Source organism: Mesoplodon mirus, assembly GCF_964341445.2.
Source record: "Mesoplodon mirus genome assembly, chromosome: 14".
In the NCBI taxonomy this organism is placed as follows: domain Eukaryota; kingdom Metazoa; phylum Chordata; class Mammalia; order Artiodactyla; family Ziphiidae; genus Mesoplodon; species Mesoplodon mirus.
The window spans coordinates 82,689,953-82,761,035 of NC_138990.1; the positions used below are offsets into that span (position 1 = coordinate 82,689,953).

Genomic DNA, 71,083 nt, shown 5'->3' on the forward strand with positions numbered 1-71,083 from the left:
AGTTTGCTCTGAGCCATCTGTACTCATGGCCCAGTGCCCACAGTCATAACACGTATGGTGGATGTATGGGTGAATGGGATCATTTCTGAAATATAACAGATGGTTAGCCAAGGCCTTGATCCCATGCATATGGACAAAGTGTTCCCCTACTTGTCACAAGGACATCAAGACCCCTCTTGGCCAAGTATGAGAACATAACATTCTCATATCTACTCTTCCTTTTCCAGGCCATTCTGCAATGCACAGATGCTTCTAGGGGGAGGTTTTGAGTGTTGCATATTTGTTTTTGCTATTATTGTTTTGGCCACTACAGAGCATAAAAAGTTTCCCAGAGCTATCCCAGCAGCTGAATTCTTCTGTGCTGTGTTCATTCTCTTCAGTCTACGGTGTCGTTTTGGCCCCTGCCCCCCCATCCTACTTCTTCAATTCTTGTTGGAGTTCTTCAGTTTCTGCCATTTTCTAGAGCAGTCCGAACAGTTTCTGTGGGTCTCTGGGGGTAGCCTGAGTCTGCGGGGACCTGAGTCTTCACAGCCACCACGTGGCACCCACCTGCTTTCCTCCTCTCCTGCACTGGCTGCCTTTGGTGGTATCACCCTAGAAGCCTAGAAGCCCTCCCTCCCAAGTCTGATACTGCTTCGGCTGGATGAGCACAGAAGTCACACTGGGCTGGGCAGAGGCTACCGAGGTGAGGGGAAATCCCTGTGCATCTGCCAGAATCCCTCAGTCTAAAGAAATTCTGTGTGCCAGCCATTCTTTCAATCTCTGTCCTGTTTCTAGTACGAATGTGAGTCTTTCCATGTTACAGTTTCTGACCTAGAGACACAGAGCTGTGTACAGTTCTTCCAGTTCTCTTCTCCCCACTGTATTCCTGCCCAAACCCTCCTCTGGTTCCTTCAGATCATTTAAACAGCCTTAGAGCAAGTGATCAGCCCCAGAGTAGCTGTTCTTTGAGTTACAGATAGAAGGCCTTGAAGATTGCAATGAACTGAAGATTAAGATCAAAGATAAAATTCTTAACTGGCTTGCCGGGACACATGGATATAAAGCAAACCCTTTGCTAGCACACTGCTAAATTTTCATCAAAATGTCAAGTTACTTTTTACTGCAACGGGGTATGGGGATATCTGCACTCTTATGATATCTGTCTAATAGGAGGTTGAATCAAGTGTGTCTTGTGCCCTGGTGTACAGCATAGGATGATCTCTCCAGTCCCTGGTGGGAGGCGAGGGGTGACTGCAAGTTGCCATCTTGGGAATGAGGGTATGTGACAGGAACGCAGACCACTTGTGGGGTTGAGGGAGCCCAGTTAGGGCAGAGTCCACTTCAGACAGCAATCCAGGATGAACTATGTAAATAGGGTGATAATTCTGGATCCAGTTAGAGTCAGTGGAAGAAAGACTCTGTAATGCTGTATAAAATTCTGGTAATTGAGGGCTTCCCTGGTGGCGCGGTGGTTGAGAGTCCGCCTGCCGATGCAGGAGACACGGGTTCGTGCCCTGGTCTGGGAAGATCCCACATGCCGCGAGCGGCTAGGCCCGTGAGCCACAACTACTGAGCCTGCGCGTCCGGAGCCTGTGCTCCGCAACGGGAGAGGCCACAACAGTGAGAGGCCCGCGTACTGCAAACAGAAAAAAAAAAATTCTGGTATTTGAAAGCAAGTCACGAATATAAATAAAAGACAAAAACTACAGGCCTAGAGGGAGATAGAAAGAAAGGAATCAAAAGCGATGAGAGAAGCTGTTGATTCAATGCATTGAAAATGGGAATTAAGGAAGAGGGAAAGCTTGACAAGGCAGCAATGTTTTGAAACGAAGAGAGAAGTTTAGGAGGTCCTCGAAGATGATCTCCATCTTCGCAGTAGGAAGTAAAGTCATCTGTTGATAAAAATAATGAGTGACATTTGCTCACTTTGGACCAGGGACTGTGCAAAGTGGTTTATATATATGAACCTGTTTAATCTCCACAACAATTCCATAGAATAGGGGCTGTGATGATCCTAGTTTCACAAGCAAGGAAACTGAGGCTCAGAGAAGTTGCATAATGTACCCAGGGTCAAAGGGCCAAGAAAGGAAAAACTGGTCTTTACCAGGTGAGATGAGATTGGATGAGAGTGGAGTTGGCTTAGTTCAGCTTCTTCGTGAATGATCTGGGGACTGACAAAAGCTGGATAAAGGGATTATAAGATGGAGACTTCCTCCAACAAGGAGGTGAATGCAAGCCCTGGGGACTGCCAAGTGTGGAGCACACCACACAAGGTCGAGGAGACACGGAGCTCCAACGCGGTTTTAAGGGAACTGTTGAACCAGCTGCGAAAGAAGGAAGGGGAGAATCAGAGGAAGGACATGTTGACCCCCAGGGGACCACAGGCCGGCTGATGGATCGCTGTGGAGAGGAGGGAAGGAGGGAGTTATCCTGGGTGGGAGTTACCATGGAGACAAGCTGCAGACACCTGGATCTAATCTGATGAGAGGCGGAGCTCTTATGTGAAAACAAAAGCAAACTACATGATGCAGTGGGTTGGGGGGGTCTGGATTCAAATTCTGCGTCTGTGTCCTGGTGGCAGGTTCGTGTCATTTTCAAAGGCTTGTGTGCTGTCAGCTACATGGGAGGGACAACCCAACTGAAAACGTAGTAGGCAGGCAGCTGCAGGGAGGCCCTTGGTCCTGCAGAGAGGGCTGTGAACACTCTCCGTGGGCGGGGGACAGAGAGCACTTGACGACACTGGGCAGGAAGATTCAGGAGGTGCCGGCATCCTGCACGCTGGCTGTGTGGTCAGGGGTCAGGGGGCTTTGGGGGGCCGTTGGGGCAGGGCAGTACTGGACAGTGAGGTTGGGGAACACAGTGGCTCCTCCTGAGGAAGAAGCCAGGCAGCTTCTGGCTGCCTCTGCAGCTGTGTGGGACTCGCCCTGAACCCTGAGAGCAAGAGGCATTATTTTCTCCCCTCTCTTGTCAGATATTGACTCCCACGCAGGAAAAAGGAAGCACCTTTTGTCAGATGCTGTGGCCACTTCCTCTTCAGAAGGCTCCAGCCAATCTCTGGCTTTGCAGAACGAGGGCGCTGACTCCAGCTGCCGGACCTTGAGGGTGTAGGGCCCCAGGGCCGGCGCTGACAAGGGCTGGGCCCTCGGCTGGCCCGCTGGGTTCCGGGGCATCCTCTCTGCTGCAGATCTGGACCCCTGAGCCCGACCTGGCTGGGGCCCAGTGCTTCCCGGCCCCTCCCTGCACACTGCTCACAGCCCCTGTCAGCTCGCCTGTCTGTCCCTCTCCACAGCTCGGTCAAGGAGTGTGATGACCGGAGAGCAGATGGCGGCCTTTCACCCCGCATCCATCCCCAACCCGCTGGAAAGACCCATCAAGATGGGCTGGCTGAAGAAGCAGAGGTCCCTCGTGAAAAACTGGCACCAGAGGTACTTCGTGCTGAGGGCACAGCAGCTCTATTACTACAAGGACGAGGAGGACATGAAGCCGCAGGTACCAGCCTGGCTGTTTGCCCCCTTCCCAGGGCTGTCCCCTCCTGGGTGTGGGAGGTGGGTGGAGCCCCAGAGATCACTACAGACTCACAGGGGGGCTTCTTACTAGGATGAGACCCCTGTCCATTTGAAAGGACTTCTCTCTCTCCTTCTCACCCTTTGTGAGATGCATAAACTGAGTTGCAGAGATGACAGGGTAATCCTCCTCCACGGAGCCCCAAGATGAGCACTGGGGCTCTTCCTAAACGCAGCGCTAAGTCGAGGTTGGCAGCGTGGTCTTGATGGGAATGTGGAGCACAAGGGCTCAGGGAGAGTGGATTTGGGTTCAGGAAAATTGATTTGGGGCTTTCATTTATTTGTCAGTTCAATCAATATTTATTGAGCATCTACTGTGCGCCAGACACTGTTCCAGGGAGTTGAAATAACTCAGTGACTAAAACAGATAAGCACCCCTGACGTGTGGAACTTAGAAGATGGGGAGGGGGGAAGCAAAAAGATAAACATAATCAATAAGAAAATTATGTGGTTTGTTAGAAAATGACTAGTTCTATGAGGAGAAAATAGAATGGGCTAGGAGGATCAAGCATTTGGGGGAGGTGGTACAATTTCAAGAAGGGTGGCCAGAATGCCTTCATGAGAAAGGGGACATTTGAGCAAAGATTAAGGAGGAGAGGCAATCCGCCAGGCAGATCTCTGGGTAAAGAGCACTCCAGGCAGAGGGGACAGCCAGTGCAAAGGCCCTGAGGTAGAGCATGTCTGATGTGTGTGCGAAATAGCAAGGAGGTCAGCGTGGGAGCAGCAGAGTTAGGGAATGAAAGGATCAAAGGAGATGAGGTCAGAGAGTGGAGCCTTGGGGGTTGGGACGCAAATTGTAAAGGACATTGTAGTCCACTGTAAGGACTTGAGTCTTTACACTGAGGGTGATGGCAGGCCTTGCAAGTTTCCCGGCAGAAAGGGGTCATTCTTGGGTCATGTTGTAAAAAGATGGTTCTGGTTACCATGCTCAAAAATAGATCCAAGGCTGAAGGGAGGAGGTACAAGGGTAATTTAGGTGAGAGGTTATTATGTTTACAATCTCAGTGGGCTGGAAGAAAATGATCAGATCCCTGATATACCTGAAAATACAGCAAATAGGACTTCCAGATGGAGCAGACGGGGCTAGAGAGGGCTTTGATCGTAAATCTTGGGCCTGGGTCTTTTCTTCCTGCCTCACTGATTCCTCATGGCCATCATGGTGAATGAGAGCAAAAGGGGATGCTGTTAACAGCTGAGAGACCCCAGGTGTAAATTGTATGTCTCAAGGCAACCAGGAGGACTGGACACCCTTTCTAGAGCTCATGCCTGTGGAGGTGGAAGAGTGGGCAAGGAACTTATTAGGGAGGACAGACTCTAAAACTTTCTGGAGGCAGAAAAAAAGCCCCAAGAAGGGTGAGGATATTGAAGGTGGATGGCTGGGTAAGCAAAGAAGTGAGGAGGTCATTTTGGAAGAGGACAGTTCTCTCTAAGGGCAGGCTTGAGGCTCTGTGACGCATCGGCAGTGCCCGGTTAATCAGGCCCTCCACTCAGAGGGCTGTGAGTGTCTGTCCCTGCAGAGGCTGGAGAGGGGCCAGAGACCGTACCACCGCCTGGGTTCTTGCCCAGTGTCCTGTGCGTGGTAACCAGACTTTCTTCACTTTACGAACAAACCCTATCAGAGGCAAGCAATTACAAGCTAAGATGGGGTTCCTGGTACATTAATAGCCGAGGCAGGAAGTCTTCCTGTCTGCGGAGCCTGAGGGAGATGGCAATAATGTGTTAGCCTTCCCAAAGCAGCAGAAAGGGAAGTTCAGTGAAGCTTACTTCCGTGAGGTGCAGCGGGGAGCTTGTGTTCTTTTCCTGGCTCTACTACCATATGGCCATGTAATTATTTAATTTTTCTGGACCCCTCTTTTTTTCTTTTGTAAGATGAGACAATCATACCTGGCCTGCATCTGTCACAGGATTAAATGATATGAAACACATGTAAAAAATTGTTTTGTAAAAACATAAACGGATGTCAAAGAGTAAAATAAATTATTGGAGGTCCTGGCTTGTCTCCCTTACTTTTGGAGGAGGAAACTCTGAGTCCTCTCAGGATTAAATTAGTCTGATAATTAGGTAAAGCTTCTTGTAGAATGACAAGTATGGTTTATTTTTTAGAAAACCTATTAATGTATCAGACCAATAAGTCAAGAACAAGAAGTCAAATGAGAAAAACCACACAACCCCTAAATAGATGGCTGAAAAAAGTGTTTGATAAAATCCAAAACTCATTTCAGATATGAACAGTTTTTTTAAAAAAGGAATAAAATGATAATTTCTCAGAATATTTTATTTTATATGGATGTGAATATTTTGATTACAAAAGCTATATGGGTATATAGTTGGAAATTTGGAGGATGCAGAAAATCACAAAGTGGAAAATAATAATTATCCCATCAGTAAGAAATAACCACCTAAATCCTCAATTCTTCCAGTTTTTTCTATGCATATATATTTAGAAACTCATCTAAATGCAAAATTAGTATAATAGTATTCTTTAATTAAAAATTAACAATATGTCTTGAATATTGTCCAGTATTATTAAATATTTTCTACAATGTAATTCTTAGTGGTGGCAAAATAACTTATTTTATGGACATTCTATAAGTTATTTAACTAATTTCCTCCTGGAAATTAGTTGAGAATTTGGGCTGATTTTTCTATGTTATTATAACAAACAGGATTAAGAGGACATCCTTGTAGACTTTTCATATATCCATCATTTAGTAAGATAAAGAAAAGTCTATTCAAAATAAAATACTTTTATTATGCTATCATTTCACATTGTTTTGGGATTCATAGACATTGCAAATATCTAGACGTGAAATGAAAGATACGAACTAAATTCTTGGGTAAAAATAAAGGTCTATTTCCACACTGTGTTTCACACCATTCATGATTCTGGATGGGTTAAAGACTTACGTGTGAAAACGAGTTCATAAAAATCCTAGAAGAAAGTGTAATTATCTGTATGATCTTTGGGAAGCAGGTGTTTCTTAAGCGTAGCAACAAAGACAGTACAAGGAAAAGACTGATGTAACTGCATAAATGGAAATGTCTGTACCTTAAAAACCAAAATAATAAGGTGAAAAGGCAAAAATAAACAGGAAAATTGTAAACAACTATTCTTCCCAAACAGCAATAGGAAAATGAACAAATGACGTAAATGGGCCATTTCCCAAAGAAATGTAATAGCCAAAAGGCATATGGAAAAACTCCACTCAGTCATAATTAAAGACATGCAATGGAAGTTAATGAGATACCATTGTCCCCTTATCAAAATGGCAAAGATTTTCTAGAAATTCCATTGTTAGTAAAGACTAGGGAACAGGAATTCTCATGTACAACTGGTGGAAATGAAAATCTGTGCAACCTTTCTGGAGGGTAATATGCCTCTTAGAAATGCAAATTCTTTGACCCTGCATTTCTAATGTAGGGGTTTATAACAGTGATGTGGAAACAATGCCCGGTGGTAGGGGCTAAGTTATGTGAGGCAACTTTTATATATCTATCCGATAGAATATAATTCAGCTGTTGATGCCCTAAATTAATACTTTTTGAAATTGAAAGATGTCCATAATATAATTGCTTTGAAAAAAGCAGTTAACAGCAGAAGATGATTTATATGCTAATCCTATTCTTGAGGGAAAAAAACAATGAATCTGTAATTTATGGGAAAAGGCTTGGAAAGAAATACACAGAGGTGTTAACTGAGCTATCTCTGAGTTACACATAACTTTTACTTTTCTGCTTTCTTTATGACTAAAGTATAAATTAGTTGTAAATTTAAAAAGAACACACATACACTCCGATTCCTAAAAAACTCAAAAAACAAAAATCACTCCAGTAATCTTAGAGCAATCAGATGAAAAATGCCCTCATGTATACTGATGATGTGTACATTTGGTGCAGCCTTTCTAGAAAGCAATTTGGCCGGATTTCTAAAAGCTAAAAAATATCATATCCAGAATGACCCAGTCATTCTGGTTTTAAGAAGCTATCCAAAAGAAATAATAAGATATATGCAGTGCTATTTGTAATGAGAAACATTAGACCAAATGTCCAACAAAGGAGAATGATTCAGTAAATTATGGGGCCCTCTATGATGCACCCTTGTATGTGCCCTTCGAGGGGACCCTGGGGTTCAGGAGAAGGCAGTCTGTGCAGTTTTTCCTCTGAGTTCTCAGAAAGGTCTGTCTAGCTCTAACAGTATAATGCCCTGTAAGTCCATGACCTAGCTTCCTATAACTCATCCCAAAAGTTTCTTTGTCAAGGAAGTTGTTTAAAACAGAATCTCAGTGAATTGCCCTCAAGTCTCTGCTACAATGATGGCTTTAGACAATCCTGGCTTAGCTGTTCCATTGCCTCATCTGCTTTCTCTGAAGTTAGAGCAGAGAGTTGTCTATCAGGGGCGAGCTGGGAAATGTTTAACCAACAGCCCTGTGGTAGGGGAGTTGTTTTGGACACAGCATTTGCCAATTTCTGTTGTGTAAATACTCCCACTGTGGCTGATTCAAGCTACCAGTATCACTGAACACAGAGTTGAGAAGGGATGTACAGTAGCACAGTGTTAGATAGTATTCCTACCACACAGATAGATTTGATGTAAATGACCGTATGAACAGAAATAATAGTAAAATAGAGCACATAATTAGGTAAATAGAAATTTTTGTCTTTTCTTTTCTATTTATATGAGATGATGGATGTTCACCAAACTTATTGTGGTGATCATTTCATGACGCTTGTGGGTCAAATCGTTCTGCTCTGCACGTTGAACTTGGACAGTACGGTATGTCAATTGTGTCTCAGGGGAATTGCACCTTGAACTTGGACAGTATGGTATGTCAATTGTGTCTCAGGGGAATTGCAAGAAAAAAATGAAAGAGAGAATTAGAAAGTGATGAATTCTGAGTAGTACTACCTTTATTTTTAATATAAAGTATTTCATTGTAAGTTTATATAATTTAACTTTTAATAATGGCTGTGAGTTATGGCACCTGAATAAAACACTATGCTGTTTTTTCAGACAGGAGGAAGCACTGCCTGGTAGGAAGATAAAGAAAGTGTCATTTCAGGGGTACCTGCCTCTCCTTAGTTCGTCTCTAAACTATTATTTGATAGTTTCATCCAAAAATAGTAAAAATAAAATACAAAGTATGTAAATACCATTTATTGAACAGTTACTAGGTGCCAGGCTCTGTGTTAAACGTCCTGAATATACTATCCAGCAGCACAAAAAGGGTCATTTTTTTTCTGAGGCCACCGATATTATTTAAAGATGGCGGGGAGCGTGTAGGTGGTGGTTATTTTTAAGTAATAAAATTAGAGAAGTGTAGGCAGAGTTTTTTTCTTTTCTCTTGTCCTCCTTCCCCCTCCTTCTCCTCTTCCCCTTTCTCTCCACGCCCCCTTCTCTTCTGCTTTCGCTTCTAATCTTTTTCTCACTCAGTCTTAGACATTTGCATTTATAGACCCCCAAGAAACATTTATTCTTTCAGGATTCTGAGCTGATCTGGGAGTTCCTTTAGACTCTTCCTTTAGAGCTTTTCTGCTGCCAATCCTTTTCATCCATGGTTTGTTCTAGAAACAAGACATCACTGTTTACTCGGCTCAGAATCAGACACACTACCTACGACAGCTAGTGAAATGTAAATTGTGAGTAGGGAACTCTAGGATGATTAACTGTGCCCCCTCATGCCGTTACTTAAACTTTGAAAGCGTTGGTTTCCTCATCTGTAATGTGGGAGTGGCCATCCTGCCATGTTTCTGATTTGGGGGCTGTTCTGAGGTCTAAGGAGATGTTGCATGTGACAGTGCACTGTCAATGGTAGAGCAATGAGCGTACACGTGGTGGAAGTGACTTGGTTTTCTGATGATGTATTCATGTGTAAGGTCACCAATTCCACCCTCACTCCACCCTTCCCCCACAACGGATCCATGATCCTCCTCCCCTTGCCCGTTCAAGGGACATCAAGCTGATGGGTCCCAGCACTTCCACTGATGGTGAAGAGCACAGAGTTTGAACACACTTCTGAGATGAATTACCATTCTGCCACTTACTAGCTCTGTGACGGACAAATCACAGAACCATTCTGACCCCGAGTTTCCTCACTTGTAAATTTGTGCAGCAATACCTTGCCTGGAGAATTGCTTAAAGGACTAAGTGAATAATACATATTCAAGGTGCTTAGCAGAGGGACAGACACCTGGAGTGTGCTGCTCAGAAGCTCTTGCTGCTATTAAGTATTGCATCACCTCAATGAACCTGTGATTCAGTCCCCAGTGCCCCGTATGGCAGTCCAGCAGGTGGTATGGTCCCCCAGTCTCAGCATGGCCTCCACAAAGATCAGGTGTCTTGTTTGGCAAGGAATTTTGGCTCTTGGAAAGTAGGAAGAGGCAAGGGTTGGTGATGGCACCGTCTCAGTTCATTTTCCAGTCAGAACCTTGCCCTCCTGTCTCTTTAGGCACCTTGCTTGCTCTCACGTAGCTGCCACTTAATTTGACCAAGGTCTGAGTAGCAGAAGTGCCCCATTCGAAGCTGGGATGCCAGCTTTCCATGCTCCTCTCTGCTATCCCATCATTATCCTATCTGTCCTCCAACTTTCTTTTAGTTCCTAGCTGGTAATGTTTTTGCTTACCTTAAAGACCTCGCTTTCAATCTTTCAGGGTTGCATGTATCTACCAGGGAGTACAATCAAGGAGATCGCCACAAACCCAGAAGAAGCGGGGAAGTTTGTCTTTGAAGTCATTCCAGGTAGGTGACGAAATGTGGGATAGACGTGCATCACGTTCCCATGTTACTTCTGACCCCAGAAGTCAAGGCTACATTCAGTGAGTCTGTCAACCAGCTAGCCAACCAACCTAGTAAGAATGCATAATAGTTCTGTATATAGTTAACGATCCCATACTAGTTCATTAACGACAGGTGAACTAAGTGGGTGTGCACCCGGTTGAGCTCTGTAAGCATTTCACGAGCACCTGCTTGGAGCCAGGTATCCACTAGGCACTGGGATACTGATCGGAAAGTGCATCATCCCTGCTCGCTAAAAGGAGCTCAGCTTTGAAGGCGAGTGGGACAGTAAAATGAACAGTTAAATTATACATTGAACCATGTGAAATGGCCATGTTGGTAGGTCAAAAACAGTCGACAGTCAACAGTCTCATATGGTTCATTGTGACCTATTAAGAAATGACAACTCCGACTTAACTGAGCACTTACTACATGTCAGGCGCTGTAATTTACCTATTGCACAAGTTAGCCGCACACTGGAGAGTGTCTCTTTCTAATCAAGAGTTACCTTCCTCGAATGCATTTGGGGAAAGGGGAAGTTTGTCTCAGTTTGTCTCAAGGGGAGTTTGCTTGTGTCTGTGGAAGTCTGTCACACTGAGGCTGTTCTCCCTGTCTCTTGCTCCTTCACCGCCCCCCCCACAACCCAACCAACAGGAACTACAGGGCTTCTGGTCCAGCTATGCAGCCAAGTTGCTGCTGCCATGCTGACACAGCAGGGGAGACCAATGTCCCCTGAGTGCCCCTTGCCTTAAATTTCTTCTTACCTCTCACACAAGGTAGCTGTGTGCATAAGAAACTTGATGGCAAAGTCAGTGTAGCAGAGAGGGTAGACATGCCCCATCTGGAGCCAGCCTGCCCGGGGCCACATCCTGGCCCTGCCACTTACTATGTGTGTAATTGTGATGAATTATTTAATTTAATAATTTAATTTAATTATTTAATTTCTCTTTGCCTCTGTTTCTTTACCTGGGAAATGGGGACAATGATGATTATAGTGAGGATTAAGTAAAGAAGTATATACGCCACATTTGCTGCAGTGCCGAGTGTTTGAAGTTTTGGCAATAACTAGAGGAAATTGTAATGTAGAAACCAATCCCCAAACTGGCTCTGACTATTTATAGAAAACAAAGAAAAACAGAGTTGTTTTTTTTTAAAGTTCAGCTCTTCCCAAGTGGCCCCCTCATGGGCACTCCCTTGCTTTTTATCTGAGGGTCTATCCATTTTTCTTCCTCCTCAGAGGAAGAGCCTACTTTTCTAGTCTCTTCTTTCTGGGATAACCCCACCCTTTCCCCACGAGGTTTCTTCTATCCCTAGGATCCCTTTCCCAGCACAATTCAAGGGATGTGACCATTCATGATGATACATGTCCCAAAACCTGATTTTTCAATCTGGGGTGACCCTATTGAGAGCTCCAACTGCAAATTTACTGTGGACTTTGCAGTAAATTGAAGACTGCTGTTACTGTAGGACGAAGATTTGTCCTCTCATTGTCACTCACACTTACAGCTGTCTCCTGGACTGCTGGGGGAATTCTTGGACAGATCCACACATGTGTGTACATGCACATACACACACTCAACTCATAAGGACAAACAACAATGCTAAAGCAATAGTAAGGCAGGGAACCATTTTCCTAAAGACACCATCATTCTCAAGCCTCCACCTAACCTAAAATGAGACAACCCTTTATGTTATGATGTAGAGAATTTTCAGTTCCTCTTTTTGTCATCCTCTTGTGCAAGACAATTCTCAGGGGCCACTGCTGGCATAAGAAATGGCCTTCCTAATCAGGGCCCCCTCTCTGTGATCACCAGTTTTAGCTGCACAAAGGCCATAGAGAAGAATTCAGTTGTTGTTATGCTGTTTTTCTTTATTTGGAGCAGGCAAAAATCTGAGGCAAGCTTCCCCCTCCCTAACTACCTCAAGAAGAATAATTATCTGTTCTCCCACCCAAAGGGAGTCATCAGGGATGGGGGGTTTATTCCTTCTGTAGAATATGTAGCATTTAATCCTCATACTGCCTTCTGAAATGTTACACCAAAATTATTGAGCACCTCCCACGAGCCGGGCAGTATTGTAGGAACTGGGGATCCAGCAATGAACAAAACAGCCTGTATGCAGCTTACAGTCAATGGGGGGAGACTGAAAACAAACCAAATAAATGAGAACATTGTACAGTTTTATTATGGGATAAGTACTATGGGAAGAAAGCAAAGAAAGAGAAAGTACTGGATGAGGTGGGGATGGCAACTGTTGATTTGTCATTTGAAGTAAAGCGGGAAGAATAGACATCACTGAGAAGGTAATCTTTGAGCCAAGATCGAAGGATGTGAAGGCGTGAGCCAAGTGCACATCTGGAGGAGGAACATTCCAGGAAGGGGAACAGCCCTCTGAGCCTATTTCTTGTGTTCAGGAAACATCAAGGAGGCCAAGGCGGTTACAGTGGAGTGCTGAGAGGGGAGAAGAGTAGGTGATTTGGTCAGGGGCGGGCACAGGTTTTACAGGCACTGGTAGGCAAGTGTAAAAAGTTTAGTTTTTGTGCTAGAAGGATGGAAATCCATTGGGAGGTTTTGAGCAGAGAAGTAACGTGATCTGACTTTTGTTTTAAAACTCTTTTGAGTTGAGACTAAAAAGGGGCAAAGACGGAGCAGGAGCACCAGTGAGGAGGTTATTGTAATTATCCAAGTCAGAGGTGGTAACAATGAAGGGGGTGAGAAATGATCCACTTCTGGACACATTTTGAAGGTAGAGAGGACTTCATTTGCTGATGGATTGGACGTAGGAAAGAGAAGTCAAGATTGACTCTAAGGTTTTCACGCAAACAACAGGAAGGATGGCTTTCCTGAGATTTGTGCATGTGACCAGTTTTGGGTGGGAGATCGGGGCTTTAGCTTTGGATGTATTAAGTAATTAATTCAATTTTAATGATAAGGAAACCAATGTTCAGGATAATTTAGCTACTGCTGTGATAGAGGTGATGGTAGGATGTTAAGAGATTTAGAAAAGGGAGTCCCCACTCCATCTGGAATGGGAGGGGGAGGTTTGAAGGAAGGGTCCTTAGAGAAGATAACATTTGCACTAAGTTTTAAAGGATGGATAGGAGTTCCTTAGGCATGGGAAGAAAAGAAGGGAGGTTCCTTTCTGACAGGGGTAGCAGCCCAATAGGTGACACAGATTGAACAGACTGTTTAAGTCAGAGAAAGTATGTGCCTGAGGGCAGAGATGCTGTTATGGGCTTTGTGTTAATGTCAGGCAGTTTCCCTCAAAGACAGCTCTTTCTCGCACCCCAGTGTGCCCAAACATTCATTTTTTTGAAGGGTAACAAAGAATTTTCAAATTCCCTTTGGTTCTTGTCTCTTGAATCTATCTTAATATTACCCACCCTCACCTTCCTTACCCTTTGGGATGACTGACTTCTCAATCCATCTTGTCGTCAGCTCTTCTAATCAGAAAGATCAGTCCATGGAAGCCCTGGTCATTGAGGAACATCCTGAGAGCTGGATATTTCTCAGTGGTGTTGCCGTGGTGGAACTAAAGGAATCTCTCAGGAATGAGAGAAAACTGAGAAGGCATGTTCTTGATAACGTAATAGACTGGAGTGTAGGCATGGTGGAGAAGGAAACCAGATAAATTTTGGCCAAGGTCAAATTTGAAGCACTATGGGCTGGTGGAAACTATTGGGAGAAAGACCCATGGCCTTGCCTTGAGTTTGGTGGTAACTTACTGGGTACCAATGGGCAAGGCCCTTTGCATCTCTGGGCTTCAGTTCCATTATTTGTAGAGCGGAATGATACTAGAGCCCTACTCTATTACTAAAGGATGTTGTGTTTCCTATGGGATTCTTTAGTTCTGCCCTGAGGGCTTTTTACTGCCCATCTTACTTCTGGAAACACCCAATTTCAGGATGTTCCTCAGTGACCAGCACTTCCATGGGCTGACCCTTCTGGGCAGAAGAGCTGATGACCCAGTGATAAGATGGATTCAGAATTAGGTTGTCCCAAAGTGTAAAAGAAAGTGAGGCTGGGTAATATTAAGATAGGTTGAAGAGACTGAAAACAAAGGGACTTTGAAAGTATTTTGTTGCTATGTAAGAAAATACAGGTTTGGGCCCAACTGGGCAGCTAGAACAGGGTCTTTTTTTTAAGCTTTTTAAAAGTTGAAGTATAGTTGATGTACAATATTATATAAATTACAGGTGTACAATATACAGATTCACAGTTTTTGAAGGTTATACCCCATTTATAGTTATTATAAAATATTGGGTATATTCCCATGTTGTACAATATATCCCTGTAGCTTATTTTATACCCAATAGTTTGTCCCTCCTAATCCCCTACCCCTGTATTGCCCCTCCCCCATCCCTCTCCCCTCTGGTAACCACTAGCTTGTTCTCTATATCTTTGAGTTTGCTTCTTTTATTGTTATATTCACTAGTTTGTTGTATTTTTTAGATATCACATATAAGCAATATCATACAGTATTTGTCTTTCTCTGACTTATTTCACTTAGCATGATGCCCTCCAAGTTCATCCATGTTGCTGCAAATAGCAAAATTTTGTTCTTTTTTGTGGCTAAGTAGTATTCCATTGTATATATATATACCACATCTTCTTTATCCATTCATCTGTTAATGGACACTTAGGTTACTTCCATATTTTGGGAATTGCAAATAATGCTATGAACATTGGGGTGCATGTATCTTTTCAAATTAGTGTTTTTGTTTTTTTCAGATAAATACCCAGGAGTGGAATTCCTGGGTCATATGGTAGCAAAACAGGCTCTTTTTGAAGGAAATGCCCTGATATTTTGAGAAGAATGGGTTGATGTCCCCTAAAGCAATGTGAGATTTAATAGTATCCTGTAATTGAAAGGGATTGCTGTTATTTTCTTGTACTTTGTAAGACCTATGTTTGATGTGCCCCTTCTCCCTCTCCTCTCCTCTCTCCCTATTTTTCTCTCTTTGTCACTTTCTCTTGCTCTTTCTCTTGGTCTCCTCTCCCCACTCTGCCCCCTTGTCATTTCTTCCACCCTTTTGTCCATTTGATAACACCAACCCAAGACATACTACAGATGTCTGTCTGTAATCTTGGGTTTAAAGTGAAAACGATAAAGAATGTCCTAACAAACTTCATTTGTCCATCAGCTATGTATTGAGAGCCTACCTTTTGCAATGTCTTCATGCAGGCAGGAGGGCAGTAATCCTGAACAGGAGGCACCGATTCATAAGAAAGGCACACGGTGCTCATTGCCCCTCCCTCCTGAGTTGCTGTTCCCTCCTCCAACCCCGCAGCTGAGCTCAGGGTAGCCTAGGAAGGTATCCATGATTGGCGTGATGGACTTAGGTTTCAGAATCGTATGGGCTGAGCCTGTCTCCTCTTGTACTGACACTGCCCCTCAAACTTCCTCTTAATTTGTGATAGGAAATGGCTTCTGTCCTCCATGGGGACAGATCTCAGCCCAAATCATCTCAGTTGCAAACCACTGAGTTCAATGATTTGTGTATAGGATTAGAGCTCCAGCAAAAACAATAAAGGTGTGTAAATACTCAGTTCTGCTGAGGAAAAGTAGATGCTTTTGTGCTGTTTGACTGCTTGTTTAATTGGACCAAAGAAGAAATTCAGGCTCAGCTTCCCCTTGCTGCCCCTTGCCCTGGTCCCTGACCAATGTATGACCTTCATTAGTGTTACTTCTTCCTCCAGCCTCATGTGACCAGAGTCGCACGGGACAGGACTCCTATGTCCTCATGGCCAGCTCCCAGGCGGAAATGGAGGAGTGGGTTAAATTCCTTAGGAGAGTCGCTGGCACACCCTCTGGAGGTAAGGACTCCTGCAGACTTTCCTGGACAGGTGTCTGTGACATCTCAAGGATGGGAAGGAAGTAGTTTCAGACAAGAGCTTTCCTTGAACAGGGTTCAAAGAAGACCACCAGAGGACAACTCTGAGGCCATGCTCATTGCCAAGGCTCTAACTTCCTTCCCTGGGTGATGTCAAAGCCAACTCCAGATTAGCTGGAAGGACTGCAAGCCCTTTGCACTCATCGGCAAATGTGTGTGATGCCCTGAAGCAGTCCTTTCTCCTCTCTGGACACAGTGCTCTCATCTGTAAAACGAACGGGTTGAACCAGCTGACCCCGGTTTCTGGCAGCACTAACCTTCAGTGGTACCAAGAGCGTGCCCAGTTATGGGGCTTTGGGAACCCAGGAAGGTTGATGGCAATATCTCTGCTGAAAGCATAAGTTAGGCTGATCAACACAGGACACTAAAGCTGCTGTCCAGCATTGGGGTGGTCACAAGGGAGAGAGGTTCCGGAATTGTGTCTGCAGTCTTACAGGTACACAGTGAATTCAGGGTTGAACACTTTTCTGGGTTACAAGTGTTTGAGTTTATAAGCTCAAGTTCAAGGTTACAGGCTCAAGTGTTTGAGCTCTCTGAGAACACCGGGTGTTGTGTCCACACTACAGGAGGGCTGCGCCTGTGAATAACTAATGTGAAACAAATCTGAAATTAACCAACAGGTGAATCCAGTATGTGTTTTTTCCTTTCATAAAAATATGAAAGGGGCTTCCCTGGTGGCACAGTGGTTGAGAGTCCGCCTGCCGATGTAGGGGACACGGGTTCGTGCCCCGGTCCAGGAAGATCCCACATGCCACGGAGCGGCTGGGCCCGTGAGCCATGGCCACTGAGCCTGCACGTCCGGAGCCTGTGCTCTGCAACGGGAGAGGCCACAACTGTGAGAGGCCCGCATACCGCAAAAAAAAAAAAAAAAAGCTGTGGAGGCACTGTGACCAGCATCTATGCCCTGTGTGGCGCTCTGCTCAGCCTTGTCAGGGTGAACCGCTGCAACGGTCATAACCCACATGGGGATTTCTCCCTCACCCCACTTGGAGGCCACCACAGTCAGAAGCAAGTCAAGCGTAAGTCCTGTAGGCAGAGGAAAGTCCACGGGAGGAGAACTAAGAGTCCAGCACTATTTATGTATTCAAAGAACAAGGTTTGGATTTGATGTGGCATCTCAGGTTGAACCAAAATCAGAGATCTCAGGATGAGAAGGCATTTTAAGACAGCAGAGTCCAGTCTGAGGTCTTGGGACAAGTCAGACATTTGCTCTTCCTGTTTATAAGTCAGGAAACTTCAGTCCTGAGGAAGTAAGTGATTTGTCCAAGGGCCCCAGCTGTCGAGGGGCAGGGCTGGGGCTCCTGCCTCTGGGGAGGCCCTCTTTCTCTGATCTGGGTCTACTAGATCGGCAGGACATGCCCCCTCACACGCTGGAAAGTCACTGAGGTATGTTGCTGCTGTCTTTTTTCAGCTCTTCATGAAAATTTCTATGACTTTTCCCACCCAGAACCTACCCACTTCTCACCACCTTTGTTACCTGCCATCCTGGTTGAGGCGCCAGACTGCCTTGTTCGAATTGCAGCAGTGGTCTCCAAACTCTCTTCACGCTTCCAGGCTCGCCTTCTTTTCTTTTCTTTTTTTTTTTTTTTTGCGGTACGCGGGCCTTTCACCGTTGTGGCCTTTCCTGTTGCGGAGCACAGGCTCTGGATGCGCAGGCTCAGCAGCCATGGCTCATGGGCCCAGCTGCTCCACGGCATGTGGGATCTTCCCGGACCAGGGCACGAACCCGTGTCCCCTGCATCGGCAGGCGGACTCTGAACCACTGCGCCACCAGGGAAGCCCCAGGCTCGCCTTCTTATAGTCTGTTTTCAACAGAGAGAAGAGTGAGCCTATTAAACCTGTCATCTCAAGACCCTTCTCTGCTCATCACTGTCCAATAGGTTCCTCTCTCTCTCAGAGGAAAAGTCGGAAGCCTTATAATGACTCCACGCACAATCTGCCCCCACCCCCATGACCTCTCTGACCTTGTTTTCTAGAACCCTCTCCAGTGCTCATTTCACTCCAGCTTCACCAGCCTCCTTGCTCTTCCCCAAATACCCTAGGTACATTCCTGCCTCACGGCCCTTGCACTGGCTGCTTCCTCTGTCTGGAACCCTCCTTCCCCAGGGTGCTGCATGGCTTGGTCCCTTGCTTTCCTCAGGTCTTTGCTCAAACTTCACTTCAGTGAGCCTTCCCCTGATCATCCCGTTTCACATTGAACCCCTTCCCCACCAAGTCATTCTCATGACAATTCTGCAGAGCTGAGGCTTCTTCCTGCCCTGACTCCTTTTCTGGCTCCCCTGATGGGAGAGAGGGTCCACATGTTCCCCATGGCATATACCTAACTTCTTCCCCTCATCTCCTCCTGCCTCTGAGCTGACTCTGGACACGCCTCTTACCTTGTCCGATTTGATTCTGGGACCAATTCCAGTGGGTGTGTGTTGGGGAGAGGCGGAGGGCTCCCCACATGTCTAAGCAATTCTTGGACACCAGCTCGGTTTTCTACAATTTAACTCAATGTTGATACTATCTACCTGGAGATAGCTTCAGATTTCACAGATTAATGGCTCAGTCCTACAAGACCGCCCTCATATGCCTATGGCAAGTCCAGATTGTACCCTGTGCGTCTGACCAACCAGCTACAGATTGTAAGTTCCACAACCCCCTCCTTGGGTTCAAATAATTTGCTAGAGTGGGTCACAGAACAGAGGAAACCAGTTTACTTACTAGATTACTGGCTTATTATAGTAGAACAAAGCTCTGGAACAGCCAGATAGAAGAGATGCATAGAGAAGGTATGGGGAACGGGCACAGAGCTTCCATGCCCTCTCCCAGCGCCATTCTACCTGCACCTCCTTGGGTTCACCAACCCGGAAACTCTCTGAACACATCCTTTTGGGCTTTTCGGGAGGCTTTAGTACATAGGCATGATTGATTAAATCATTGGCCATTGGTGATTGAACTCAATCGCCAGCCCCTCTCCCCTCCCTGGTGGGTGGGACTGAAAGATCCAAACCAATAATCACATGGTTGGTTCCTCTGGCAACCAGCCCCCATCTTTAGCTGGGATCCAAAAATTACCTCTTTAACATAACGAAAGACACTTTATCACTCTCATCACGGGAAATTTGAAGAGTTTTAGGAACTCTGTGCCAGGAAATGGGTAGAAGATGAAAAAATATTTATTATTATAAATCACAATATTGCACCTTGGAGAGCAGCTCTTTGGTGCATCTTGGTGTTCCAGCCTTTTCCTTCCTAGACAGCCAATTTATCTCTCTCTCTCACTCCCTTTTTTTTTTCTTTCTTTCTTTTTCTACCTTTTCTTAAGGGCCCAGCTGGAAAGGTTAGATTAATTTTTTCCCAGAAATTCTGGATGCAATTCTAGGTTGTCCCGAATTACGTAGGAGAAAGGGAAGGGAGGCAATCATACTTCAACTTCAGGTGACTTGTTCCCAGGCTCCCAGCTGCCCACTTTCTTTCAAACCACCTACTCCTTTTAGTAAGGGGGCTCTGCCTTCCCTGGATCTCCGCATTGAATCCTGGTCTCCATCCCATCCCCAGGAGGCTGGCAGCCACACTGCAAATTGTTACTCATTCGGGATCTGCTTTGCCTTCTTCCTCTGGAGGATGGCCTCTGAAGTTTTCCTTGGGCCATCACTGGGTGCAGAAGCACTGCACTAAATTATGCATAGTTCTGCTCCACCCAAGCAGGTTGAAAGACCCTGGGGCAGGTCTCATGGTTTAAGCATCTTTGTGTGTTTGCCAGCACTAGGCATGGATCATATAAATATGGAATTTTTCTATGCCTTAGGTTCCTTTTCTCACTCTCATTTCTTTAGGTCTCTGCAGCCTTCAGAGCAAGATTTCACAACCCACAGCCCAGTGTAGCCTGTGGGAGTGTGGTCTCTGTGATTCACTGTTACCTCATGTATCCTGCTTCTTTCTCTCTGGCTAAATGGGACATTACGAGGGATGATTTTTATTTATTTTCATTAATTCCCTCACCTCCCTTCCCCTGAGATCCTAACACCAGATGGATACTTATTTAATTCATTTACTCAACAAATATTTCTTGAGCATGTGTCACGTGCCAAGCATGGCACCAACACTGGGAGTACAACAGTGAGAGAGAGAAGAAGAGAGAAAAAAAGAAAAGACAAAAAGTCTCTACTTTCAAGGATCTCACAGTCTAGCAGAAGACACAGAAAGGAAACAAAAACCCCAAGGAAAACCATAAAATTACAACTGCGAAAAGTACCGTGAAGAAAAAAACTCATGATGCTATGTAGGGGGAAAAAATGTCTCTGTTAAGAAGTTCAGGGAAGGCATCCCTGAACTAGTGATAATTAAGCTTCTATCTGAAAGGCCAGTAGAAGCCAGCTAGGCAGAGAAGGGGGAAGAGGAGCAGTGTCCCAGTCAGAGGAATAGCATGTGCAAAGGTCCTGTGGCAGAAAGGAGAATGGGCTCTGGAGTGAGAGGAAGGTGAGAACAGTGGAGATAGCTGTGTTAAAGATGTGGGTCTTCATCCTAAAGTGGCTCGGATGAGGGTGGGGGTGGTGGAGATGGAGAGAAGTAAACAGGCTTGCTTGTTTCTGTGGTAGCATTGCCAGGACATGGGAGTGAATTTGACATGGAAGGAGACTGTGGTGTCAAAGATGAGTCCTCCTTTCCTAGGAGCACATGGAAGGGTGAACTTGGTTGTCAGCATCACACAGCCCAGGACCCTTCCTGGCAGTCCTTCCCTGCCCCTGCCTATCCTGCCCATGACACCGAGAGTCCATTTCAAGTCTCCTGGGCATGTCTAGTTGGTCTGCTGCACTCTTTGCTGAATCTTCTCAATGGGAGGGGGGACATCATCTCATTTTACCCGGCAACCCACCTCCAAGATCCTTCTCTTTGAACGCTCCACTGAGCCACATGCAACTCAGTCACTTCCAGGGAAGGGTAGGCTGGCTTCATCAGCGCTAAGTGAAATCCTGTGTTCCTGCCAGAGGCTTTGATATATGGAGCGATGTTGGTAAGGGCTGTGTGTGGGATTTTTCTTTTTTTTTAACCCACCTCCCTGGTATTCCTTGAATGGCAGTTGACAATTCGCTGCTAAGTAAAAGGAGGCACTTATTTTTATTGCGGGGGCCTTGACAGCTTTATGTTCACTCTTTAAAAGCCAAGAGTCATGTGTGTAAAGGTGAGTGGGGAGAAGTCGTGTGGGAAGGAGGAAGGGAGGGCCGGGGCAGGTGCCGACACATCCCATGGTTTCAGTGCCGGAATCAGAACCTGAGCAGTATTGACAAGCATGTGTTGATCTGGAAGCAAGAGGGCATGGTTCTTGCAGTTTGGGGAGGAGGGAAGGTCTGAGCCTGGCCCAGCAGAAAGTACCATTCCTCGGCCCCCGCCATGCCTCATATTCCCAGGATGCCGCGGTGGGAACTGGGCTGTGGCTTTCCTGCCCTGGCACTGCTCTTTTGCTGGAATTTCAGGAAGAAAACCCCCAAGCTCCAAAAGAAAGGTATTTTTTTCCTATTTTGTGATTCAATTCTTCCACAAAAAGACACTTCGCCCGGCTCCCTTTCCCTCTTCTGTCTGAGAGGGGGATGCTCCTGGGACTGAGCCTCGGGGGATGGGGCCAGTGGGGAGAGGGAGGAGAGGGGCAGGGCGGGCTCTCGGTGACCTGGGCCGGACTGGAGGTGGGGTGGGAGGGGCTCTTGTCCTGAATCCAGGAATGTTGGAGCGATGATGATATAGGAGCTAGGTTAGAAAGGAGGTGACAGCTAATCTTTCTACTTTTGCTTACCGGAACCAACACAGTGTTCTGGGGTTTTCCAGCAAATCTGGGCAGAGAGCTTAAGAAGTAAAGAATGGAGGATGGCTTGTGAGCAGAAACTGCGCAGCTTACCCCTCTCTCTCTTCCCTTGAGCCTTGCTGCTGTCTGAAATTTCATCTAGACAATTTTATTCGACTAAGTTTAAACAAGAAAGATTAAAGTACTGATTTTAGAATCACAGGGCAAATATGACCTTGGACAGATTCCTAATCTGAGTCTCAGTTTTCTCATTTATAAAATGGAACAATTGTAGGGTTCTTATGAGGACTAAATGAGAGCACACGTGAAAGCTTTTAGGGTCGTCTGTCATAAGTTAGCTTAATTAATTAAATGTAGTAATAATTAGATTACATATTATAATGAATTAAGATTTGTACCTGTTTAGATGGAAATGCGTCTGTTAATGGTGACGGGTCCAAAGTGATGAGAAGTTCCGGGTGGATGAGTGGCCGGCAGAGGTTAAAAAGAGCAGTAAGGGGGTTCCCTGGTGGCGCGGTGGTTGAGAGTCCACCTGCCGATGCAGGGGACATGGGTTCGTGCCCCGGTCCGGGAAGATCCCACATGCCATGGAGCGGCTGGGCCCGTGAACCATGGCCGCTGAGCCTGCGTGTCTGGAGCCTGTGCTCTGCAACGGGAGAGGCCACAATGGTGAGAGGTCTGCGTACCGCAAAAAAAAGAGCAGTAGGGCACTAGTTCCCTGAAGGACTGAGTGCAAGCTAGGAGGGCATGGCACAGAAGGGGGAGCTGGGTTTCACCTCTTGGAATCCTTGGGGTGGGAAATGGTCGTTGAGTACCTGTCTGCTGTCTTCCTCCTTCACTGGTCCCTTCCCTAGTTTCCCTGGATTTTTTTGTTCATCTATTCCCTTATATTTAGGCTCCTTCATGTCCACCCAGGATCAAAGGATAGCAACCAGGATCCAGAAGTCAGTGGTAGGTAGAACTCACGATTGGGTCTTTGGAGTTCCAGGGATGTTTTGGATGCCGAATTCATCATATGTGATGTGAGATGAAAAGTGACAAACCCTGACCTAGGCAAACTGAACAAACAAGGATGCCCTTTCTCTCATGTTAGAAGGGACCTGTGGGTCCTGATGTATCTAGAGCAGGTCGTGGTCATTTCTTGGTAAGAATACCTTGGACTGATTTCTAGGCTGGAGATGGAAAGTTTGGAATCTTTATCATATGGGTGATATTTAGAGCCGTGAGATTATGAAGTAGAGGCAGATGCAGAAGAAAAGGCCTGAGACACTGCAACCTTTAGAGGAGAGGGAGGAAGGAGGAATCATCCAAGGAGGCAGGGAACGAGAGGCTAAAGAAATAAATGGAGAACCAAAAGTCATGTGGGAAATTGTCTCAAGAAGGAGGGGTGATTTGCTGGGTCACATGTTGCTGATGGAGCAGTTCAGATAAAGACTAAGAATTTGACCCTGGATTTTAAAAATGTAGAGGCCATTGATTTCTTTGACAAGCCCAAGTTTGAGGAAGTGCTGAGCAGAGTACATTTAGGAGAGAAGAGATGGGCAACAGGAGGAATGGAAGACAGCAGGTAATAGCACTTTGAGGACCAGTCTGTCATGTGGCAGGCTCTGTGCCAGGAGTTAAAATAGATGGTGAGCCAGGCGGGCTGTCTGCTTCTGAGGAGCCACAGTCCAGTGGAAGAGAGATGCTTAACTAAATCATCATAAAGGGACACGAGAAGCGATGAGGTATGCACAGGGAATGCCATGAGCACAGCAGAGGGAGTAACCCATTCCCTCTTAGAAGAAGGTGTTTGAATTCAGGCTGCAGGAAAATCAGGTTTCTAGGTGGGCGGGAAGGAGGGCTTTCACTCCAGAGTTTTTAAGAGAAAGACTATTTTTCCTTCTTTCTATCATAATCTCCAGCTACCAAAGAAGCTGGTCCACAGCAGACGCTCACTCTGTATTTGCCAAATTATTTCATGAGTTCCAGTGGAAGGAATTTGCAAGAAAAAGAACAGCAAAAGAAACCATTACAATAATGTGGACAGTACGAACGAGGATAGAGAAGAGAAAGGGTTTAAAGGGGATTTAGGGCTTCCCTGGTGGCGCAGTGGTTGAGAGTCCACCTGCCGATGCAGGGGACATGGGTTCGTGCCCCGGTCTGGGAAGATCCTACATGCCGCGGAGCGGCTGGGCCCGTGAGCCATGGCTGCTGAGCCTGCGCGTCCGGAGCCTGTGCTCCACAATGGGAGAGGCCACAACAGTGAGAGGCCCCTGTTCCAAAAAAAAAAAGGGGGGGGGGTATTTAAAAGGTCCTGATCTGTTAAGAAGGAAGGAGGGTTGTTGCAGATACTTCTAATGCTCACACTTTTGCTAACTGGATTAGTTGAGGGCGGGTACCTTGTGTTAATGGCTTTGTACTCTCAGGGCCTAGGAAAGTGCCTGCTGCTTGACTGCTTGATTGACTGAAGGCTATTGCCGGTGCGGAAGTGTGTAGGAGAAGCAGTGATATGGGAGAGTTGGGGACGGGATGAGAGTGAGATTGGAGAAGACAGTGGAAGAACTGCCATCAGATGTTGGGCTTATAGGCACAGAAGAGGGACAGAAAGAAATGAGGGAGATAGAGATGATATATATAGAGAGATTGGACCAGGTATGCAGATTTATATGTCAGTTTATAGGTGATATCCAAATGCATGGAGTTGTATGAACCTTCCCAAGGATAACATCTAGAGTGAGGAGAAGTCTGAGTTGGAATGCTGGGAAATGACACACTGAAAGGGCAGGTGGAGGAAGGGCAAGAGCCTGCAGAGCAGCCTGCAGAGAGATGAGACCAGAATGAGGGTGGACGGTTTCACAGCCACATAAGGAGGAAGTCTTGAGGAAGGAAGGAGAGTCAATACCATCAGAGTCTTCAGAGAAGACCAGTAGAGTGTGGAATGAACATAGGTCAGATGTGGCCATTAGGAGGGCACGAGAAATCTTAGTGAGCAGATTGGATGGGAAGATGCAGCTTGTGAAACCAGGTTGAGATGGATTGAGAGTTTACATGAATAACAAGGGAAGCAGTAGAGGCTATGAGGGTGGATGACTCTTTCCAGAAGTAGACATGTTTTTCTATGAGCGTGTTGGTGAAGAGAAGAAAGGCAGGTATTAGTTGATTGCATGAGAGCAGGGGTGGGAGATGATTCTTTAATAAATTGGTAAAGATTTAGACTCACATGCTCTTTCAGTCTAAGATATAAAAGAGGAGTGAAGACCTAGAAGAGGTGGAAAAGGATGGAACCCACAGTTCAAGAAACATCATCTTAGAGGAAAGCATAGGATACTTTTCTTCCCCTGAGAGAGGACAGGCAGACGGACAGAGGAGGAAGGATAGGAGAGGCAGAGACTGGAGACCAGGGGGTTCTCTCATGAATCCCTTCATTTGGGGAGATAAGGGAAGGAGGAGACAAGGTCACCTGCTGAGGCAGAGGGGAGGGGATTGTGTGGTGAAGATTTGAACTGAAGGTCTTATGGAGATAGGTATGCTCTGTACCTCTGTGGCCTGAGAAAGGCATGGAGGGGGTGGTGGAGATGCTGGACGGAAAAGGAATGTTGGAAAATGAGTGTCCCAGGAAGAATGACATTGAAAGGCCTGACTGTGGACATGGGAGGAAGAGAAGATGAACACAGGACACGGCTGAGAGACTCGGTTGAGGAGAAAAGCTGGTGGACTGGCTGTGCAGAGGGCTGGAAGAAGGAACTTGATTCCAGATCGTCTGCCTTGGGACCTCAGAGTTGGAGCTCATGTTTGACAGCTCTGACGTCTCCATGACGGTATCTTTCTCCATGGACATCCAGTGGGCTCCTTGAGCCCAAGTTTCAACTGCTCTGGAACACATCTGCTTCTCCCTTTGAGGTGCCCTCCCTGGACCCCTCAAAGGGAATTTCACAAATGCCTCCTCGTCTATGCTTTGAGTCAGATCATTTTAATCATTTCCTTCCAGTTTGGTGAAAATATCTATCTAGCTCCTTTCACAGACAAACAGAAACCTAATGCTGTATAGTTCCTCACATCCTTTAACTGTTTCTCATTATTTTGCATGGAGTCCTTTCATTTTCGTAACTTGGTAGTAAGCTAATTGAAAGCGAGAACCACATCTTACAGTCCCTCCTTTTCTGTATAATGCATTTCACGTGACCTGCTGTTAACACATGCAGGGCACTCAATAGATGTTAGTGTGAAGCTGAATTCATTTACTGATGGGGTACCTACTATTGTTTAAACTATAGAAATGCCCAAATTGTCATGAATCATGGAAAGCACTTGTTTAAAGATGACATAATTCATTAAGTAATTCAGCAAAACTGGTTGACTGTCTACATTGGGCCAGGCCCCATGCTAAACAAGATAATGACAAGAGACCTCTCCCCATATTCCCAACCTCAGGAAGCCTACAGTCTCGCAGAGGGCACAGTACTTACAAATGATAATAGCATAGTGGAAAAGGGATTGGGATATTACAGAAGGGATACAGGTGCACAGAGTGGCAATGGAGCCCCTCGGGCTGGGTCAGGGAAGACTTGGCAGAGGTGATGATTTTGAGTCGGGCCAAGGAACACATAGAATCTTAGTAGACAGGGAAGGGAGAGATAGACTGCCTCAGCCAGGGCATGAGGACTGGAGAGCACTGTGGGCTTTGAGATCATCAGGTTGAGGTGCCAGATCAGGCAGAAAGGTAGGTAGGAGCCAGTACAAATGCCAACCTGGTTTTCAAATTTTAGCCACAGAAATATTTAAGCAAACAGTCTCACTGGAATGCTGTAAGTAAAACAGACAACAACCCAGCAGGTGGGGTTGGGAGGAGGGAGGAGGGAGGCCCACGTGCTCAGCTCCTCCGAAATGCTCTCACCTCTCAGCATCTGAGGGGCCTCTGAGGAACCCCTGGAGCTTTGAGGGGTAATTTGAAAGTCGCTGCTGTGGCAATTGGGGAAGAAGTGGGTGACTATTAAAAACAAGGACAAACGTGCTCAGGTAGACCAGTTGTTTAAATAGCAGGATGGTTTTGAACAATTACAGGAGAGGAGACCACAGCAGGGGGAGGTGAGAGAGGAGTCCAGCCTGGCCTAAGGCAGTGGGAAGTGGGGAGGACACGGTAGATTCCAGAGAGATCGCTGCAGCTCTTTACATGTGGCATCCACGTTAATTAGAGACTGGATAAAGGGGACCAATCAGAGAGAATCATGGGGAAAACCAAAGGGCTTTGGGAACAGTGTCCTAGCGACTGAAGTGATTAGTGTAACAGAGCCCTAATTATGCCAGAGAGAAAACCAGGCAGGACAGAGCTGAAACCATGACTGTCTTCTGAATCTCCAGGACACAAAGGGCATGGGGCCCTGGGGCCCCATGGGGTCCAGCCAACCAATGACCTGATTTATAAACTAACCTTGTTATACTGCTGGGGTGGGGAAATTATAGAGCCAAGTGCTGGCAGGGCTCAGTGGAGATGGTCCACACATGCTGGAGCGAGGGGAGGGAAGGGAGGGAGGGAGGGAATTACACTGAAGGCAGTGTAATTTGGAAAAATATTTTTAGAAAGCAATTTGCATACTGTAGTCATTAAAATGTTCAAACCACTTGAACTAGTAATTCTACATGTGGCAATTGGCCCTAAGGAAATAGTCCAAAAGAAGGAAAAGCCTATGTTCAACCATCCAAATGTTAATTAATCAATTAAGCAATTAATTAGGAATTATACATTGCACTATATACATTCCAGGAACTCTGCTAGGGGCGTGGCCACGTTCGCCGTGGCAATGCTCATAATAGTAGAGCCTGGTAAACAACGTAAATTATTTTAAATGCTTCAATGGTTTAATAAAGTATGAGACATCCGTATGATAGACTATTATGCTTTAATGCTACGTGACACAAGCAGAATTCAAAATGGCCTGCTTGCTTCTCTTGAGTTTACTGCCTGGGCTTGAATTCTGACGGTACTGTGTCCTGGCACCTGACCTTGGCAAGTTCATTAGCACCTCTAAGGCTCAGTATCTTTCATAGGAAGGCGGGCAAAATGATACCAACATCTCATGGGATTCCTGTCAAGATTAAATGAGAAAAGGTGTAAAAATTTAGCATGATTCCTAGCACAAAACAAGCACTCATTAAAAGTGGGTTGTTATTTTAAATATGATAAATGTGGACAAACTGAAAAAGACTGACAGACTGCTTCAAGTGGACCTCCCCCAATTTATAGCCCCAGGAAATATTCTGTGTGATTTGTCTTCTGTGTTTTGTTTAGTATTGCAGAAAATCAAGAAATAGACAAAGCACTTTGACCTATCAGCTCCTCCAAGGGAAGTCAGAGTGATGGGCAGGCTCTGCTTTTTTCTTTTCCCAGCGGTGTTCGGCCAGCGCTTGGATGAGACCGTGGCCTATGAGCAGAAATTCGGCCCCCACCTGGTGCCCATCCTGGTGGAGAAGTGTGCCGAGTTCATCCTGGAGCACGGCCTGAACGAAGAGGGCATCTTCCGACTGCCTGGGCAGGACAACCTGGTGAAGCAGCTGAGAGATGCTTTCGACGCGGGGGAACGGCCCTCCTTTGACAGGTATGCGGTCCTTGCCTCACCTCCCCCGTGCCCTGCTTGGCTGAGAGCACCTCTCTCTACCAGTTGAGCTATGGGACTCACACAGATGCTTCCAAAAGCCCTGGTTTGCAACAGAAAGAACCTTTTGTTTTGCTCATAACTCAGAATTTGGGAGCCTGGAACACAGTTAGAGGAGCATTCTGATAATTTAGGTGAGAGATGATGGAACTAGAACTGGCGCCTTGCAGGGCAGTCAAGAGGTGTTTAGGGTATGGTGGGAGGGGAAGGGTGGACTAAGGGAGAAAGGTGGGACTTAGCTCAAGGCATGTACTTCGAAGCAGATGAGGGGTGGAGAATTGCTGAGCTGCCTGTACCGACTCTGGGTGGTGGATAAGGCACCATGTCCATATCCAAGGGCTCCATGGTCTTCCTCAGCTTTCCAGAAATGGCCAGAGCCAGGACTTCTTAACTTGGGAGACCACAGTTCTGTGCAACTCTGAATTTGGTTCTGAACCCTTTGGGAGGGAGTGCATACCGACATCTTGGCGTTCTCCCAATCTCCTCTGTGGAGGTTGCCCAGTCCTGTTTGGGGCATTCCAGATGCAACAATATTTCTTCCACCATCCCCCTCCCACCCCTGCTGCTGCAGCCACCCTGCCAAGGTTTCCTTCTCTGCCCTGCTCAGCAGGTACAACCACCACCCGACATTGTATACTTTCTGTCTGTTGTGCAATATTTGCCCCAGTTGCCTGCACGTGCTTGTCCTGCTGGCAAGAAAGAGCCACTGTTGTTTCCAAATCGGCAGCCCATAAACCAAGATTCAGTGAGACGGGCCTGAACTCTTCCAGTTTCCAAAGGCTGAAATCCCCCCAAGAGCTTATTTACGATAGAGGACTCAGGCTGATCCTGGGAAAATCGTGAACAGCTAAGTGTGGTGCTGTGTGGATCATCTCACCCTCCCTCTCCCTCACCTCCCACTCCAGTCGCCAACGATGCCCACCCTGCCTCGGAAGCATCGCCGAGACCCGTCTGTTTCTCTCCATCCTCAAAGCCACTGTCTTAGTTTGGATAACCATACGTCTGTCTTTGCTGCCCTTGGCATGCAATAGGTTAATTTATCAAGGTGCTGCATTTTATCAGGAAAGCAACTGGTGAAGATGTTACTGGAACTAGAGCAGGTTATGGGCATCAAATTTAGAGAGCTTTCAGCTGGACCATAAATCACATTTCATTATCAGGCACCTATTCAATCAAGTTCACTACCTTTATATTCACTTTTCTTTTTATGTTTTTAACTAGCTTTATGTTGATCAAAAAATACAGATGGATTGTTGCTAAGGCAATGAGAATAGTAGGCCAGGAGGACTAGAGGTGATTGTGGGGATTGTCAAGCACCTGCCCAAGGCTTGAGCTTCTGCATCTGTAAAGTCAGCCTGGCTGGTAGACTTGGAGTCTTTGATTCTGTGAAATATTTGGGGCTGGAGGGAGGAGAGTTACCACACCTTGTCATGATAGCTCCACCCCCTAGAACTGAGGAAAAGAGTTTACACATCCAGAAATAGGAAGGGTGACCTGTGGCTCTTCGGAGTCCTCCCAGGGATGACTCTTGGGTCCACGTGACCCGTGTGGGTGCTCACCTAGATCCTCTACATAGGTCATGTATGAAGTTCCACCAGAGATCCCCCAAATTGCCTCACTAGAATGAAGAAAAACAAAGGCGCTCTTACTTGGTAGATTCTACTGGATGTATCTGGCGCTCATTAAACATATAAACAGTATGGGATGGATATCCATCTACTGGGATGGATACTGCCAATACACAATACACTTCCCATACCTATATTTCTGTGAGAAAAGGACAGACATGCCACATTATAAGGTCAGTGCTACAAGGGAAGGGTAGGCAGACCAGCTGAGAGGCCCTGGCTAATCTCTGATGGGTCAGGCGTTGAACTCAGAAGTTCATATAACATCATATAAGGATGTTCCATTAGGTTGGAGGAAAAGCAGACTCAGGAAAAATCATGCTGGAAACTTAGATTATAAGCATGACATCTGATCCAGCTCTGTTACAATGGGGGCACAAACATTAAAGCAAAAATTTAAAGACATAACTGTAGACTTTCCATTGTGTTAAATGCCAAAAAATGAAAAATAGATGGTATTAATACCATCTATTTTTCATTTCATTCCATTTTTTCATCGTCTTTCATTCCAAAAGGAGGCTTTTGACATGGTCTGCTGGATTTAGAATGCCCCCCCAAAAATGACACTTAAGCTGAGACAATAAACAAGCCTGAGGACTTAGCCAGACCAAGCAGCATTATCTTCCCCTGGCAAAATGAATTGGGAAGTTTTCTGTGGTTTGCAATATTCTATGATGATTTAGATGGCTAACTGTGTTTTTTGATGATAATTTTGAAGTATCAATCCTATATGTGTGGTTACAACCCCTTTCTCTTTTCTAATGTTGGCTATTAGTTTCTCCTGATTGAACTATCTATGGAGCTTGTCTTTTTTTATTGCTGTTTCTCTTCAAAAGTTTCTGGTTCTTGATGTATCATCTATACTGTTTTTCTCATTTCAAATTCTTTGTTTTCCATATTTGCTCTGTGGGTATGTTTTGAGTGTTGGGGGCTGTGCCAGTGATGGACAGTGCATTGGAGAATGGAGTCGTGGAGCCAGGAGGCCAGATAGGGGCTTGCAGAATCCTGACAAAAGACCATGGCCTTCTGGAACAGGACAGGGAGTGAGGCCTAGAGGGATTCCTGGGACATTTGCTGAGTAGGATTAGAGGATGTGGGGTGAGGAAGAGACTTCAATCAAACCTGAGACCCTGGACTCTGATTAAACCCCCTGGGTGGATTGTGATCCAGAGGATTTAGGACAAAGGAGATTTTAGGACTTAGGAGAATGCTGCTCCTGCAAAGTGTCAGCTGGCTGTTGTCCTGCCATTTTCTCGGGAACTTCTCCTGCATTTTGACGAGAGGGCTTTGCCAAGGTATTTTTAGGCAGTGACTCAGCAGGGAAGGCTTTTCCAGAATCCCCACCTTAAGTGAATGGTCTCCACCCCCGATTTCCTGAGGGCAGCAGTGGAGCAGAGGCAGGGCTCTGTGCCAGCTCACGTTCTCCTTTGGAGGTAGAGTTCACAGGCTGCAAAGTGGGGAACGTTTCCAGAAGACAGTTCCAACCACTGGCTGTCAAAAACCAAAAAGAAAACGTTTACATGAAACGTCAAGATAGAGAGCTCCACAGTCAAGCCTTGATGTTCTGGTTTCTGAGGCCTCAAATGCCTGCCTTCTTCTCCTGCCCAATTCCACCCCTCCCGGCCCTCCTCCAGGATGTGATCTCACCCAGCCCAGCCACTTCTATGTCCCCAATGCTGAAGCCCAAGAGCCACTCAGATCAGCTGGACCTCTTGCCCCATCACAGCTTTTCAAAATACTACTGGGAGTGTCTCTTAAAGATACCAGTTTTTCTTTTTCTTTCTTTCTTTTTTTATTGAAGTATAGTTGATTTACAAAGTTTCAGGTGTATAGCAAAGTGATTAATTTATATAAATATGTGTATGTATATATATATATACATATGTATATATGTATTCCTTTTCAGATTCTTTTCCATTGTAGGCTATTATAAGATATTGACTATCGTTCCCTGTGTTATACAGTAGGTCTTTGTTGTTTAGCTATTTTATATATAGTATTGTGCATCTGTTAATCCCAAATTCCTATTTATCCCTCCATCCCCCCTTTCCCCTTTGGTAACCATGTTTGTTTTCTATGCCTGTGAGTCTATTTCTGTTTTGTTAATAAGTTCATTGGTATCAAATTTTTTTTAAGATTCCACATATAAGTGATATCGTATGATATTTGTCTTTCTCTGTCTGACTTACTTCACTTAGTATGATAATCTCTAGGTCTATCCATGTTGCTGCAAATGGCATTATTTCACTCTTTTTTATGGCTGAGTAATATTCCACTGTGTATACACACCACATCTTCTTTATCCATTCATCTGTCGATGGACATTTAGGTTGCTTCCATGTTTTCACTATTGTAAATAGTGCTGCTATGAACATTGGGGTGCATGACCAGTTTTTCTTGATATGAAATAAATATTTTTCACTAATGAGTTTCAAGTATATGGTATATTCAGACTCATTTTCTCTTATAGAGCTGCGGAATAAACACAATAGCTCCATAAACCAGGGATCAGCAGACTTTTCTTAAAGGGCCACATATGAAATATTTAGGCTTTGCAGGCCAGACAGTCTCTGCTGCAGCTCCTCAACTCTGTTCTTATACCAGAATTCAGCCAAAGACAATACAAAAATGCATGAGCATGGTTATGTTCCTATAACACTTTATTTATGGATGCTGAAATTCAAATTTCACATGATTTTCACATGCCATGAAATATTCTCCTTTTGGGTTTTTTCCCCAACCATTTGAAAATGTTAGATCCATTCTTAGCTCACAGGCTGTCCAAATAAAGGTGATGGGCCAGGCTTGGCTGGTAACATGTATATGACTTGGTAACATTTGAGTCTGCATAGCTCTGTCACTCCATGAGGACAGGGATCCTGTGGGTCCCTCAGGTTCACTGCTGAAACCCTAGTGCCTGACATAGTGTCTTGCACCTAGTAGGTTCTCTCAACACATTGGTTGAATAAATGATTGTGTGAATATATGAATGAATCCCAGACCTATTTTAAGCTCTCTGATAGACTAAAGAGATCAATGGGTCATAGCTATATGGAGTTACCACATGAAAAACTAGAGACTAAGTAGAGAATGCTCAATTGTACTAAGTGACTTGGAGAAAGAAGAAAGCACTGAAGACTAGAATAGTTTAACAGGCTTCTTGGAAGAGTAGACCTTAAACTTATCTTTGAGGCAGTTAGGTAGAAGAGATAAAGGAAAAGGTGTTGGGAGGTATTATTCCAGAAGGGGGAGTTGCAAAAATATTTTGGTCAGATACATCTTGATCAGATTCTACTCCTCGGCAAAATTTCTTTTTGGAAGCTGGGATCTTATTCAGTGGATCACCAAGGGGGAGGTGAGGAGAGTTCTGGAGTTTTGTTTTCAGAAAACGTTGTTTGTTTTTTTCCAGAGATACAGATGTGCACACGGTAGCCTCCCTGCTGAAGCTCTACCTCCGAGACCTCCCAGAGCCAGTGGTCCCCTGGAGCCAGTATGAGGGGTTCCTGCTCTGTGGGCAGCTCATGAATGCAGATGAGGCGAAGGTTTGTATCTCAATAGAGTTAGTTGTCCTGCTTCAGAAGAAGGTGAGGGTTACTGAACACTATTCTGGTAGGCAAGCAACAGTGGGTCATGGGTGAACCCCATAACTTTTGGTGAGATACTTTGTCAAACTGGAACTCTCAGCAACAAAAGTCCCATGAATCCAATCATGGTGACAGCCTTTATGGGATGCTGCACTCCAACAGAGTACTGGACTAAATACCCCCAAGTCACTCTAAAATTAGTAAGAGAATGAGGATGCTTCTGAGAAGGGTTTCAAGCAATATGGCCTTGCTAAGACCTGCTGGGACAAAAAGACAGACTGACCCACTTGGAGGGCAGGGGAGAGGTCCAAATGTTCTAGATCTGTGATGACCATGCATGTCACGCATGGGTATACAAGAAACACATGTGCCAGGGAGAGGAAGGACGGAGCTTTTCTTGGTTCCTTTCAGCTGCAGCTGCCTGTAGGGTCTGCAGCCCCCATCTGCAGCATCACGCAGCTCCTCTCCAGCAGGAATTTTGATCCTTATATAAATTGTTTCCTTAAAGCCCTTATAGTCAACATGTTAAACAAACTAACCAACCAGCAAAAGAAAACCTGACTGACAACAATAAAACCATGATGGTTTTTAACCAAGATTTGCAAAGCTAAATGGCCCATGAATGCATTTGTTACACAGCTAATAAAGGGGTCTAACTGCCCACTTTGGGGAGGTTAGTGTTCAGCACTACTATGTTAAAAGTTCTCTCTGGCAAAGTGGCGCACAGAAAAACTTGCAGTAAATTTAACTTTGATTTTGCCATTTAGTAAATGATGCATTTTCTGTGAGACTCAGTTTATTTACTTAGCCCAGGAGAACTTTCTACAGTGATGGAACTGTTACATGACTGCACTGTCCAACGTAGTAACCACTAGCTATATGTGGCCACTAGGCACTTGAAATGTGGCTAGCACAACTGAGGAACCAAATTTCTAATTTTATTTTATTTTATTTTATAATAGTCACATGTGTCAATTTGCTGTTGTAGTAGACAGCACAAACTTAGACACATTTCATAATAACGGGATCGTTTTGAGGACCATGGGATATGTGTAACAAGTGAGTGACATTTTAAAATTATTGATTCAAGGGGATGTTTAGTCTCTGCTCTACTTCAGAATTTATTGTATAGTATGCTCCCAGAAAAAGTATATATATATATGTATAATACACACACATATGTGTGTGTGTATGTATGTATGTATATATATATAATCATTGAATAGATAGTGCCCTAGCCCTGGAAGAAAGTACTGCTGTGAGAACTTCCATCCTGATCGAGAGGGAAGAGACTCACAAATTAAGTAGAACCTGGTACAAGATAAAAGGTGGTTTTATATTTTAGCATTAGGAAAGAAAGAGCACGATAAGGATGCAACTAACGCACTCTAGCCTTTGTAGCTATTTTCCAACACAAAAATTAGGTTGCATGATGTGATTTTAGGATATTTTGTGTATGATTTATGAATTTTGGGGGGGTTAAAATAGGATATGGAAAGTCTTAATTTATACAGGCATATCAGCTCACCTTTGCAAAAGTAATACAACTTTATGGAATAAGGTTTAAAAGTTGGCTAAAAAGATGAATGCTTCAGGTGACATCTTGCCCCACAGCTTCAGGGAAAGGAAAGGAGATCCGTGGATGCAGTTCTGACAAGCAGACTCCCACCCCTGAACTTCCTTGATTTAGACCTGCTGCTCCCAACTTTTCTCGATCTCAACATATTTGAGAGTTTCTAATCCATGGTAACACAGATCTGGACAGGGTGAGGGATCACAGCCTCTCTCATGGGTGAAAACATGGCAGAGGCAGTCGCTGGGAGGCGTGAGTCTAAAGCAACCTTTGCAAAGAATTTACTTGACTAAACTGAAGAGGAGGGAATCAGTATGAAGCAGGCATTCTAGATCCAGTGGGGCTGCACCAAGTCACTGCATGCAGGCCGACACGCCATAGGGTGCCTTTTCCCCTGGAGGAGCTGCTCAGGTCTGAGGAGAGCCTGTGAGTCTCATGTGCACTGGTGCCCTTTTACAATCATGACATTGTAGACGGCGACTGCAGACACTATAGGCACAGTGAGCGAAAAGAACAAAGAAAATTCACTGTCCTTCCTCTTCCTGGCACTTGCATTCCCTGTAGGACTGTCTCTAACATTCAGTGTCATCATGAAGCTATAACCTTCGGACCTCTCACCTGCCTTCCAGCTTGGTCAGCCTGTCCCTGGGTTCTAGCAGCTCCCAGCAAAACCATATCGCATGAAACCTCAGTTCTCAGAAACATTCTCCTTCTCACAATACTTTTAAAGTGACTTGGGGGGCATTTGGTTCTGGTCGAATTCTTTATTGGAGAGTTATAGCTCAAGCATTTATTAAGCAAACAATTACTGTGAGTATGATTATCAAATAGTTCTTGCCTTAGAGTAGCTCTGAGTCGGGGAGGAGGGCATAATCGCAGATGAATAAAAAAACACAAGGTACCAAAAACAGTGAACCTCTCCAGGCTATTCTTGCAAGTTCCTGTGGATTTATAGTTATTTCAAAATTAGAAGTTTTATAAAAATAAAAATAAACAAATGGGACCTAATGAAACTTAAAAGCTTTTGCACAGCAAAGGAAACCATAAACAAGATGAAAAGACAACCCTCAGGATGGGAGAAAATATTTGCAAATGAAGCAACTGACAGAGGATTAATCTCCAAAATTTACAAGCAGCTCAATATCAAAAAAACAAACAACCCAATCCAAAAATGGGCAGAAGACATAAATAAACATTTCTCCAAAGAAGATATACAGACTGCCAACAAACACATGAAAAGATGCTCAACATCACTAATCATTAGAGAAATGCAAGTCAAAACTACAATGAGGTATCCCCTCACACCGGTCAGAAGGGCCATCATCAAAAAATCTACAAACAATAAATGCTGGAGAGGGTGTAGAGAAAAGGGAAGCCTCTTGCACTGTTGGTGGGAATGTAAATTGATACAGCCACTATGGAGAACAGTGTGGAGGTTCCTCCAAAAACTAAAAATAGAACTACCATACGACCCAGCAATACCACTACTAGGCATATACCCTGAGGAAACCATAATTCAAAAAGGTTCATGCACCACAATGTTCATTGCAGCTCTATTTACAATATCCAGGACATGGAAGCAACCTAAGTGTCCACTGACAGATGAATGGATGAAGAAGATGTGGCACATATATACAATGGAATATTACTCAGCCATAAAAAGAAATGAAATTGAGTTATTTGTAGTGAGGTGGATGGACCTAGAAACTGTCATACAGAGTGAAGTAAGTCAGAAAGAGAAAAACAACTACCATATGCTAACACATATATATGGAATCTAAAAAAAAAAACCCAAGGGCTTCCCTGGTGGTGCAGTGGTTGGGAGTCCGCCTGCCGATGCAGGGGACACGGGTTCGTTGCAGGGGACACGGGTTCGTGCCCTGGTCTGGGAAGATCCCACATGCTGTGGAGCGGCTGGGCCCGTGAGCCATGGCCACTGAGCCTGCGCGTCCGGAGCCTGTGCTCCGCAATGGGAGAGGCCACAGCGGTGAGAGGCCCGCATACCGCAAAAAACAAACAAACAAAAACAAAACAAAACAAAAAAACCCCAAAAAACAAAAATTCGCTCTGAAGAACCTAGGAGCAGGACAGGAATAAAGACGCAGACATAGAGAATGGACTTGAGGACATAGGGAGGGGGAAGGGTAAGCTGGGACGAAGTGAGAGAGTGGCATGGACATATATACACTACAAAACATAAAATAGATAGCTAGTGGGAAGCAGCCACATAGCACAGGGAGATCAGCTCGGTGCTTGGGATAGGGAGGGTGGTAGGGAGACGCCAGAGGGAGGAGATAATGGGGCTATATGTATATGTATAGCTGATTCACTTTGTTATACAGCAGAAACTAACACACCATTGTAAAGCAATTATATTCCAATAAAGATGTTAAAACACACACACACACACACAACTATGGGAACGGGAGTGACTGCCAAAGTGTTGCTTCTGCAGAGATACACCAGTTATGCTCCAGGGTCCCATTGCTGGCAAGTGAGCAGGCTCTTCTACTGTCATTAAAAATCTCTTCCCAGGCTCAGCAGGAGTTGATGAAGCAGCTCTCCATCCTTCCTCGAGACAACTATAGCCTCCTGAGCTACATCTGCAGGTAAGAGGCACCTGGTATCAGTTCCATAATTTTCAGCCATACCAGAAAGAATCCTCCAGTTAGAGGAGGAAAGAGTATCTCTGTGAACTCAAGAGATTCTGTTCCAGACCTCTGAAAGGTCAAATCTATTCACGTAGCACTGAGGTAGTTTCCTGTGTCCCCAAGATAATTGAAAGGATCCCGGAAAATCTAATCAGCATAAAAGGAAACATGCTTCCTCCTCCAAGCCTGCCCCAGTGCTGCCCAGAGTCCTGGGACAGGCATTAGAACCCAGAATCCTTATAATATTTCTAGACTTTTCTCCCATCTTCCTGTCTCTGGACCATAACTTAGTACCCCAGAGACATTCATTCCAGGCCACCTTTCTTAATTCCCTTTCTGAGGACGGACCTGCTATGTGCTGTCTCTGTGGCAACACATAGCATATGGATTGACCCAGATCTGGCTGAGTTGGGAGCCTGGATCTCCATGTCAGACATAGCTGAAAGTTATCTTTATTTTTTTAAAATTTTATTTAGTTTATATATATTTTTTGGCTGCGTTAGGTCTTTGTTGCTGTACGCAGGCTTTCTCTAGTTGCGGCACACGGGCTTCTCATTACTGTGGCTTCTCTTGCTGTGGAGCACAGGCTCTAGGCGCACGGGCTTCAGTAGTTGTGGCTCGTGGGCTCTAGAGCACAGGCTCAGTAGTTGTGGTGCACGGGCTTAGTTGCTCTGCGGCATGTGGGATCTTCCTGGACCAGGGCTCGAACCCGTGTGCCCTGCATTGGTAGGCAGATTCTTAACCACTGTGTCACCAGGGAGGCCCTACTTTTATTTATTTTTTAATAATTTTTTGTAGTTTCCGGATGATAAAAGAGTTACATGCTTGATATGGAAACTAGGAGAATATAAAATACTGTAAATAAATGAAAATTTCCCCAAATCCCCTCACCCAGAAAAAGTCACTGTTAATATTTGTGTGTGTTTCCTTCTGAATGTTTTTGTCTCTGTGACAGATCATTACATGAATCAATATAAATACAGGGAAACAATTTTTATACCAAATTAGAAATATATTTTTTAATAAAAAATATATACATATATACTTGTATCCTGCTTCTTTTGGCTAAATGTTGTATTGTGAGCATTTTCCTATGTCACAAAGTAGGATTATACATGACTCCATAATATTCCATAATGTTTCCTCATTTGGACACCCCTCCCCTGCCACTTATTTGATAATTTCTCTGTATTTGGAATTTTATGTTGCTTCAGCCGATTCACTTAAAAATGGTTTTTAGAGACAATATTTAGAAGTGTTTTTTTCTGATATTTTCAGGTTTTTAAAATAGTGAATCTGAGAGCTTCATTCCTCAAATAGGTGGGATTACAGCAAAAATTCAGTGTTAGTTTTTGAGCACTTGCTGAGAATTTGAGATGCTTGGTAGTGTAACCTGAGGATGAGAGCAAGGAGGCACCATGAATTCCCATTTCTGAGATCTTCCCACAATGAAGTTTTCTTCTCTGGAGACTCCTCTGGGATAGGTGCTGAGAGCCTGGGAGAGAAGCCTGTAAAGTCAGGACCAGGGATAGTCAAACACCCATTTTAGTCCTTCTTGTCTCCTCTTAGCTCCCTGAACTGGACCCTGCCTCCTGCTGATGTGACTCCTCACCCACCCCTGGCCCCAGTGCCACCATCAGCAGCTGGGTTGCTTGTGTCTCTTCTTCCTTGATCTTGAATCTTTCAGGGGGAAGCTAAATTCTTGTAGTCAGAGCAGACTGGTCCCATTCCTGAGACCAGAAGTAAAGAGTTGAGACCCACCTCTGGGATCCTGTGGGTACCTGGAAGTGCTTCCTTGTGGCAACTTTCTATTTCCTACTCTGGGATTTCCTGGTTGCCCACAGGTTTCTCCACGAAATCCAGCTGAACTGTGGAGTTAACAAGATGAGTGTGGACAATCTGGCTACTGTGATTGGTGTGAATCTCATCAGGTCGAAGGTCGAAGACCCTGCTGTGATCATGAGAGGTACGCTGGTCCTGTGGTGAAGGTAGGGGCAGAGGAAGTAAAGACTGACATCGCTGCCAAATTGCTCTGCAGTTTGCCAAGCATTTTCCATTGATTATCTTGTCTGAGTTGTAAAATAGCCCTGTGAAATAAGCAGGCAGGAATTATGTTCATTTTCCAGATCACAGCAGAGCAGAGAGGGTAAAGATTTACCAATCATCACACAGTATGATAGGCTAGCACGAAAACAGTTAGTGTTTCTTAGTCTTTTATTACTTTTAAACATCCTTAGCCAGAGAGAGCAAACAAGTGTGATTTTATAAGACAACTCCCAAAGAGGTTACTTGTAAAGCTGCGCTGAAAAGACTTCTGAGGTAGTGTCTTGGTTCAGTGAACAAGAGTCCTGACACAGAGTACTGATGTCTGCCATGGTTTGGGGGAGGCAGTATGCCTGGTATGCATTCTCTATGCACGCAATAAGAAATCAGATGTCATATTGAGGGTCACATCAAGAGAGAAAGATGTCTTCATTTCCTCTCCTGTTGTATTGCCTATAACCTGATCAAAGACTGATCCAGAGGACTGTAGGCCGAAAATAACCCTCTTCCACCCCACTGCCATACCCTTCTTCTATCCCATCCCATTCACCACAATCTCCTACCCCAAGCAATTAAGAAGGGCCCTGTGAGGAGCAAATGAGGTCCTTTGGGGCCATGGGGTTTTAGAGTCAAATTTAGAGACATCTCATGGGTGGAGAACCTTGAGGACCACCTGCCCTCTGCCCCATGGTCCAGCACTACAAATCTCTTTCTTCTTTCTTTCAGGGACTCCTCAAATCCAAAGAGTGATGACCATGATGATCAGAGACCATGAAATCCTCTTTCCCAAGTCCAAGGATGCACCCTTGTCACCCCCTGCCCTCCAAAATGACCCCAGGAAACCTCCAGTGGCACGAAGCTCTGTGGGCTGGGATGCCACTGAGGACCCTCCAATTTCTAGGACAGACAGCGTCAGTAACATGGTAAGGTACAGAGAGCCTTCCTCCTTCCATCCGACTCTTCCTTCGGTCCAGGTCATCCCATGTAAGAGCTGCTCTGGAGTGGCAATTTAGGGAGTCCTGGGTGATGCTGTGGCAGTGGGCACAGCTGATATAGACCCATTTGAATGAATCTTGAAAGCCTGGCCTCTTTCAAAATCTAGTTTGCAGTTGGTAACCTGGAGGTGGGATTGGTGACATGTGTGCCCATCCCCCAGTGACTACGCAATGGGAATTCTCACTAAAGCCCACTCTAAACCCCTTTAAACTTAGTCCAGGGAAGTTCGATGGGGAAACTACATACCACAGTGTTAATGTTCTAGTGGGAGTTGTTGAAAATTCCGGGTGAAAGTCCAGAGAGAACGGTTTCCTGCTAAGCCATGAAACGTGATTCCTTTCTCAGAGTATGTGATGTGTTTGTGTAATATTTCTCATTCCCTGATAAGCTGTCTCAGCAATGTCAACCCCCTCATTTGTACTGAAGGGTTGGGGCTCACGTTCACAATGTCAAAAAACTCTGCAGACTCTGAAATTTAGACTATTTAGGCCAATAATTTACGAAGCTCAAATATTTTAACGTATTTATAGAGGCAAATATTTTTTAAAAGGACATGTGAACATATATACAGCTTAATTCTTTATGTGTGGTCAAGGAATGAATGTAAAATTTCCAGTTCACCAGGTAATGTCAGTTGACTACTGTTAATCCTGAGGATGATTAAGAATGTATTGGAAAAAAGATGGTGGTAGTTGTGATTTTTCTTGGGTGATGCCTGTCTGGACACAGTGCATTTACTAATACTCTAAAATCAAATTAATATTTAGAAATGTTTATACTTCATATAATGAAATCATCCTAGACGTCTTTGAGAGTAGCCATTGTTGTACTCATTTGACAGGTTTCTGTATTTATTGTAACAGTAGGGGCAGCAATGGACAGGCAGTGTGCTGGGAACCTTAAATAGATCACATCTGGATTCCTCACCGTTACTCTGTAGGGAAGAATTTATCATCCACATTTTATAGCTGAGGCGCTGAGTCTCAGGGAGGTTGACCAACTGTCCCAAGATGACAGCGGTAGAATGGTAGAGAGTGGGACTTAGATCTAGTTTGCACCTCAGGGCCCAGGTCCTTCTGATTCCAGGTGGAGTTGCCAAAGCAGGTGATGAGCTAGAAGCATCAGACAGACAGCTTGAGCCCTGATTTTCTCATTTTAGGGTTCAATCTTTTTCTTTTTAATTTAATCTAAAAATATATACACATGACTCAAGAAAGTCAAAACAAAAGAAAGAGATATGTTTAGAACTCCTGCTCCCTCTGCTGTCTTCACCCACCTTATTCTTCCCTGCCTTTATCAGTTTCTTTTTTATCCTTCCAGTGTTCCTTTATGCAAATATAAGCAGATATGAGTGTAAATTGTTATTTACCTCCCTTTTTACACAAAGTGTAACATGCTCACTCTCTCCCTCTCCACACACACACACACACACACACACACACACACACACACACTACTGTGTATCTTGAATTTTTCTGTTTAACAGATACCCTGGAGACCTTTTCATGTCAATACATAGGCATTACCTCATACAGCCTCAAGTTTCTGGCAGATGTATGGTGTTCCATCCTGTGCATGTACCGTGATCTACTCAGCCAACCTCCATAGATGAACAGGTTTCTTTTACTCCTTTGTACTACAAACAAGGATGCAATGAATAACCTTGACCATACTTCATTTTGTGCTCAGGCAAATATATTTCTGGGATAAATTCCTAGAAGTATGATTGCTGAGTCAGAGGGTAAATAGATTTGTAATATGTAATTTTCATTAAAATTGTTAAACAGTGGTTGTGCCATTTTGCACTTCCACCAGCAATGCATGAAATAACCTATTTCCCTATAGTTTCGCCAGCAGAGTGTGTTGTCAGATTTTGGAGGATTCCCATCTGTTAGATGAGAACTAATATTTCAATAATTTTAATTTCAATTTGTGTTTTTCCTGTTATAAGAGTGTTCAAACATTTTTTTTTAATGTGTAAGGGCCAGTTGCATTTTTCCTCCATGAACTCGCTGATCTTGCTCTTTGCACATATTTATATTAGTCTTTTTCTTCTCAATTTTTATGAACTTTATGCATTACAGAGAGTAGCCTGTTGTCTGTGATATACATTGCAAATATGTTTGTCAGCTTGTCATTTCTTCTTTGATTTAGCATGTGGTGGTTTCTTTGTTTTATTTTTAATTTTGTGGGTCATGGAAACACATGTGGATTGAATTTATCAAATTACTCTTACATGGCTTCTGGATTTGGGTCATAGTTAGAAAAGCCTCCCTCCCCCCCATTCTAAGGTTATAAAAGAATCCTAGTTTAGGGCCCTTTACCACAAGCAAACAGTTGATTTTAGTCAGCAGTTTACCTCTAGAGCATGAGTTCCTTCAAGTATAATATCCTTTTGAAAAAATGCCACACAGATAATCAACTAATGTGACAAATTAGGAGATGGTCTTCTAATTGAGTTTCATAGGTGTGTGGCCAGGAGATACTTTCTTTCAAGTCTCTAATCCTTATCTTGGGAACATGACACATGTGGGAAAAACCCATGTAATATCCGTGGTCACTTTTTTCTAGGCCAGCGACTCGGATGCAACCAGCCCCACTGGACAACGGCCAAGTGATGGGTGTCTAGAAGACAAAGCATCCAGGGAAAAGCCAGGAGATTGGAAGCTGCAGTCACGAAAAAGGACTCAGACGCTCCCTAACCGGAAATGCTTCTTGACATCAGCTTTGCAAGGTACCAACAGCTGCAAAGTAGAGATCTTTAAAAATGAGTTCTGGTCATCTTCTTCAGAGGGGAAGGCAGGGGACGGGCACAGGAGAACGCTGTCTCAAGGTGTGCCACAGTTTTTCGACTCCCAGCGGACTTCCACCTACGATAACGTCCCCACCCAGCCGGGGTCCCCTGGGGATGAAGCCGGTACACTATCATCCCAGGCCTGTGACTCCAAGAGAGATGTTCTTGCCAGCCTAAACTCTGAAACCGGGCCTGGGAAAAAGAACTCCAGAGAAGAGGAACTTGAATCTTTGCAGAGGATGGTCCAGGAGCTGCGAAAGGAAATAGAAACACAGAAGCAAATGTATGAGGAACAGATTGAAAAGTAAGTCACGTCCAGAGGGCCCTGGGCAGCCAGTCACCTTCCATCTTAAAAGCAATAGGGATTGTTCTCCTCTGCCAAAGAAGTGACATTATAAAACTTCAGTTACAGAAGACGCTATCTACAGCAGTTGGGCCTAATGAGAAACAGGGCAAAGGCATTGAGGAGATGACTAAATTAGTGAAAACTCTAAGCTTTACCTTACATTCATGAAAAGTTAAATATGTAGCTTAAGTAGTTTAATCAACTGTTTCCAAACAGTGGTTGTTTAAGCATCAACATGTCTTAATGAATTAAGAGAAATTTTTAAAATTTTCATATTAATGTCATTCATCAACTCTGCAAACATTTATTGAGCACCTACTATGTGCCAGGCACCATCTCAGCTGTTAGAGAATAGCACTGAACAAAAGCCCTTTTGCTTATAGAGCTTTCCTTCTGGTGAAGGCAGACAGAGAATACAAATAGGTAATTAAAACATATGTTATGTCAGATGATGGAAAATGCTAAGGAGAGAAATAAAGCAGGGCAGGAGGTTGGGGAGCTCAGGAAGGGGGTTCCAGTGTTACATAGGGTGGCTGGGGAAGGCCTCACTGAGAAGGTGACACTCGAGCAAAGGCCTGAAGGAGGGGAGGGAACTAGTGAGGTCCACGTGGGAGGGGTTGGGGTGGGTTTGGGGGAGAGCAGGCAAGGCAGAGAGAACCGAAGTGCAGAGGCTATGGGAAGGGGGGTGTCTGGCGTGTTCATGCAGAGGAAGAGTGGTGGTTGGTGGAAACAGGGGAGTGACTGATGGGAGAGGGCAGAGAATGCAGAGGGCCTGGTCAGCCACCTGAAAGCCTAAGGGGGGCAGAGCTTCTGGGCACCTCTGACCTGACTGAGGCTTCACTGGGTCAGGATCGCTAACTCCCCATGATCTCAGACTGCAGCGGGTGAACGGAAGCGAGGCCGGTGACATGGCCGTTGCCACCATTTCACACAAATCTCTAAGATGCTCGGACATGATTTGCTCACTTGAGTAGATAAACTACTTTCTTGAAATCTTTTTCACACCACTGATTTTTCCTGGGAAGAAACCTCAATCCAGATTTGCCTAAAGTCACACTAATCAAAAGTTAGTGAAATGTGAACCTAGTGGGGTTTTCGAACGACGGGTACTTTTCAGTCCATAGAGACTCAGGTACATGAAAGGAAGACTTTGGTGAGCCTGATCCTTTGTTCCCTGAGGAGGGCCACCCATCTAGAACAACACATAACTTCTTGTCTAAGAACCTGAAATCAGCTGTTTGTAGACTCTGAGACTTGGGCGACATCTTGGCAGTGACCAAGGCAGCCCCAGAGCAGACACTGAGCCCCAGTTTCTAGCACGGGGGTCATTGACAGGGTGGGGAAGAACTGGCTGCCATTGAGGTGGCCGCTCCTCCTGAAGGGAACAAAGTCTTTTGAATCCACTGTTAGGGGAGCCTCCCATTCCATCCTCGGGAGAGGAAGGAGAATTAACAGTCTACAGTGCCTGCTCTAAGCTTCATGCTTCAGACACGCCTTCTCATATAATCCCCTCAGTTATCCCGTGAAATAGGTAATACCCCCATTTTACAGAAGAAATGGGAGTTTAGGAAGTATAAAAAGGTTGCACAGCTAGTCATTGGTGGGGCTGGGATTTGAACTCGGGTCAGCCAACCTCCCAAATCCACTCAGATTCTACCTCTCCACTGGAGTCAGTGGTCAAGGTCCAGCATGGTGTCTCTTTTGAGGTTTCCCCCCAAAACAAGAAGGATATGGAGAACTCAGAGAAGAAAACTAAATTTGTAATGGGTGGAATTCCAGAGGAATGAGACTAATTTGGCTTTAAGAAGAAACAGGCAGGGGCAAGCAAGGCTCTGAAGAGGGGCCATTGACTGCAAAATGGACCAAGGCCCTTGAAGATAGAAGCCAGAGATGGGCTCAAACAGGAACTCAAGTCTCCGTATAAAAATGAGCAGGCCATTGGGTAGCAGGGAAGCAGCATCTCACAGAATGAAATTCTGAAGCCACTTTCCAATCATAGCCTCCTCATAGGCCTGAAATTCCCTCCTTTGGCTCAAAAATGTCATATGTACTCTCATTCCCAAGGGTTAATTCAGCACAGCCTGGAGGGAGAGAAATGGGCACCTGAGACTAGACTAGGATTTTGGCCAGTAACAGTGAAAATCCTGCGAATTCAGGAATCCAACAGATCCTTCACTTGGAGTGGGATTCAGAAGCAAGGGTGGGACTGGCAGGAGAGTTGCTCCCAAGGGGCAGCTCCCCCAAATTCTCCAAATCTTGGTCCCCAGGAGCCTTCGTAAGAGAAGGCTCTGGTCCGTGCTCTGCAATGAAGCAGGATGAGAAAGCATGCATGTGTACACAGGTGCCGGGAATCTGGAATCTGGATGGGGTTCAGCAGTCAACCTTTCCACTGAGCAGGACAGAGACAAGGCGCTGTGGGGCTATAAATATTAGAGGTGGTCTCTTCATTCAAAGACTTTATTGTGTGGTGGGAGATACAAAACACAAAACGACATGAAAAACAACACAGGAGATGTCATGATATGGATGACAAATGACAAAAAAGGGGACAGGCTCTGGGAATTCAGGATTACTGGGAAGTCCTCCTGTCGGGGGTGGGACATAACTAGGAAGTACAGGTTGGAGATGGGTCTTGGGATGTGGAAGGTAAAGTGGACAGAGGGGGTTGAGGACAAGGCTGAAGGGAAAGTCTAGAGGTCACACCCCGTCCTTTCATTCTTTTCTTTCCTTCCTCGTAGGCTTGAGAAGGAAAATTATGATGTGTGGGCTAAGGTGGTGAGGCTCAGTGAAGAACTGGAGAAGGAGAAGAAGAAGTCTGCAGCCTTGGAAATCAGCCTCCGCAACGTGGAGCGCTCCCGGGAGGATGTGGAGAGGAGGAACAAGGCCTTGGAAGAGGATGTCAAGGAATTTGTCAAATCGATGAAGGAGCCCAAGACCGATGCTTGAGGGTCCCAGGAGCACCACAGAGAAAGCCTGCAGAGACCCAGCAATGCTCCCTTTCTCGCTGCTAGCTGATGACCAAGAAGCAATATTCCTCCCTAAGAAGGAGAGGACAATTTCCGGGGGAAAACATCACATTTCCCAGTAGATAAGTCAGTGGAGTTTGCAGGAGGATAAGCGTGAGCAGGGACTTGTGTGGACATCTCCGAGCCCCGGGGCTGTATTCAAAGGGATTGCATTATTCCAACGTGGTCTCAGGTCGAGTGAAGCGGCACCTCCTGTGGTTGAATGGCTGTGTCCAATGGAGCCTCTGCTGCAGGCCACATCCCAGGACCCAGGCAACAGGCTGACCCCAACAGAGGCTGGACTGAGGAGTTGGTTCTTTGTTTCCTGTGTGGGACATTTCACCTAGTCAGATGGCCTCCGAGTGTCTCTGAGACACAGGGGCCAAAAATGATATTCAGCTTTTGATTTCTCAGCCATGGTGGGCTGTGTTTTGAGGGGCTGCACCTACTGAAGCCAGGACCCCATTCTGCCACCCCACCCCCACCCCGTGATGCACACTCTCTAGGGCTGCAAACTCGAAATTAGTATTAGGCAAAGACAAAACAAGCAGTAAACTGGATTTATGAAAGTAAAAGCAATTAGAAAATTAGATTCAAAAAAAAAAAAAAAAAAAAGCAGGGCTATTGGCAATCCATACAACACCACTATGAGAGTAAAAGCCTCCCCTGCCTGGGGACAGATGCACCCCTCTCTGGGCACATGGCTTGATGAGCAGGTCACAGGCTGCATTCCAATCCCACTTGCCTTTCAGGGGCCACGATTGCATAGAGCAGGCCCACTATGATACAGCTTCCTTAGATGCTAGTTGGGTGTTTAGATAGTAACAGTCATCCTTCTGCATTAAGCCACCCTGGCCAAGGCCCCTGGTGAGGCCCCAGGCCTTGAGAGGTAGGATGGTGGAGTCTTTAGTGGTTTTTGTCATTGTTCTAGTTAGGTGGTCTCCAAGCTCTTTTGACCCTGTGCCCCATCAATAGAAAATATTTGAGCATACATTCCTCAACATAGGTATATTTATTTATTTATAAATTGTACACACGTACTACTCTATTGCTATATCATAAAACATACACAGGACAAAAATTGAATCATGATGAGATAAAAACAAATGTAAGTAGGTATTCTCAAATGTGCTTTTAGCTCTGGAAACTCCTGGCCCAATTTCCCAGCACGTATTACCTGTACTAATGTTACATAGTTCATCCCATTACACCCATAATTTTCTTGAACTCTTGAAGCCACGTGGCTGAATTAGTGGTTTGGAATCTCCGGTTACCACAGTGAGAGTTTAGCCTTCCGCAGCATCTGTGTCTCCTTTATTCCTTTCTCTCCCTTCGTTTTCTCCCTTTTGCTCCTCCTCTCTGTGTTTTCTTTACTCTGGTTATTCCCCACTGCCTGTGGCCATGACATATTACTCACAGAGTGAAAGGGATGGACAGAGGGTCAGTGTTTCTCAGTCCTGCTACCCAGGCCCTGCTCCACCCACCTCCAGCCCCCCAAGGACAAGACTGACAGAGGACAAGGATGACACTTAGAGCTCCTCGTAGAGACTTGCTTACAGCAGATTGGGGGCGGGGAGACTGATTTGGAACATTATTAAGTAAAGCAATAAAATATTGGATTTCCTGGAGTTGATTTGTTTTTCAGTTGCAGAGTAGCAAACAGAAACACTTCCTGAACACCTAATGTCCACTGATGAGTGTCTATGGTCCTGCCAGACGTGTGGCATGTTCTCCCATGGGTTCCTGGCACGGACCCTTTGAATGCTAATATAGACTTGAGTATGGAAGTAGCCGGCTTCACAGTTCCAAAGGGAACATTTGTTTGAAGGAGCAAAGAGGAAGCCCTGAAGCCTGTTTGCTTAGGGGTCCATGTTATAGGACCTCGCTGGGTCTCAGGCTGGGTGGAAGGCCCATGTTTGAATCCCAAGCCCCTCCTGGTCAGGTGATACTTCTCATTCCACACCTTTTGCCAGAACTGCAAGATCACAGAGCGGCAGGTCCAGCATCAGAAGCCAGAATATCAAGTCTTCTTCACAATCGGGGAGGGGACCTGGCTTGCCTAAGGTGCTCCTGTGCCACCCTCCATATGAGGAGGACACAAGAAAGAGTTTCTCCAGGACCCCAGGCCGTCGTGAGTCTAAGGAAGGGCCAGGGAAGAAGATCTGGGGTCTGAGGCCACTGTGCTCAATGCCCCAAAAGACCACCTATGCTATGCATCGCAACGTAGCTCCAGGCCTCACCTGGACCTGGGAGCCAGTTTCTGGAAGGCAGAGCCAGACTGACCTATGTCATGGGTGCTCTCTTGGACCCAGGAGCTCCCACTGTTACTTTCAAAGCCCTGCCATGGGCAGGATCTACTGAATCTGTCTTTTTCCAGCCACCCACTCTCTTTCCAGCCTTCCCGTCTCTTCTACTGGCACAGCTGCTGAGAACTCCAAAAGGTCTGCAATATGCATGTTAAAACCCCTTGCCCTCTTCCCACCAACATTCTACATGTCCTCACAGCCTCGAGCATGGCGCGTTAGGGCATTTTCTCCTAAGTGTGAGGTACATCTGATGGTTTTCCATATGTGTGTGCACTGGGTAGGACACTTTGTATTAGGGGATTGGCTGGGATGAGTCCTGTCTACATCCGCTTGGACCACTCTAAAGAAATCCCACGGACTCGGTGGTATCCATTTGTCACAGCTCTGGAGGCTGGAGTCTGAGATCAAGGTAGGTGAGGATCCTTTTCTGGGTGGCAGGCTTCTGGTTGTATCCACACATGGCAGAAGGGGGTAGGGAGCTCTGTTGGGCCTATTTTGTAAGATATTAATCCCATTCGTGAGGGCTCTACCCTTATGACTTACCTCCCAAAGGCCACATCTCCTAATACCATCACCTTTGGGGGTTAGGATTTCTACATGTGAATTTTTCTGGGGGGATAGGGTGACAAACAGACCAGAGCAATTCTTTTCCAGTGAATCTTGGTCAGTCTGAGGCCTGGAGAGATGGAATGTGACGTCACTAGTACAGAGTCTGTTGCCGAGGATGCAAACAATAAATGTTTTGTTGTTGTTGTTTTGACCAATTGTTTAAGTCCCGCTCAGAGGCCCATCCTCTCAGGAAGCATGGAGCAGGGGACTCCAAAGCAGCCCAAGGCTCTCAAGAAGGCGGGGGAAGGATGCAGCACGGCACAGTAGCTGATGGCTGGGCTCCCAGCTCAAGACAGGAGGATGTGTGTGCACTGACGTCATGTAAACTTCCACATTCCACCCCTTCCTCTGCAGATACCATCAGGCTGTGTGCTGGCCCGGGAACAGAGAGATCACTTAGAGGCTACTCCTGCCATTCATGTGGGCTGCCTTCACAAGAATGGCATGAAATCTTTCATCCTGCAGGAGAAGCCTGGGTGAAGGGAGGCCCCAAGGATGAAGATTCAGCTGCTGCTCTGGAGATTCAGCTGTTACACAAGACTGGCCTTTGGTCAGCAACAGAGAGCTGCCAAGTGACTTCAGACAAGGAGTGAGCAGAGAATACCAACAAGGATGTGCAATGCCAGCCTCTCTTTCCTCTGATGCCTGGAAACTATCTTAGGATCATAGAAGAATAGCACTGGAAGGCACCCTTGAACTTGTCTAATCTAACCTGTTCATTTAATGGATAATGAAACCGAGACTCAGAGCCAAGTGAATTGCCAGTGTTTATGCAGCGATGAGGAAGAGGATTAAAGGGCTCTTCTGATCCACTGTTCAGGGATTCTTATGATTCATGGCTTCTGTCCAAAAGTTCTCTCCCCCAGTTTCACAACCATGCTGTGAAACTCATTGTCAGTCGCTAAATGCTTCCAGAATATAGAGCTGGCTCAACTCTTGGTCACAACAAGACCCACCTCATATGATGCCAGTTTCCGCTTCCTCTGCATTTCCAGTGCTGTCCTGAGACAGTGGTTCTCAGACTTGGCCTCACAATAGAACCTCCTTAAGGATCTGATGCTCAGATCCCACCCCATAGCAACTGAATCAGAATCTTAGGGATGGGGCCTGGGGATTTTCTTTTCTTAAAAAAACTTTCCAGTTAATTCTAATATGCAGACAGGATTGTTAAACATGGTTCTAAAACTGCTAAGTTTGGCTCAAGTCATGACTAATGATAATATTAAATCTACCTGCTCCCCTTTCCCATCTCCAGTCAACACAACTGTTGATTTATCATGTGTTCACTCATTTAGGATAAGAGATGCCTACAAGATAGAAAATGGGTTTAGGATATGAACCCATTTTTTAGATGGGGAAAACTGAGCCTGAAGATGTTACCAAAGAATTTCAGTATAACAGTAGTTTAGTCATTGAAGAAGTCCCAGGAGTTTGAGACTTCCTTAATACCTGGGGATACACTCAGCTTATACTTTTAGGGTTGACATAGGCCAAGGAGATAAGCACTTCAGGGCTTGAGTTAAAGCGTCCTGAGAACAACTCTGATTAAAACCGTCTCCCTTTCAGATTCATAATAGATTGAGAAATCTCTACCAGGAGCCTTTGGGATATTAACCACAGATGAGACATTCCTGGGAGACACCCCTGAAACTTGCGTTAATCATTAGTACCATCTTTATACCACGTAGTTATCTGATTCCTAGCAGAGAGCTGTGTAATTAGAATGGGAGCCTGGTGGGGTCAGTTGTGCCGTGGGTGGAGAGGTGGATGGAGTGTGAGACTTCACCATGGAATAGTGCAGTGGGGGATGCTGGTCACCTGAGAGCACAGGGCATACAATCTGAGATGGGTGAAGAGGTAGGGACTTAAAAGGGGACAGGAGGACTCAGGTAGCAGGATGGAGAGCTCATTTGCCCTCAAGCAAAGCTGACAACTGGTCAAAGTTGGCACTTTGACCACCTTTTCTGCTCCCTTCTCCCATTTACTGATTGGTGTCCTCCCAGCCTGCAAGGCCCATCATGTTCAGATATCATCCTGGATCCTTGATCGATGTCATCATCAACATCATAACAGGAACTACCATTAATAAGGAACAATTACCATTTATTCTCTGTGCCAAGGATTTTGTACATGTCATCTCCTTTAAACATTAAATCGACTCTTGGATTAAATGCTACTCTACCAATTTTACAGATGACAAAATTGAGGTTTCAATGTAGCAGAGCTGGGAACTGACACAAGTTTGTCCAATTTGCCCAATGCTATGGCCCTCATGTAGAGGAGTACAACATAGAAAATGATCTCTTAAGTAATGATAGATTAAAATAAAATTTCCAAGAACGTTCCAAGTCTTTTAAGGAGAGAAGACAGGTGTGGGTCCAGGAAAAAAAATCACTAATTTTGCCTTTTCTGATTCAGCATCAATGTGGAGAAATATCTGCAGTCAGATGCCTCCCCACAACCCCGGATCTCACCCCACCTGCTTGCCCTGAGGATGGATGGGGGCCACACATCACCTGGTCTTTGCCTGGAGTCAGTTCAGGGTCCCATGTCATCGGCTCCACACTTAAGATATCTATTGGGAATAACTCTGGGACTGGGGTCTCCTAAGAGCCTCTGTTTCTACTGTGCTAAGAAGTCAGTCTCTCTACTCTGAACTTTCTCACTTATTCTCAACCCTCTTTTCCATTTATTTAGAAAACACTTTTCTCTTCCCACGAGCCTAGTAGGGCCCTCAGTGGGCATGCTGGATGCTTTTGAAGGATGTACTGTCAATGAGATCGTTGGGAGAGAGAAAAACCTCCCCCTGTTCCACGTGGAGGCGGATGTGGTGGCAGGGGTGGGGACACAGTGTCACGCGTTCCCCATCCTTTCCTCATCTTAAGATATGTCATAAGTTAAATATATGCTCTGCCCTGTGGAACCTTAACCTAAAACAGATCATTCTGTCTGGAAGCGTGCAGCTTCTGAGCAGAGGGCACTGGACAATCTTCAGTCTGTTTCACATAGTCTGTTTCCTAAGTACTCCTGGTAGATCAGCGAGCAGAAGAAATGTCGCCATATGAACTGCTCTAAAAATAACGCCCATCTAACGATGCGTTTACCCATACCTGCCCTCTGCTTCTTTCTTTTTATCATTACAGCCTTTTGGCTAGGATGCAAAGCCCTTATTTCCCTTAGAAGCTGTCCTGGGGCTGCCACCAAACACGTTCATTGGGAACTTGAACTTGATCACCAGGAAGCAGGCGGTCTGGATTAGATACAGTGTTTATTTTAGGACTGGATATTACCTTCAACGAAAAAACAACCCCAATCAGAAAAAGCCAATACCCTGTTCTGCAACTGAGCTTACTCACCTGTGGAAATGCTGGTCCTTAAACAAAACTAATACCCTCAGGATCCAGCTATCGCCTTCAAGATTCTCATACAGGATTTCATGGTATTGGACCCAATTGTGTGCACATAGGTTGTTTGGCTTGCTCTTCATAATACTTACCTAGTCTTTGACAGACATTATTGTGTGTCTTCCTTGCTCTTCTGAGAGTAGTGGAACCCATGCCTCAAAGAATTTGAGAATTACTGAAAAAATAAGATACATGAAAATCATATGGCATCTAGAATCTTCCACCCCTGATGGTTTATCTCTACACAGTGATAATCTGGATAACTGTGTTGCCAATGATATCTTTACTCAGTACAAGTAAACTGCACCTAAGATACAGCAAAATATTACAATACTGATTCTTCCTCCTACAGTTTAGTGTTTTAGAAGAGCTACATTTGTATGGACATTTTTTTTTTTTTTTTTTTTTTTTTTGCGGTACGCGGGCAGCTCACTGTTGTGGCCTCTGCCATTGCGGAGCACAGGCTCCAGATGCGCAGGCTCAGTGGCCATGGCTCACGGGCCCAGCCGCTCCGTGGCATGTGGGATCTTCCCAGACCGGGGCACGAACCCGTGTCCCCTGCATCGGCAGGCGGACTCTCAACTACTGTGCCACCAGGGAAGCCCTGTACGGACATTTTAAAAAACATAATATACTTATTGAGTGCTTCTATTCCCTAAGCATGGTAAACTCTAATTTACCTGCAATGTTTCTATTACATCTCACAGTAAACTATGAGGGAGGTGCTGGTATCATCTCCACTTTACAGATGAGGAAACAGGCTTCAAGAAGTTAAGTAATTTGCTTAGGCTCATAGTATCCTGCTAACTAATTTCAAGTGTGCAAATGTTTTTTTTTCATTTGTACACCTGAAATTAATATGTCCAGTGTGTGCTTTTCCAACACCATAAGCAGTTAATTCTGACACTCTCTGCTGGGAGATGGCATCAGAACCCACAGGTTAAGGGCTCAGTCCTGCAAGACTGCTCCCCCATTCAACCCTTCAGGTACCAATTGTCACCTGTGCCTCTAACTGACCTGCTACAGATCAGAGGTTCCCACCATCCCCTGCTCAGTTGTGATTCATTTGCTAGAGTGGCTCACAAAATTCAGAGAAGCATTTTACTCACTAGATCATAGGTTTATTATAAAAGAATATAACTTAGGAACAGCCAGATGGAAGAGATGCACAGGGCAAGGTACATGGGAAGGGGCACAGAGCTTCCTTGATCTCCCTGCATCTCCATGTGTTCATCAACCCAGAAGCTCTCCGAACCTCATCATTTGGGGTTTTATTAAGGCCTCATTCCATAATCACAATTGGTTAGATCATTGGCCACTGGTGATTGAACTCATCTCCAGCTCCTCTCCCCTCCCCGGGTAAATGACGAGACCAAGGGTATGGACCACTGAACTGGCCCTAGTGATGGTTACTTACTTTCTTTACCTGGCATTCCTATTTAAATTGTTATTTTAATTTTTCATCAAATGTGTAGTTTAATTCATATAATTTAAATGCATGTGTCAATTAAAAGTAATAATTATTATAATGGTAATAATCACCAACTTTTATTGGGTGCTAAATATTGCCGGCCAGACTGTTCTAAGTGCTTTTTGTGTATTAACTGAGTTAATCCTACAGAACCCCCAGAACTAGATAGCACTATCCCCTTTTTATAGCAAAGGAACTTGCTTCTGCTTTTGCTCCTGCCTTTTACTGTGACTCTGCGAACTGTCTCGCATCCAGAGGAAAACATTTTTCTGACAGCTTCTGGGGTTGGAGATGGATTTGGGGACACATGAGGGCAATGCTAACACTTCAATCTCCAGTAATGGGGTGAATTGTTCACCTGACAAACTTTTTGGTAAATTAGTCTGCTTCACATGCTAATAGCCAAGCTTGGCCAACTGGAAACAGAGATTTACTGGAAACCCCAGAAAAGCATAAGTGAAGTTCGCACCTGGTAGGAAAAGAATTAGACAGAGGGTACAAGGAGAGGCAGAGGCCACTTCCTGGACCACTGAACTGAAGATCAGGGCTGGGACAAGGTGGGATGAGGCAGTGGTTAGAGATCCTGCAGAGAGGATCAGCAGGGCTAGAGAAAGCTCGCCATTTGGAACTCCAGGGGCGGGGGAGTGCCTTCTGTCTCCGGGTTGCCTGTGCAGTTGTACAGCTGAGGGGGGCAAATGCAGCTCCTTCGCTCTGCTGTGGGCAGCCTGCACTCTGCCCTCCAAGCCTCCATCCTGACTGCTCACCCCAGGAACGGGGCCCTTTGCTCCACACAGAAGCATGTGCAGCTTGCTAAGCCTAGCACCTGCAGGACTGCACCGGCCCACGATGGGCACAGTCTTCATCTGACGCCAAGGAGCCACACAGGCTGCTGATGACTCTCCAGCAGAGGTCTTGGTGGAGCGGAAATGGAAGCCTAGCTGTTGAGAATGAGGAAGTTCAGGCCTGCCAGGCTTGTTATAAGTAACTTGGTAAAAATTCAGAGACAGAGGGGAAAAGAAGTTCCTTAGATCTCAAGAGATCTGCGAGGGGTCCATCTTAAGAGAGTTCTTTATTAGTAATTGAAGGTACTATTATTACTTATAGCAGATGAAAAGCTCTCGTGGATAAAAAAAAATCAGTATCAAAAAGATTTAGGAATGAAATAGAGTTGCCATATGATCCAACAAACCCACTCCTGGGCCTATATCCAGACAAAATTATAATTTGAAAAGATACACGCACCCTAATATTCAGAGCAGCACTGTTTACGATAGCCAAGACATGGGAACAACCTAAATGTCCATTGACAGATGAATGGATAAAGAAGATGTGGTACATATATATAATGGAATACTACTCAGCCATAAAAAAGAGTGAAATAACGCCATTGACAGAAACATGGATGGACCTAGAGATTACCATACTAAGTGGAGTAAGTCAGAAAGAGAAAGACAAATACCATATGATATCACTTATATGTGGAATCTAAAATATGACACAAATGAACCTATCTACGAAACAGAAACAGACTCACAGACAGAGAACAGACCTGTGGTTTCCAAGGAGATGGGTGTAGAGGAGGGAAGGAATGGAGTTTGGGATTAGCCGATGCAAACTATTATATACAGGATGGATAAACAACAAGGTCCTACTGTATAGTATAGGGAACTCTATTCAATATCCTGTGATAAACCAAAATAGAAAAGAATATGAAAAAGAATATATATATACACAACATTGTAAATCAACTACACCTTAATAAAATTAGAAAACAAAAAGTTTTAGGAATGGAGAGAACCATTAGGCTGAGAATTTAGCAACAGAGGCCCAGACTTTCATTCTAAAATTACTTCCTTTCTCTAAGAGGTGGGTCGTACTGGTTAAGTGTAAACAGGGTTATTACCTTGGGAGAATTGTATCTAGTTTGTAATTATTTAGTCTACTTCAAGGTGTCCACTCTGCCTCCTAAAGCTTTGCCTGCCAGCAGGACAAGCTCAAGTGCCTGCACTTGGTGTAGGGGGCACTTAGAGCATGGCCAGGCCAGCGCCACTATGTAGGACCTGCACCATGTGCCCTGCTCCATGTGTGCACACACCTGTGGTCCCCATGTTACCCTGGGACCCGCCGTGTCAGCTGAACATGGCCCTCGGCCCAGCTTGGCTGTCTTCCTCTGGGACCCAGGACCAATGCCACGAAAAGGCTGCCACAGGAACGTGCAGTCCGCCGCTTTACGGTGTCTGCTCTGTCCCTATCGTCATGCCATTCATTTGACCAGCAGTGCAAGTGTCCCTCAGAGTGACCTGTGAGAAATCACTTCCTTCACCCCTAAACTGGGCCAGTGGGGAGATCTGTCTTACCCACCACACGTGATGACCGAATAGGATGCTGCCTGTGAAAGGATGATACAAATGTGAGCCATTGGTCTGAGGATTAGGGTTCTGCACTTCAAGATCCCCAGAACAAGAATTCTCCTGAAAGCAGGCTTTGCACCCCGTTTCCCTGTCAGCACTCTGGCTCCCAAGCAGGAGCAGGGAACAGATTCTTCCCAGCCCCTCTGACTGCCTGGGTTGAGAATGAGGGTCCTTGCCCAGATGGAGGGCACCTAGGCCTCCTGATGCAGCCCGAGAAAATGGGCTGTTCGCGCACATAAAGTCACTATGGGGAGTTTCACGTCCCTGACCCACGGGGAGCCTCCAGGGCAGGAATGTCCTTACACAGCTCGTGGGGACCCCAGGGATCTGGCTCCTCCCTTTTACCTTCCAGGAACCATATTTGCATCAGAGCACTTGGTGTGGAGGAAACGTCTGAGAGAGATACAGAAGCAAAGCTTGTGCCTTCAGCCGAAGCCTCCTGCACTAGGACAGAGGGAAGAAGAGACTCTGATGCACGTCGAAGCTTCCTGTTTACTCCTGCACGCCACTAAGAAAGCAGTCTTTCTATAAAAAAAAAAAAAAAAAACATTTCTCCCTCAGATGTTCTTTTTTAAAGTTTTTTATTGGGGTATAGTTGATTTACAATGTTGTGTTCTCCGAAAATGTTCTTTAATAGCCTTTTAAAAGGCATTGTTTCAGAACAGCTCAAGGTGGTGAACAATCAATAACATTACCATTTGTGTAAAGACTCCTGAATTTGAATCCCAGCTCTAGTCTATTCAATAATATTATTTTGAATTCTGCATCACCATTAAAAATCATCAGAAAAACTCCCACCCTTGCTGTATTAGTTTTCTAGGGATGCCATAAACAACAGGAATTTATTTTCTAATAGTTCTCGAGGCTAAAAGTCCAAGATCAATGTGTGGGCAGGCTCGGTTTCTTCTGAGGCCTCTCCCCTTGGCTTTCCATGACCGCTTTCTGCCTGTGTCTTCACGTGGTCTTTCCTCTGTGTGCATCTGTCCTAATCTCCTCTTCTTGTAAGGACATCAGTCATATTGGTCTAGAGCCTACCCTAATGACCTCATTTTACCTTAATTACCTCCTTAATTACAAAATTACAAAATCTCTCCAAATATAATTGCATTCTGAGGTACTGGGGGCTAGGACTTCAATATACAAATTTTGGAGGGGGACACAATTCAACCCTAACACTTGGTAACATTTTTAGCATCATCACTTACATCTCCAATGAAGAGGCATTCCCCACTTTTCAGAAATTCCTCTGCACATCAGTAAAAATTTTAATATCTTCACAACTAGAAACCAGGGGCTATTGTTTCATTTAGTTTTAAATTTTCTATCACAGGAGATGAATAAGATCAGAACTCTAAAATTTGGCTGGCCCGTGGATGCCATGAGAAGGGCATTGGGTGGGGGGTCAGGAAACCTGGCTTTTACTTGTAATATAAGCATTTCTATTAGATTATTTATTAAATTAATAATAATAATAATAATAGGAAGGCGTGATGAGGCACTATTTAACTTGACCCAGGAACCCCGAATGCCCCAACTGGCACTCACCCAGCCATTACTGTGGTGGGTTTGTAGGGATATGCCAGACAATTGTGTGTTCTTTCTCACTATAAAGGTTTTGCCCCAAACTACAGTTTAATCCCTCAGTGATGAGGGCTGGACCTCGTGGCAGCACAGGGGCCCTTGGTACCTGGGCTAGAGGTGGGTTTGCAGCCTGTTCTCCAGGAGGACTTAGCGGCTTCCTCTGCCCCCAGATGCTGGGCCCCCGAATCTCCCCATTCTGACACTGGAAAAAGGCAGACCTAGGGAGAAGCTTCATCAAGAAGAGGAGGGGAGGAGAGTACTCTTCTTAATCTCTGTGGAGAGCTTTTCTAAGCTCTCATTCCAGACTCCCCAGGAGCCCTACCTATCTCCCAGCTGGCAGAAGGCAGGGATAACCTAACTGTTTGTGTGTGTGTGTGTAAAATTCACTTCTCTTGATTCTGAACAGTCCTCAGGAAAAAAAAGTAGTGGGGGTCAGTGGAGGTGGTGGCAGGGATGAGATGACCTTACACTTGCCTCCGAGTAGCTGAGGCAGGTCTGTAGAAAACTGCTAGAATTTGGAGAAATGTCCCCATAAAGGTGAAGATGGCGTTTTTGAATGCCTCTCGGAGACCAGAGGCCTAGCTGTTAAACCCACTGTGAATGAAGGAAGAAACCAATGGAAAGTGGAGAAGCCCTCAATGAAAAGTTGAGACGCGTTGGTGGCCCACTCCTGCCACTAGTGGGAGCTCTAGGTTCATGCCGCCATCAACCCGAGGATAGGCTAGAATATGGGGTGAGGATATTTTGGTGGGACCTTGGACTAGGGGATGAGAGGCTGAGGTCAAAACTCTCCCCTGCAGTGCTATCTTTTGAGAGTCTCATTAGTCCACACAGTTAGTTTGGCAAGGGAGGCCACCTCTTCAGTTCCTTACACATTGTGAGATCTAGAGACGAGGGTGAGGGCCCAGGAAACAAACACCCAGGAGGCCAGAGAGCCTGCTTCCAGGTTGTAAGCTTCAGTTTGGCTGGGAATTGGACAAAAGGCATTCATCTTAAAAACCCCAGACATTCACCCTGGGGCAATCTCTAAGATTTATAGCAAAAGCTTTTTTGAAATAAAGTGGTCCCCTCTGAACATGGTGCCTGAGAACCAGGGGTAACAAGAAGATGCTGAGGTGGGCATGGACATCCTCATCCCCACCTGGATGCATCTCATTAAGACTGACATTATTATTTATTTATTTATTTATTTTATTATTTTTTTTTGCGGTACGCGGGCCTCTCACTGTTGTGGCCTCTCCCGTTGCGGAGCACAGGCTCTGGACGCGCAGGCTCAGCGGCCATGGATCATGGGCCCAGCCAATCCGCGGCATGTGGGATCTTCCCGGACCGGGGCACGAACCCGTGTCCCCTGCATCGGCAGACGGACTCTCAACCACTGCGCCACCAGGGAAGCCCTAACATTATTATTTTTAATTCTGCCATTTGAGACATCCCAGGTTTCTCCTTCAAAGTCATTGTTTTAGGAAGGATGGTGCTGAACACAATAGTAGCTTTGTGGCTGCCAAGGGAAACACCTGCTGGGAACCAAATGTGGATAGATTCTTCCCCCAGGCCTTAGAACAAGGTCCTGCTGGCAACACACTGGTTTTACTTCACTGTACTTATCACTGTTTGTAGTAATACATTTCGGGTAAGATTCTTTGATTAATGTTGATCTCATCTACTAACCTGTAGACCCATGGGGCACAGACTGTGTCCATCTGGTTCATGCATGAGCCTCAGTGATCAGCAGATTTCCCGGTCCACAGCCTCTGCTCTTTTAAGACCTAGAATGGAACACCCAAGGGTGCTTCCAATAATTCCCAAAGGAGGTGTTTTAAAAGAGAATACACTTGGGCTCAAAGCTCTGAAGAACCACTCCTTGTACAGAAGTATTTAGTCCTTGTCACCAGAGACACTATCCCATCATAAAAGTCTTTTGCGTGGCTTCCACCTAAACATTTTGGCTTTTGTGTGTATCATATTAATGATACTGGTTGACATGAAGTAAAAGTTTCCGCAACAAAAAATACAGATAATTAGTTTTTGAAAAGATATGCAGTAAAGCAGCCCTGGATTGAATTTTAGGTATTTTTAGCTATCATGTGCCAGGCATTATTTATTCTAACTAATAGTTTTGGAGCACCCAGTGAATGCCAGCCTCCATGAAAGAGACAAGAAAACAGGATCCTTGCCATCACACAAGGGTCCTTCTAGAGCAGGAGGGAGAGAGATGCAAGAAAGCAAACAAAAGAACTGCAGATTGTGATTAATGCTATTAAAGAAAGAAATAGCGTGCTCTGCTCGAGAATAAACAGATTTTCAGAGATAGCCCTAAGGACATTCCGGCAAAGGAAAGGGCAGAGACACTGTTCCTGGCAGATATGGGCTTAAATTATTCAGAACACAGTCCTTGTGAGTAGACTTGTCCAGTCAACAGGAGACGTGTCGTAATAGGAGCATGTACAGGTTGCTGTTGGGACACACAAAAAGAGAGCACCCAACACCAGATGTGAGGGAGCTCCGTGGAGAAGATGCCACCTGAGCAGTAGACTTATAGTGAGCAGGTTGAGGGACATTCAGAGGAGGGGAGGAAAGTGTTCCAGGCAAAGAAGGCAGCACGTGCAAAGCAGAGCCATCACTTAATTCAGAAACCAGCCATCAGTCTGGCTGGGTGCTTTTAGGTACCAGAAGAGGCTAGAAAAGGGTGGATTGAAATCAAAGTGGCAGGATTTTATATTAATTGTTCAAAGTTCACATCTCTGAAGAGAGTCATCAACAGTGGTTTGTCCTTAGTTCTAGCTCAGACTTTTAAATTTTTCTGCTGAGCACACTGGTGCAAAATCTGAAATTTAAGAACTTTCTTTTTCTCTTCTGCTAATTTTCCTGGTGCCAGCCGTTTCTCATCTCTTTCTTTCTTTGATTCCATTGTCATCTCTATTCGTTATGTTTATCACATGGCAGCTGGAATAGTTATACAGTCAGACTATAGTTTTACAGTCAGACTAAGAATTTTAGAAATGAATTGTTGCCTTAAAAAGCTTCAGTCCCTCAGTTGCACAGAGCCATTGGGTTTTTATTATTTTATAGTAACCTGTGGCTCCAAGCCCATGCGGGCCACTCTCTGTATTACTTCTTTTGTCTCTATATATTGATAGCCTTGAAGACAGTGCAAAGAGCTCAGAGCATTTTTTAAATTAATTTTTATTGCAGTGTAATTGACTTACAATGTTGTGTTAGTTTCTGCTGTACAGCAAAGTGAATCAGTTATACACATATATATATATCCACTCTTTTTAAGATTCTATGCCCATATAGGTCATTACAGAGTATTAAGAAGAGTTCCCTGTGCTGTACAGTAGGTTCTTATGAGTTATCTATTGTATATATAGTAGTGTGTATAGGTCAATCGCCATCTCCCAGTTTATCCCTCCCCCGCTTTCCCCCTTGGTAACCATAAGTTTGTTTTTTACATCTGTGACTATGTCTGTTCTGTAAATAGGTTCATTTGTACCATTTTTTTAGATTCCACATGTAAGCAATATCCTATGATATTTGTCTTTCTCTGACTTACTTCACTCAGTACATATATACAATGGAATATTACTCAGCCATTAAAAAGAATGAGATAATGCCATTTGCAGTGATGTGCGTGGACCTAGAGCTTCTTACACTGAGTGAAGTCAGAGCATGTTTTATTAAAAAGAAATTCTTGGTTTTTTTACTTCTATCTTTTGGACTCCCCACACCATCCCCAGCAGTAACTTCTCTTATCCAATCTTTTCTGCTCCACACTCATCAGAGTCGCAAAATCACTTTCTCTACTGGAGATGTGTTATTGATCTGTGTGTTTAACCTTAACTCCCCCCGACTTCTCTCCTTGCCATCTCCTTAGTCAGTCTATCAGTCTAGCTCCTCTTGCTTTGTGCTCTCCTGATGCCTTTTCTTTATCTGGCTCTCTCTTTCTTTGCCCATCATCCAACTCTGCATCACAGAAGCCTCATAACCTGGCAGACACAGACACAGCCCAGAGAGCAGGCGCTGGAGTCCAGCTGCGTGGTGTGTGCAATGCCAGCCTCCCTCCCCACTTGCCAGCCTCAGCTAAAGTCACTGACCATTCCCAAGTCTCAGTTTCTTCTTCTAATACTGATTATAAGCTGATTCAGTTAAGAGTGTTTGACTGTAAATAAAAGGACACCCAGCTAAGAGTGACCCAGGCAATGGAGACATGTAATAGTCTCTCCTCGTGAGAACTCTGGAGGCAGGTGGTACAGGTATGGCAGGGCACCTGCACAATATCTTAGGAGCTCAGGCTCTCCCACGCTTTCCCCTCCCTTGTCATCCTCAGCCTTTTGGCTTGTCTCATGCTGGTCGCCTCCTGTTTCCAAAATGGCCACTTCAGCTCTGGGCTGCTTGATCACAGCTGAAGTCAAGGAGCAGAAAACAGATGCTCCTCTCCTTCTGAGGCATTGTCCTTTGATCTGGAAAAAGAAGCCTCCCCAGAAGACTTGCCTTAACTTCCCATTGCTCAGAATGGAGTCACGTGACCACTCATAGCTATAAAGACAGCTGGGGAGGCGCACATCTGGCCAAATGGGGCAGGACACCTTGGTTTATTCAGATCAGGGATGAGCCATGCCATGGTGTGAGCTAAACTGGGGTTCTCTTAGCAAAGAGGCAGGAATAAGCAAGGGATCAGTTGGGTTTTTTAAGCATCTTTATTGGAGTATAATTGCTTTACTATGGTGTGTTAGTTTCTGCTGTATAACAAAGTGAATCAGCTATACATATACATATAGCCCCATATCTCCTCCCTCTTGCATCTCCCTCCCACCGTCCCTATCCCACCCCTCTAGGTGGTCACAAAGCTCCGAGGTGATCTCCCTGTGCGATGTGGCTGCTTCCCACTAGCTATCTATTTTACATTTGGTAGTGTATGTATGTCCATGCCACTCTCTCACTTTGTCCCGGCTTACCCTTCCCTCTCCCCGTGTCCTCAAGTCCATTCTCTATGTCGGCATCTTTATTCCTATCTTGCCCCTAGGTTCTTCATGACCATTTTTTTTTTTTAGATTGCATATATACGTGTTAGCATACAGTATTTGTTTTTCTCTTTCTGACTTACTTCACTCTCTATGACAGACTCTAGGTCCATAAGGGGTCAGTTTTTACCTGCTACTTCATGATGCTGCCATGAGGATTAAATAAGGTGTCACTCTTGGAATGATGCCTGGCACTTAGTAGGAGCTTAGAAAATGTTAGCTATTATTTTTTATTTTGATCTCAATCATTTTTGGTCCTGTCTCATCACCCCCTGGCTGTAGCATCCCAGTGTCTTGTGAGTAGTCAGTTCATGCTCACTTTTATTTATTTATTTATTTATTTTGTGGTAGGCGGGCCTCTCACTGTTGTGGCCTCTCCCGTTGCGGAGCACAGGCTCCGGACGCACAGGCTCAGTGGCCATGGCTCACGGGCCCAGCTGCTCCACGGCATGTGGGATCTTCTCGGACCGGGGCACGAACCCGTGTCCCCTGCATCGGCAGGTTGACTCTCAACCACTGCGCCACCAGGGAAGCCCCCCCATGCTCACTTTTAACTGTGTGTACCTGTGCGCTATGCAACACAGATGAAGAAATTAATGTTTACAGGCAGAGCTGCGGCGGTAGATGTGACCTACAGGAGGCACAAGGGGCTCAGAGCATGAAAAGAGAGTTAAGGGTTTGGAATATCTAACCAAGTGAAAGAGGGAGATGGCTGGGGACACTTGGCAAGATTGTTGGACAGTCTTGTGGTCAGAGACTCTGAGACTACAGAGAGGCTGCACCCATCTCCTGGCTGCATGGTTTCCCCAATGCAGCCCAAGGGCAAGAGTGAAGAAGGCAGAAAGTAATATGAATCCACGCTTGGAGCTTTGCCTTGTGGATGAGCTGACAGGACAAGGAGACAAAATGACTTGAGAATACAAGCCCGAGAGTGAGTAGACTGATGGACAGTAGATCCATGACACAGACATGGGAATGAAACTCGGAGAGGCTGATAAATTAAGATGAATTGCATGGGGGACGTGTGTGTCAAGGGATCTGGGATCTTTTTAAGTCCAAGAACAGGTACGGTCAATGATAGTGAGGAAGCTAGTGGGGAGAGTGGGTACCTGGCTGAGTGTCTAGAGGGAGCAGCTCAAGCAGTGTCCCTTACAAAGTGAGGAATGAATAAATTCATTCCTGCCTGCTTGTGCCACAAACCACAGGTTGACCTCATTTGGCATATGTGTTTCTATAAGATTGTTTACAAGTTTCCATTTTTCTATCAAGATTGATAAATTCCCATGTATTTCTATTACATTTTCACTAATGTGTTCCATCTCCCAAAGTATCACCAGCAGAGCAAAGCCTGATAGCGCTGGCACCATTGCCTTCTCTTGGGTGATACTCTGGGATGAATCTTTAACTGGGGCCTTGACCTGTGTCTCCAGATGAGGACCCCACAGTCACTGCCCTACATTTGTCATGATGACCCGAAAGCCGCAGGCACAGACGTCACTTACCAAGAGAGAGGAGGCATCCAGTAGGGGTCTCTACCCTAGGATCTTAGGCAGAGAGGCAGGTAGTCAGCCATGAACATGACAGCACCTGGTGGTGATTAGCAGACCAAGACCACCTTCCAGTTTCTCAGTATGGGTCTCCAGCCCTGACCTTTCACCAACTCCACGTTTATATTTCTCACTGCTGGACATATCCACAGGCAAGGGTGGGCATCTCACACTCAATGTTTTCAAGCTGGAACTCTTGGTTTTCCCCTTCCTACCTCCTCCTCTCCTTCATCATTCTTAGTTAAGAGTGTCACCATTCAATATATATACAATGGAGTACTACTCAGCCATAAAAAGAATGAAATAATGCCATTTGCAGTAAGATGGATGGGCTAGAGACTATCATATGAAGTGAAGTAAATCAGAAAGAGAAAGACAAATACCATACAATATCACTTAGATGTGGAATCTAAAGTATGATACAAATGAACTTATTTACAGAACAGAAACAGACTCACAGACATAGAAAGCAAACCTATGGTTACCGAAGGGGAAGGAGGGTAGGGGAGGGATAAAATTAGGAGTTTGGGATTAGCAGATACAAACTACTATATATAAAATAGATAAATAATAAGGTATAGCACAGGGAACTATATTCAATATCCTGTAATAAACCATAATGGAAAAGAATATAAATATATGTATATATTCAGTTATATATATATATATATATATAAAACTGAATCACTTTGTTATACACCAGAAACTAAAACAACATTGTGAATCAACTATACTTCATTTTAAAAATATACAAATATATAAATTTATTTTAAAAGTATCACATTCAACCTGTTATCCAAACTACAAAACACTGAATCATCTGGGTTCTCCACACCCTGCTCTCTCTTCCCATCACATCCAAGCTCAGTAATTCTGTTTTTGAAAAATATCTCTTGAATCCATCCTCTCCCCACCTCAAGCATTTATACTGCCTCAGACCAGGCCTTTTTATCAACTTCCCTGCTGGACCCCCTACCTCCAATATCTCTCAACTAGGAAATAGGGCTACCCTGGGAACAAGTGACCCCGGTGGAAAGGGATGGACAAATAGCCTAAGTCACAGTAAGTGGCCACTGAGTCTGAATAGTCAGTGACCTGCAACTGTTTCAGCTCCTGGTACTAGGGCAGCAGGAGACACTCTCTAGTATCAGGTATGAGGTGAGCTGCTGATATTCTGGCAGGCCAAGCACCACGGTTTCTGATTAGAGCAGGATAAGCCAGGCAATCACTACTATGATTAGCTCAGGAAATTCAATTCTGTTTTGATTAAACACTAGACCTACCACGTTCCAGGTCCTGGTCAAGGCATTAGGGCTATCAGGCGATGAGTGATATCAACATGAGCCTTTTCTCATGAAGGAAACTTACAGCCTAGGTGGGAAGACAGTCATTAATCAAGTGTGTTGAATGTTACAAAGGAGAAGGGCAGGGTCCAGTGGAGCATAAAACTGAAGAATTTAACCCAGTCTAGGGGTTTAGGGAAGCCTTCCTTGGGAAAGTGATTAGAAAAGATAAGAAGAGATTATGCAGGTAGGTAGAAAAGGGAGAAATTGTGTCCCAGAGAAATGGACAAAGGAGGCAATTGCCTTATTCATCCAAATTCAAAACACATTGGACTTTGACAAGGTATAGAAAGGTTCTCACATGAGGCACATGGCCACAATATAGCTGCTTCTTTAGGACATCTAGTTTTAGCACCACTATAGTTTTCTCAAATATTCCACTGACATATCTCTAAGCCACTGTAAGCTAAAATTTGTGATGAAATATCATGTCTTATTTTCAACATTCATTTATTCATTCGTTCAATAAATAGATTGATTATGCACTATATCAGTCACTGTTCTGGGAGCTGGGGAACAAGTGATACATGGGATATGAACACAGGTCCATGTGATATGACATTTGTTTTTGAGTGTTGGCCTTAGTATAAAACTGAAGCTCTAGGAAAATACCCTAAGTTGTATCCCTTCCCTTTTGTGTACCTTGTACACATAGCCACACATACATCTCCAGGGGAGCACGTGGACCTCAATTTTGAGAACCCTGGAGAGTAGTAGAAAGGACTGTTGTTTGGGAGTTTTTGACTCAGTCCTGCTATGAAAGCGACTTTTGATCCCAGAAGTTCATTGAGCCTCTCTGGCTTCCACTTCCATGTTGAAAAAGAGAGTTCAACTAGATGAAATCTGAAACCATTTCCAGCTCTGTAAATATATAAATTTATATACTATGGAGTTGGAAGAGCCCCTAAACTTATCTTGCCCGTAAGGTACTTAAATTGGTCATTAGTAGAATCTTGAGGAAAGAGTGGCCAAGTGTCTGGGGCACTTAAGAACAGAAATGAGAAACGCAGAGCAAGAAGCTCCACTAGAGTGTTTATCCAGAGACACACAAGCATACAGAAGCTTTGCCACAAGGTCACCTTCCCCTTATATCTGCAATGCTGGGGGAATATACACATCTGTCAGAATTCTTCCCCCAGAGCTCCCTGAGTCAGCCAGAAGCCAAGTCACAGAAAGGTCCACAATAAACCCAAGACGTAGGTGCCTTTGCTTTCCTATCTCCCCTCCACCCTCATTGCTCTGGTGACATGAAAGTGAAAATTCTCTGCAGCCTAGGGGAAGGTTCTGCAAAGAGCAGAACGCACAAATGCAAATCACTCCCTTTTTCTTAGTCTGGAGGAGGATAAGGAAGACGATACAGCCTTCGTGTGAACAGCGGACTTTAGAAGAGGCAGCACTCCTCCAAAAGTCACCTCCTAACCTTTTCAAATGCTTACTGTGGAAAAGTCCTGGCAAGGGTGGTCTCTTTGTTTTCAACCTGGAATTTTCTTCTCAGTGATCATTGCAAAGCTGAAAATCTTGGAAATTCCATTTTGGCTTGTTTCTGTGGGACTTTCATTGCCAACGGAGACAGTTTCAGATGAACTTCACTTAAAAATGTGTGTTTCAACTCCCCACCCCCAAATTCTAGTGTGTCAGCTCCACTGGGCTTTGCCTTTGCTCAGAGCGGACCTCAGGTGGGCTCACTGAGAACTCTGTGTTGAAGCCATCCAGGGTTATAAGGTGGTGCTTCTCCCTATGACAACCTACCACCCATGTGCACACTTGAAAGTATAATAAAATCAGCTTTATGCTCAGCCTTATGGGAAAAGAATGGAAAAATAGAACAGGAAAAGGTGAACAAACTTCAAAGGTGGCCCAAGGTTTCCAGTGGAGGGGACCGGGGGCTTCCTGCCTTTACTGAGTAACACAGTTAGTTGACATTTATTGCTTCCTTACCCATTGGCATGCACTGTTCCAAATACTTTGTATGCATTAACACATTTGATCCTCACACTATGTCTATAAGGTGAGGTGCTTTCATTCTTCTCACTTAGCAAATGAAAGAACGCAGGCACAGAGAGGTTGAGTAACAGGCAGGCTGGCTCCAGCACCAAGGCTTTTCCCCACTATGCCACATTGACCCTTGGGGAGCAGAAAGGAGGCAGGCCTGGCTGAGGGATGATTGCATGGCCATCTATAGGTTCCACAAAGCTTGGTAGTCTAGGGAGAACTGAGCTCTTCCTTTCCACACCTCTGGCCAAAGCACTATCCACTATTAAGGAATTCAAGAATCCTTAGTTTGTAAAAGTGTGGCCAGAATGCGAATTTTTCTACTATTTCTATTTTCTCCTTCCTGCTGACCCTTCTCTTGCTCTTCTAATTTTGTTACCTTCCATGTCACTAGACCAGAGTGGCCGCAAATATTTGTTCAAAGCAGGTATATTTAAGAATGTCCACAACACCTAAACAAATGTGTACACACGCACACACACAACAAAATAGAAATTTAAAATACGTTAAATTATTTTAGGTTATTTTCCCACTTGTTTAATAGAATTAGATTCAGAACTGAAAGGAAACTTACAGTTCATTTAGTCCAATAGGTCTCAGCTGGAGGCAATATCACCCTCCGTAGGGTTCTTTTGAGGGTCTGGGTGTGTTACAATGATTGAAGTTTGGGTGTGGTGTTACTTGTATTTAGTCGGGGAACCAGGGATTTGTTTTCTTTTTTTCATTGAAGTATAGTTGATTTATAATGTTGTGTTAGTTTCTGGTGTACATCAAAGTGATTCATGTATATATACACACACACACACACACACACACACACAAATATATATTCTTTTTCATGTTCTTTTCCACTATGATTCCCTGTGGCCAGGGATATTAAATGTCCTGTAGCATAAGGGACAGTCCTTCACAACGACAAATTTTTCTGCCTTGAATGCCAGTGGTGTCCCATTGATAAACACTGATTTGAGTTCCAAACTTCCATTTTACAGTTGAGACAGTGAGCCATAAAAAGGTGAAGAAACTTTCTTCAGGTCTGTTAGCTAGTTAGTAGCACAGCCTGAGGTAGAATTTGGATCTATATATTTTTAGGAAAGGGTTCTTTTTGCTACACGAGAGAGTCTGCAGAGGTCAAAGCTATTTTCATAATAATACTAAGACATGATTTGCTTTTATCTCTCTCATTCATGGAGTTTTCCAGAGGCCACATGTTATGTGTTGATATTGTACATGAAATGTGTCAACATTTAGAAGATCTGTGAACAACTATTTTCCAAATAACAAATGTATGATATTATAGAATCACTCTTGGCTCAAAGATCCATTAAAAGTGCAAGAAGACCAATGGATTTTAACGTAACTAAATACAAAGAGTTCATTGATATGATTTAAGATTTTACCTTGCACTCAACATTTAAGAAACTATCATTGATTGAGTTTTAGTGTAGTATCAAAGAAGAATACCCACAATTATCTGAACAAGCTATTAAAATGTTTCCCTTTTCAACAGCAAATTTCTAAGAGGTCACATTTCCATCATCTACTTCAACCAAAATAACATACTGCAACAAATCGAATGGTAGGAGAATGCAGTTGTATTCTATTAAGCCAGACACTGAAAAATTTGTGCAAAATTGTAAAGCAATGCCAATTTTCTTATGACATTAATTTTGCTTTGGAAAACATATTTATTATTCACAAAAATGTTCTTTATATTAATGTACAATAAGTTTGTTAATTTTAAGCTGAATTGATATACATTTTTAAAATTGTCAGTCTAAATATCTAATGTAGTAAATATCAATAGCTATAACCTACATAAACACAAGCTCTTTGGGGTCTTCAATAATTTTTAAGGATGTGAAGGAGTCCTAAGAAGAAAACATTTGAGAACTGCTGCCCGACATTATATCCATTTGATTCAATCTGATTCTCTTTGCTAAGACCAGGATTCTTGTTTTAAAAATTATTTCTCAGATGATTCTAATGCACAAACTAGCTTGAGAACCATTGAGAACCACTGACACAGAACATCTCTTTACTGAAGAAAGTCTCATCCTAAGGTTGAGCTGTAGAAACAGTGCCAGGATCAAGGGCAGGCCTCACCAGGCCCACTGGGGACAGGCTGTTGGCTCTGCATCTACAGGTAGC

The 71,083-nt window shown here is 44.8% G+C and overlaps 1 protein-coding gene across 1 annotated transcript; it reads left to right on the forward strand.

Annotated features, from left to right (window-relative positions):
- Window positions 1-3,099: 3,099 nt before the first annotated feature.
- On the forward strand, window positions 3,100-48,866 carry ARHGAP25 (Rho GTPase activating protein 25). Its single transcript, XM_082643333.1, has 10 exons — window positions 3,100-3,471; window positions 10,194-10,281; window positions 16,017-16,133; window positions 28,360-28,567; window positions 33,662-33,794; window positions 37,945-38,018; window positions 39,905-40,026; window positions 40,830-41,026; window positions 43,671-44,197; window positions 46,978-48,866. Exons 1-10 carry the CDS (start codon window positions 3,289-3,291, stop codon window positions 47,183-47,185), a joined length of 1,857 nt encoding a protein of 618 aa, XP_082499459.1. The 5' UTR covers window positions 3,100-3,288; the 3' UTR covers window positions 47,186-48,866.
- Window positions 48,867-71,083: the final 22,217 nt, after the last annotated feature.

Coding starts and splice junctions, on each gene's coding strand:
- ARHGAP25 (XM_082643333.1), top strand. CDS start 3,289: ATGACCGGAGAGCAGATGGCGGCCTTTCACCCCGCATCCATCCCCAAC. Junction 16,134..28,359: donor CGCTGGCACACCCTCTGGAG/GTAAGGACTCCT, acceptor TTCTTTTCCCAG/CGGTGTTCGGCCAGCGCTTG. Junction 41,027..43,670: donor CAGACAGCGTCAGTAACATG/GTAAGGTACAGA, acceptor ACTTTTTTCTAG/GCCAGCGACTCGGATGCAAC.